Below are 72,089 nucleotides of genomic sequence, written 5' to 3'. Positions count from 1 at the left end.
AAGCCTAAAGTAAGACAAGACTGTTTAAACGAGTCGCACAAGCTATTCAAGACTGTACACCCATAAGGCGCAGGACTTGTGCGCCCGATCAAGCGGTATTTTAAATACCGTACCCCAAGCCCGTATAGGGAAAATAAGTCAAAATGTATTTACCTGAGCAAGTATGTAACACAATCGGTAAGTGTGGTAGCTTTTACTGGGCCTCCTAATCTGGAACAAAGGTTTATAATTAACCTATTAGATTCCTAACGGGTCTTTTATTTAAGCCTAAGCTTTGACCGGTTAGTTTTAAGAATGATACGGTTTACGCACGATTAAGCGAAAGACCGGATAGAATGTGATTTAGACCCGACAAGTTTGAATACTTGTATAATATGGGTATACTAAATACATTCCGGATTTTGAAATAAAAATGATATCGTTTGACCCGTTTCGGTCAATTTACGCAAACTAGTTACGTAAACCGAACCGAATGCAATAAGGGCGTTACGGGTAGCCAAAAGAGTCAAATGCAAGTTCCCTGAGATAATATGCTTAAAATATGATATTATATTAGTAAGTTATGTTCTATATTGCCCGGAATAATTTTAAACCCAATTTATGCCTTAGAAGGGCATTTTGGTCATTTAAAAGATCATAAAAGAGTAAAATTAGAAATCTGAGTTTCGGGTCTGGTTCATACAGTAAATATACTTAATATAACATATTATATCAGTAGGGTATGACCCATATATCAAATTTATCATTTAAAACCAAACTATGCACCGTAGGGGTATTTTAGTAATTTCACAAGGGCTAAAAATGCCAAAACTGGAAATCTGAGTTCATATACTTATACTTACTGTTATTATATGAAAATATGCAAATTACATCAGTAGGTATAAGTCTTATATGTTTAAAATGAGTATAACGCTTACTATGCGCTTAAAATGCTAAAAATGCGATTTAAGGGCGTTTTTGGGTTTTCACAATAAATCTGAGATTTTTATATTTCCAGAATACTTAAAATAATTTATTTAACTTATAAAATCAGTAGAAAAAGGTTTCGGGTCAAAAGAATGTGTAAAACTCATTTTATGGCCTAAACGGTCTAAACCGACATAACCCGAAATAACTAGGCGATCTAGGATCCGTTCAGCCAAAAATTGATTAAAAATCATCAAAATTCCCAGAATATTATAATACATCAGTTGGTAAAAAGTTTTGCATCAAAACGTGGCCAGAAACGGGTTCTACACGAAAAGGGCCGTTTATGTAAATTTATAATATAGTTTTACGCTAATGGCCATAACTCACAATCTGGACCACCAACTGATCCGAAATTTTCGGTGCAAGTTTATATATTAGAAATAAAGATTTCTATCCTTTCACTTTTCCAAAAATCACGTTTTATATCAAAAAGGGCAAAATAGTCAACTTTTAAGCATAATCGGAAACATGCAATTTAATCGGCTAAGCATAGACTTAATCAACGAAAATTCCAGAAAGTTTAACTAAAATAAAAATAGTCACAAATACTTTCCAATACAGATCTCGAACATGCATGTACGAATCCGAATCGATAGTCTACGAAATAATCGTTTTACAAGACTTTCGGTTCCGATTCGTGTCTATACTATAGATTGTCGAGTTGATCGTGGTAAAATACATTCTTATATTCATAATAAAGCTATCTATGAAGATCAAACAGATTGCATGTCATTTATTTTACCATTTAAGCTATTTTTCTCAAAAATCACTTTTGTTGACTTTTTTAGAATCACGTTTGACTCGACCATTAGCATGCATGTAGTGGGATTCAGATAATACCCTTTAGAGGGTTTGTTTCCCACATAATTACCAACATATATCAGGTTTCAATTCGAGAAATGACTGAAAGAAATCCGTTTAATCAGAAAGTCAAAGCTTATGAACAAACAGTTTGACTTTTAGCAATTATCAAAGCAAGAACGGATTAGAGAACGAATTAGAAGCTTACCAAGGTCCTATAGGTGCTTAGTGAACACTAGGATGCTGCCTTGGCGTTCAGATTAACTCCAGAAAGTCTGCCTTGAAGGTTCTTGAGAGCTCTTGAGAGAAGTGAGTTCTTGATCAAATGCAAATGCCCAAGAATTTGATGAAACATCTGATTTAAAGATGGAAATTCGAGGGTACTGTAGCCATAGCCATGCATGGCATCTAATTGGAGCAAAAGGAGGCAAGAACCAGCTGTTTACAACTCAATTTCGGACCCAAATAGCTGAAATTACGAATTCTGCATCTGGGCCTGGGTCGCGGCCCGCGTAAGCCAGTCCAGGCGGGCCGCCTGGCCTTTGTTGCTGTCAAACTTTGCCACATTTTGGCAGTTTTGGTCCCCGTCTTCGCGATTAATGTTTCGGCTCTTGAATTTGACTCGTAAACCCTAAATCCTGGTTTTTAAGAACCTTAGGACTTTTACCAACATGGTAATGTCCTCGGAAAATTTTGCGCTCAACCGAAAAGCCCTGAAATTCGACGTTGACGCTTTTAGTCCTTCAAGTACGGTTTTGGCCATAACTTTCTCATACGTTGACGAAACTTCACGAAATTTTAACCACATATTCTAGTGAGTATATTTTAGCTTCTCAAAGCTTCGGGTCTGCCAAAAGTTCACTCAGAGGTATAAATTAAACATGTTGACACTTTCGGCCCCTATAGTTTGCAATACTTCACTTTTGTGCAATTTCCGCGTCGTATGATCCATGAACCATCCGTATAAGGTTATAAACATTATGTAGGGTTATCATAGAGCCTATTTATCCATTGTTGACACTTTGGACCCTTACGTTCCATAGTTTTCACTGTTTGTCACTTTTAGTCCCTCTAAGGTATGTTTTCACATAACGGAACCTTATGACACGTGTCAAGACATTATTGGACGGAATTTTTCGAGGTGTTACATCCTCACCCCTTAAAGAAATCTCGTCCCCGAGATTTAATCAAACAAATGGGGATATTTTTCTTTCATCGTGGATTCCACTTCCCACGTGTATTCGGGACCTCTACGGGCATCCCACTTGACCTTAACAATAGGCACGTGCTTCCTTCGAAGCTTCTTTACCTGTCGATCCTCAATCGACAAAGGTTTTTCCACAAATTTTAGACTTTCGTCTATGTGTATATATGTATGCGGTATAACCAGTGAATCGTCAGCGAAACACTTCTTCAAATTACAGATATGGAACACATTATGAATAGCACTAAGCTCTTTAGGCAAGTTTAACTTGTAAGCGACTGACCCGACACGTTCGATAATCTCGAAAGGTCCTATGTATCTCGGGCTCAGCTTGCCTTTCTTTCCAAATCGCATTACACCCTTCCAGGGCGATACTTTAAGCAATACTTTTTCACCTACATCGAAGTGAAAATCTTTGCGCTTAGGATCCGCATAACTTTTCTGCCTATCCCTGGCAGCTTTCAAACGATCGCGAATCTGAACGATCTTGTCTGTCGTCTCAAAGACGATATCTGGTCCAGACAACTGGACATCTCCAACTTCTGCCCAACAAATGGGCGATCTACACTTTCTACCGTATAGGGCCTCAAAAGGCGCAGCCTTTATGCTGGAATGGTAGCTGTTGTTGTAGGAGAATTCAATCAGTGGTAGGTTCTTATCCCAACTACCACCTAAGTCGATCGCACATGCTCGAAGCATGTCTTCCAAAGTTTGAATAGTACGCTCACTCTGACCATCAGTCTGAGGATGATAGGCCGTACTAAAATTCAAACGAGTGCCCAACGATTGTTGGAAACTCTTTCAAAAATGCGACGTATATCTAGTATCTCTATCGGAAATAATAGATATAGGTATACCATGTAACGCTACAATCTTATCGACGTATAATTGTGCTAACATATCGGAGCTATACGTCTCCTTGATGGGTAGAAAATGAGCTGACTTAGTCAGTCTATCTACTATGACCCATATGGTATCATTTCCCTTTTTCGTCTTCGGCAACTTGGTGATAAAATCCATTGTCACCATTTCCCACTTCCATTTGGGAATTTCAGGTTGTTGAAGCAAACCTGACGGCTTCTGATGCTCGGCCTTGACTTGCGCACAAGTCAAGCATTTAGCTACATGCTCAGCTACTGACTTTTTCAAGCCAATCCACCAGTAGTTTGTTTTCAAATCCTGGTACATCTTATCAGCTCCAGGATGAACGGAATATTTAGAGTTGTGGGCTTCCTGGAGGATAACATCCCGAAGTCCTCCATAAACTGGAACCCATATTCGTCCGTTTAGTCGTAGCATTCCATCTTTGTCGTAGGATAACTGCTCCTCAGTTACTCCTAACTTTTCTGCAGGATAGTTAGCTTCCAGCACAGCTTTCTTCTGTGCAGCTAACACCCTTTCATTCAAATTATTTCTTATTTCAATGCGCTTGGCATTGATTCTGATTGGTTTCACCCTTTCCTTTCTGCTTAAGGCGTCGGCAACCACATTTGCCTTGCCTGGATGGTATCTTATCTCACAGTCATAGTCATTGAGAGTTTCCATCCATCGCCTTTGACGCATGTTCAATTCCTTCTGAGTGAACAAGTGTTGAAGACTCTTGTGATCTGAATATATTATGCACTTGGTTCCATACAAGTAATGTCTCCATAGCTTCAAAGCAAATACAACCGCACCCAATTCCAAATCGTGGGTGGTGTAGTTCTTCTCATGCACTTTGAGCTGTCGAGAAGCGTAGGCAATGACTTTGCCTTTCTGCATGAGTACGCAACCCATGCCCGTATGTGATGCGTCACAATACACCACAAATTCCTCTATTCCATCAGGCAATGTCAATACTGGCGCATTGCTCAGCTTCTGCTTCAGAATGTCAAAGGATTCCTGCTGCTTAGGGCCCCAATCAAACTTAATCTTCTTACGGGTCAACGAGGTTAGGGGCGCAGCAATCCTTGAGAAGTTCTCGATGAATCTCCTATAATATCCTGCCAATCCGAGGAAACTGCGAATCTCAGTAGGAGTCTTCGGCTCCTGCCAATTCATGACTGCTTCTACTTTAGCGGGATCTACTTGGATACCACGCTCACTTACTACATGTCCAAGGAATTGGACTTCTCGAAGCCAAAATTCACACTTCGAGAATTTGGCATAAAGCTTCTCTTGATGCAAAAGTTTGAGAATACAACGAAGGTGTTTCTCATGATCAGCTTGGCTCTTCGAGTAGATAAGAATGTCATCAATGAAGACGATGACGAACTTATCTAAATAAGGCTTGCAGACGCGATTCATGAGATCCATGAATGCGGCTGGTGCGTTAGTGAGCCCAAACGGCATCACTAGGAACTCGTAATGTCCATAACGAGTCCTAAACGCTGTCTTGTGTACGTCTTCCTCTTTGACCTTCAACTGATGATATCCTGACCTTAGGTCAATCTTGGAGAAATAGCTTGCTCCTTGCAATTGATCGAACAGATCGTCGATCCTGGGTAACGGATATCTATTCTTGATAGTGACCTTGTTAAGCTCACGATAATCGATGCACAGACGCATCGACCCATCCTTCTTTTTAACGAACAAGATTGGCGCTCCCCAAGGAGACGAGCTAGGTCTAATAAAACCCTTGGCTAAAAGCTCATCCAACTGCGTCCTCAACTCCTTCATCTCCGTTGGTGCCAATCTGTATGGTGCTCTTGCTACAGGTGCAGCGCCTGGTATGATATCTATCCGAAACTCTACTTGCCTATCTGGTGGCAAACCAGGTAGCTCTTCAGGGAAAACCTCAGGATATTCCGAAATAACAGGACTATCTTCAATCTTCGGCTTCGGCTCATCAATGGTAACTTGTGCCATATAAATGACACATCCTTTCTGCATGCACTTGGATGCCTTGAGCATGGACACTTGCTCAGGCAATCCATGCTGGGTATCTCCTTGAATAGTAAGTGACTCACCAGACGGAGTCTTCACTATCACCTGCTTTCTGTTGCACAGAATCTGGGCTTGGTTACTCGACAACCAATCCATGCCTATCACTATGTCGAATCCAGCTAGCTTAAAGGGAAGCAAGGATAGCGGGAAAGAATGATTCCTAATGGATATAACACATCCATCTAGAACAGTCGAGGCGGTTTCTATGGTTCCATCGGCTAATTCCACCTCATATTTTACACTTAAGGTTTTAACAGGAAGGTTCAACAATTTACAAAACTTATTATCTACAAACGACTTATCAGCTCCTGAATCAAACAAGACTCTAGCAAAAACATCATTTACAAGAAACGTACCGGTAATGACGTTATCGTCAAGGACTGCTTCCTTTGCGTCCATTCTAAAGACTCTCGCATTAGTCTTCTTCCCATCATCAGTTTTCTTCGCATTCTTTGGGCAGTTGGGCCGAATATGCCCTTTCTCGTTGCAACCGAAACAAGTTGCATCCTTCATTTTCTTGCAATCCACAGCTTTATGATCTGTGGACTTGCAGATCCCACAACGTTTCTCGAAAGACTGGGACTTAGACTCCTGCCTGCACCTCCCAAAATGATGCCTCTTACAAACCTTGCATTTGGGTTTCTCACCCGACTGATCCCCTTTCTTGAACCCCGACCCTTTCCTATGGTCGTTGTTTCCCTTGTGTCGTTTCTCAGATCTTCGTGAGGTGTCATCCTCACGTTTCCTTTTGTTCTCTTCCGAGCTCTTCATAGCTCTAAGTCTGACGACATCTTGAGTGAGGGAGAGGGATAGATCAGTTACTGATCTAAATGTAGTAGGCCTTGAAGCCTTGACACTTGCCTTTATCTCCGGTGCCAGACCCCCAATAAATCGAGCAATCCTACGCGGCTCCGGGGTCACCAGATAAGGCACTAACCGGGATAAGGTGTTGAACGTAGTAAGATACGCTTGACAATCGAGATTCTTCATAACTAGAGACACAAAATCCGATTCAATTCTCTCGACCTCATGCTGCGGACAGAAATTTTCCTTGATCAGTGCTACAAACTGATCCCAAGTCATGCTATACAGAGCGGTCTTTCCAGTAGCTTGTAGAAGCGACTTCCACCATGCCAACGCGTCACCCTTGAACGACTGGGACGCGTACTTCACAACATCCCTATCAGCACACCCGCTGATATCAACCAAAGTATCCATCTCGTCAATCCACGTCATACAATCGACGGCTCCCTTTTCCCCAGTGAAATCTCTGGGCTTGCAAGATACAAAATACTTGTACGTACAGGACTTGCTGTACGTATCATGCTTCAGCTTAATCTCTTGCTTTGGGACGCTGCTGTGGTTGGAGGAGTGATTATCATCCTCAGCTTTCTTCGGCTCACTCTTTTTAGAGGGTGGCTTACTATGAGCCTCAGAATGAGTCTTGGGCTTTGCGTGCGTTTCTGTTCGGGTCCTACTCCGAGTACCACTAGATTCCCTGAATTGCCTATCCATAGCCTTGGCAACAGCGTTATCTATCAGTGCTTGCAACTCTGCACCGGTAACGTGAATCTTTGCATTATCTGAGTGTTCCCCAGAATGACTGTTGGTCTCCTCCGATTTGGCCATTGTAGCTTTAAGCTACAATAAAGGACAAGGTCTATTTAGAACCTAACAGTATCATCGTTCTAAACGATTTATTAACCATGGTATCAAGAACCTTAGCAGTTAATTTAATAAATTTCATTCAGGCTCTTATTAGCAATCAAGGAATGAAAATATATATATTGGCACCATAGGCCTAGTCACATGGAAAATTACTAAATTATAAATTTAGATTTTTTATAGGATTATAAATTGTATAATTAAACAAATAATCCTTTACTAGACAGAGAGTCATAAACCACAACTGTCACTATATGACATAGTCATAACCCGTAGGTATCAAGCCATTAATAGACTTGTATACAGATAAAATCTGTAGATAATTTATTAAAAAGGGTGGCTTGTGTGATTCTACCGATCACGCTTAGCCAGGAATGTTAACATGTTTCCAGATGTTAACAGGGAGTTGAATCTTTTCAACCAGGTTTTACCATCATGGCCAGGCCTGTTAGTAAGGCATTCAAGCTAGGTTATACCTTACTAAGATTCTTATAAAATGGCAAATAAAAAATTTATATTTTCCATTATTTAATTGTTAAATTCATGCACATAATTAAATGAGAAATTCAAATTAACTATTTCAAATTTTAAATAAAGTACCAGTACATCTTTGCCCTAAACGGGACTTTGAAATAACATGAATAACATGAATAACATGCCCGCGCAGGGGCTAAACAAATAACAACAAAAGCAAAATAAAATAAAGCAAACCCACGCAGGGATTAACAGAACAGCATACCCACGCAGGGGTAGAATAAGATAGATATACCCACGCAGGGGTAGAGTACAAGGATAGATGTCCACGCAGGGACATGAGTAAATGAGACAATAATTAAAGGATTCAATGATCCTTCTTGCTCTTACCCTTGAGCAAGTCAAACACTTTCTTGAACATGCCACTGGTGCGTCGGCGATCAGCTCGCATCTCGTGTTGAAACTCACGTCGCATGCTATCAATCCCATGCAGGATTTCCTGAACCTGCGGCGGCGACATCATAGGCGCCGGTGGCGGTGGCTGGTACTGCTGCGGCTGCGGTGGCTGTGGCTGCTGGTAACCCGGAGGGTAACCAAAAGTAGACTGCCCAGCAGTCCAAGTGTCTCCAAATGGACCACTAGGTGGGAGTGAGCTGTAGTTCACAGCTTGCCAATAAGGGTCTCCTGTGTAATCATAACCCTGAGGGAAAACATGCTCGAACGGGTTAAACTGAGCTGCACTAGCATAAGCCGGAATCGGCTCTCCATAGTTCTGCGGCGGCAGAGGCGGGATCGGTACTGAAGTGACCTCCGATACGGGATGCTGAGACTCCCCCGTCTCGGACTCCTCGGGAAGAGGCGTGTAGCGGCTGCTACCAACATGTGGAGGGGTGCCTATGCGAATCCCTCCGCGCGTAGACATGCGCGCATTCCTCCTTGGCCTCTGAGGCGGAGGAGGTAAAACTGGTGGCGGCGGTGGTGACGGAGTGATCACGTCACGCCATAGGGCCTCAGATAGGTCCTGCGGTAGAGGCGGCTGCTGCTGAAGCTGCTGCTGCTGCGAGTGGTGCTGCGAGTGCACCGGCGAAACCTGGTGAGACTGGAGCATCGGAGAGTTGTGGCTGGGGGTGTAATACCAATCATACTGCTTAAATCTCTCCTGAAAGCTGTCCCCACCATTGTAGGGTGATCCCCTAAATGGCGACCCATCCGATATCTCAATGGGATGGTTGGGCGTACCTGACGGTAGTAGCGAGGGGTCCGTATCCTCGTCGACGTCCATCTCGTGACCACCAGAAAAGTGGTCCTCCGGTCCGAGTGGGTTATAACCCACTGGCTCATCCACAAAAGCATCAGGGTTATATAAACCCTGGTAGACTGGTGCTGGATACTGGTGCGGTGACTGATGCAAAGGTATGTAGGATCCATGCGAACCATGGGGCCCATTCTCCGAGTGGGGCCCAAACGAGTGGGGTAATGACGGTGAAGTGCTCGCGGATACCGAGTGTCTAGCAGGCTCGGCGAAAGACCTCCAAAGGTCGTTGGCGGCTGTGTTGTGCGTGGCGGATGGAGCTCGCCTATGTGAGGGCCCTGCCTCATGGTCGTGAGATGTAGCAAATCCTCCTCGACCTCTCATACGGGGCGGCATAGTGATCCTGTCAAAAGTCAAACAAGTTGCACAACAAAAGATATAAGACAAAGCAAAATAATAAAAATAAATTAAACGAAATGTTGAACATTTCCTAAGTTCTTTGTCTAGACTCGAAAATCGAGGAATGTGCAATTGTGTAACTGAGATTAAACACAAAAGACTAGTGTTTAATTCACTCAGCGTTGGCTCTGATACCAACCTGTCACACCCCGATTTCCACGTGTCACCGGTGGGCCCGGTGTGGGGTACAGTGACGTAGTTGGCATCGTCATAGACAATCAACACAATATAATGATGCACAGCGGAAGCAGAATAGATACATTTCAACTTTTAAATAAATTGCAATAATAAATATCACAGTAGTTGAAACGGATCCACAGGCGGATCAAATACAAATAAGGCAAAAATATTGTTCAACAGATATTTGTCGTCCGAGCTTGCGAGACTATAGTGGACGCTCTTAGGAAACAGCCAGCCTATTTTCGTATAGTACCTGCACTTAACCTTTTGGGAAAAATACGTCAGTTTACACTGGTAAATACAAATCGACTGACTCATTTTGAAAATGATTGAAAATTGATTTAAATGCACAAGGCATAAATATTTTTATTAACTTGGGATAATTATATAATATAAACTTGTGAACGATTTACATGCACTCATATCTTTGGTGGCCCGGGATCTGCTGTCCGGGCTAAGAATTAAATGACACACCACATTAAAGAGTTATACACGCCGAGTGTACGCCTACACCCCGTGCTCTGGTCGTGGCCATCTCGTAAGATAATGCCAAGGATATCCGGGACACGGTCAATAACCCCCCAAAGCCTAAAGTAAGACAAGACTGTTTAAACGAGTCGCACAAGCTATTCAAGACTGTACACCCATAAGGCGCAGGACTTGTGCGCCCGATCAAGCGGTATTTTAAATACCGTACCCCAAGCCCGTATAGGGAAAATAAGTCAAAATGTATTTACCTGAGCAAGTATGTAACACAATCGGTAAGTGTGGTAGCTTTTACTGGGCCTCCTAATCTGGAACAAAGGTTTATAATTAACCTATTAGATTCCTAACGGGTCTTTTATTTAAGCCTAAGCTTTGACCGGTTAGTTTTAAGAATGATACGGTTTACGCACGATTAAGCGAAAGACCGGATAGAATGTGATTTAGACCCGACAAGTTTGAATACTTGTATAATATGGGTATACTAAATACATTCCGGATTTTGAAATAAAAATGATATCGTTTGACCCGTTTCGGTCAATTTACGCAAACTAGTTACGTAAACCGAACCGAATGCAATAAGGGCGTTACGGGTAGCCAAAAGAGTCAAATGCAAGTTCCCTGAGATAATATGCTTAAAATATGATATTATATTAGTAAGTTATGTTCTATATAGCCCGGAATAATTTTAAACCCAATTTATGCCTTAGAAGGGCATTTTGGTCATTTAAAAGATCATAAAAGAGTAAAATTAGAAATCTGAGTTTCGGGTCTGGTTCATACAGTAAATATACTTAATATAACATATTATATCAGTAGGGTATGACCCATATATCAAATTTATCATTTAAAACCAAACTATGCACCGTAGGGGTATTTTAGTAATTTCACAAGGGCTAAAGATGCCAAAACTGGAAATCTGAGTTCATATACTTATACTTACTGTTATTATATGAAAATATGCAAATTACATCAGTAGGTATAAGTCTTATATGTTTAAAATGAGTATAACGCTTACTATGCGCTTAAAATGCTAAAAATGCGATTTAAGGGCGTTTTTGGGTTTTCACAATAAATCTGAGATTTTTATATTTCCAGAATACTTAAAATAATTTATTTAACTTATAAAATCAGTAGAAAAAGGTTTCGGGTCAAAAGAATGTGTAAAACTCATTTTATGGCCTAAATGGTCTAAACCGACATAACCCGAAATAACTAGGCGATCTAGGATCCGTTCAGCCAAAAATTGATTAAAAATCATCAAAATTCCCAGAATATTATAATACATCAGTTGGTAAAAAGTTTTGCATCAAAACGTGGCCAGAAACGGGTTCTACACGAAAAGGGCCGTTTATGTAAATTTATAATATAGTTTTACGCTAATGGCCATAACTCACAATCTGGACCACCAACTGATCCGAAATTTTCGGTGCAAGTTTATATATTAGAAATAAAGATTTCTATCCTTTCACTTTTCCAAAAATCACGTTTTATATCAAAAAGGGCAAAATAGTCAACTTTTAAGCATAATCGGAAACATGCAATTTAATCGGCTAAGCATAGACTTAATCAACGAAAATTCCAGAAAGTTTAACTAAAATAAAAATAGTCACAAATACTTTCCAATACAGATCTCGAACATGCATGTACGAATCCGAATCGATAGTCTACGAAATAATCGTTTTACAAGACTTTCGGTTCCGATTCGTGTCTATACTATAGATTGTCGAGTTGATCGTGGTAAAATACATTCTTATATTCATAATAAAGCTATCTATGAAGATCAAACAGATTGCATGTCATTTATTTTACCATTTAAGCTATTTTTCTCAAAAATCACTTTTGTTGACTTTTTTAGAATCACGTTTGACTCGACCATTAGCATGCATGTAGTGGGATTCAGATAATACCCTTTAGAGGGTTTGTTTCCCACATAATTACCAACATATATCAGGTTTCAATTCGAGAAATGACTGAAAGAAATCCGTTTAATCAGAAAGTCAAAGCTTATGAACAAACAGTTTGACTTTTAGCAATTATCAAAGCAAGAACGGATTAGAGAACGAATTAGAAGCTTACCAAGGTCCTATAGGTGCTTAGTGAACACTAGGATGCTGCCTTGGCGTTCAGATTAACTCCAGAAAGTCTGCCTTGAAGGTTCTTGAGAGCTCTTGAGAGAAGTGAGTTCTTGATCAAATGCAAATGCCCAAGAATTTGATGAAACATCTGATTTAAAGATGGAAATTCGAGGGTACTGTAGCCATAGCCATGCATGGCATCTAATTGGAGCAAAAGGAGGCAAGAACCAGCTGTTTACAACTCAATTTCGGACCCAAATAGCTGAAATTACGAATTCTGCATCTGGGCCTGGGTCGCGGCCCGCGTAAGCCAGTCCAGGCGGGCCGCCTGGCCTTTGTTGCTGTCAAACTTTGCCACATTTTGGCAGTTTTGGTCCCCGTCTTCGCGATTAATGTTTCGGCTCTTGAATTTGACTCGTAAACCCTAAATCCTGGTTTTTAAGAACCTTAGGACTTTTACCAACATGGTAATGTCCTCGGAAAATTTTGCGCTCAACCGAAAAGCCCTGAAATTCGACGTTGACGCTTTTAGTCCTTCAAGTACGGTTTTGGCCATAACTTTCTCATACGTTGACGAAACTTCACGAAATTTTAACCACATATTCTAGTGAGTATATTTTAGCTTCTCAAAGCTTCGGGTCTGCCAAAAGTTCACTCAGAGGTATAAATTAAACATGTTGACACTTTCGGCCCCTATAGTTTGCAATACTTCACTTTTGTGCAATTTCCGCGTCGTATGATCCATGAACCATCCGTATAAGGTTATAAACATTATGTAGGGTTATCATAGAGCCTATTTATCCATTGTTGACACTTTGGACCCTTACGTTCCATAGTTTTCACTGTTTGTCACTTTTAGTCCCTCTAAGGTATGTTTTCACATAACGGAACCTTATGACACGTGTCAAGACATTATTGGACGGAATTTTTCGAGGTGTTACATCCTCACCCCCTTAAAGAAATCTCGTCCCCGAGATTTAATCAAACAAATGGGGATATTTTTCTTTCATCGTGGATTCCACTTCCCACGTGTATTCGGGACCTCTACGGGCATCCCACTTGACCTTAACAATAGGCACGTGCTTCCTTCGAAGCTTCTTTACCTGTCGATCCTCAATCGACAAAGGTTTTTCCACAAATTTTAGACTTTCGTCTATGTGTATATCTGTATGCGGTATAACCAGTGAATCGTCAGCGAAACACTTCTTCAAATTACAGATATGGAACACATTATGAATAGCACTAAGCTCTTTAGGCAAGTTTAACTTGTAAGCGACTGACCCGACACGTTCGATAATCTCGAAAGGTCCTATGTATCTCGGGCTCAGCTTGCCTTTCTTTCCAAATCGCATTACACCCTTCCAGGGCGATACTTTAAGCAATACTTTTTCACCTACATCGAAGTGAAAATCTTTGCGCTTAGGATCCGCATAACTTTTCTGCCTATCCCTGGCAGCTTTCAAACGATCGCGAATCTGAACGATCTTGTCTGTCGTCTCAAAGACGATATCTGGTCCAGACAACTGGACATCTCCAACTTCTGCCCAACAAATGGGCGATCTACACTTTCTACCGTATAGGGCCTCAAAAGGCGCAGCCTTTATGCTGGAATGGTAGCTGTTGTTGTAGGAGAATTCAATCAGTGGTAGGTTCTTATCCCAACTACCACCTAAGTCGATCGCACATGCTCGAAGCATGTCTTCCAAAGTTTGAATAGTACGCTCACTCTGACCATCAGTCTGAGGATGATAGGCCGTACTAAAATTCAAACGAGTGCCCAACGATTGTTGGAAACTCTTTCAAAAATGCGACGTATATCTAGTATCTCTATCGGAAATAATAGATATAGGTATACCATGTAACGCTACAATCTTATCGACGTATAATTGTGCTAACATATCGGAGCTATACGTCTCCTTGATGGGTAGAAAATGAGCTGACTTAGTCAGTCTATCTACTATGACCCATATGGTATCATTTCCCTTTTTCGTCTTCGGCAACTTGGTGATAAAATCCATTGTCACCATTTCCCACTTCCATTTGGGAATTTCAGGTTGTTGAAGCAAACCTGACGGCTTCTGATGCTCGGCCTTGACTTGCGCACAAGTCAAGCATTTAGCTACATGCTCAGCTACTGACTTTTTCAAACCAATCCACCAGTAGTTTGTTTTCAAATCCTGGTACATCTTATCAGCTCCAGGATGAACGGAATATTTAGAGTTGTGGGCTTCCTGGAGGATAACATCCCGAAGTCCTCCATAAACTGGAACCCATATTCGTCCGTTTAGTCGTAGCATTCCATCTTTGTCGTAGGATAACTGCTCCTCAGTTACTCCTAACTTTTCTGCAGGATAGTTAGCTTCCAGCACAGCTTTCTTCTGTGCAGCTAACACCCTTTCATTCAAATTATTTCTTATTTCAATGCGCTTGGCATTGATTCTGATTGGTTTCACCCTTTCCTTTCTGCTTAAGGCGTCGGCAACCACATTTGCCTTGCCTGGATGGTATCTTATCTCACAGTCATAGTCATTGAGAGTTTCCATCCATCGCCTTTGACGCATGTTCAATTCCTTCTGAGTGAACAAGTGTTGAAGACTCTTGTGATCTGAATATATTATGCACTTGGTTCCATACAAGTAATGTCTCCATAGCTTCAAAGCAAATACAACCGCACCCAATTCCAAATCGTGGGTGGTGTAGTTCTTCTCATGCACTTTGAGCTGTCGAGAAGCGTAGGCAATGACTTTGCCTTTCTGCATGAGTACGCAACCCATGCCCGTATGTGATGCGTCACAATACACCACAAATTCCTCTATTCCATCAGGCAATGTCAATACTGGCGCATTGCTCAGCTTCTGCTTCAGAATGTCAAAGGATTCCTGCTGCTTAGGGCCCCAATCAAACTTAATCTTCTTACGGGTCAACGAGGTTAGGGGCGCAGCAATCCTTGAGAAGTTCTCGATGAATCTCCTATAATATCCTGCCAATCCGAGGAAACTGCGAATCTCAGTAGGAGTCTTCGGCTCCTGCCAATTCATGACTGCTTCTACTTTAGCGGGATCTACTTGGATACCACGCTCACTTACTACATGTCCAAGGAATTGGACTTCTCGAAGCCAAAATTCACACTTCGAGAATTTGGCATAAAGCTTCTCTTGATGCAAAAGTTTGAGAATACAACGAAGGTGTTTCTCATGATCAGCTTGGCTCTTCGAGTAGATAAGAATGTCATCAATGAAGACGATGACGAACTTATCTAAATAAGGCTTGCAGACGCGATTCATGAGATCCATGAATGCGGCTGGTGCGTTAGTGAGCCCAAACGGCATCACTAGGAACTCGTAATGTCCATAACGAGTCCTAAACGCTGTCTTGTGTACGTCTTCCTCTTTGACCTTCAACTGATGATATCCTGACCTTAGGTCAATCTTGGAGAAATAGCTTGCTCCTTGCAATTGATCGAACAGATCGTCGATCCTGGGTAACGGATATCTATTCTTGATAGTGACCTTGTTAAGCTCACGATAATCGATGCACAGACGCATCGACCCATCCTTCTTTTTAACGAACAAGATTGGCGCTCCCCAAGGAGACGAGCTAGGTCTAATAAAACCCTTGGCTAAAAGCTCATCCAACTGCGTCCTCAACTCCTTCATCTCCGTTGGTGCCAATCTGTATGGTGCTCTTGCTACAGGTGCAGCGCCTGGTATGATATCTATCCGAAACTCTACTTGCCTATCTGGTGGCAAACCAGGTAGCTCTTCAGGGAAAACCTCAGGATATTCCGAAATAACAGGAATATCTTCAATCTTCGGCTTCGGCTCATCAATGGTAACTTGTGCCATATAAATGACACATCCTTTCTACATGCACTTGGATGCCTTGAGCATGGACACTTGCTCAGGCAATCCATGCTGGGTATCTCCTTGAATAGTAAGTGACTCACCAGACGGAGTCTTCACTATCACCTGCTTTCTGTTGCACAGAATCTGGGCTTGGTTACTCGACAACCAATCCATGCCTATCACTATGTCGAATCCAGCTAGCTTAAAGGGAAGCAAGGATAGCGGGAAAGAATGATTCCTAATGGATATAACACATCCATCTAGAACAGTCGAGGCGGTTTCTATGGTTCCATCGGCTAATTCCACCTCATATTTTACACTTAAGGTTTTAACAGGAAGGTTCAACAATTTACAAAACTTATTATCTACAAACGACTTATCAGCTCCTGAATCAAACAAGACTCTAGCAAAAACATCATTTACAAGAAACGTACCGGTAATGACGTTATCGTCAAGGACTGCTTCCTTTGCGTCCATTCTAAAGACTCTCGCATTAGTCTTCTTCCCATCATCAGTTTTCTTCGCATTCTTTGGGCAGTTGGGCCGAATATGCCCTTTCTCGTTGCAACCGAAACAAGTTGCATCCTTCATTTTCTTGCAATCCACAGCTTTATGATCTGTGGACTTGCAGATCCCACAACGTTTCTCGAAAGACTGGGACTTAGACTCCTGCCTGCACCTCCCAAAATGATGCCTCTTACAAACCTTGCATTTGGGTTTCTCACCCGACTGATCCCCTTTCTTGAACCCCGACCCTTTCCTATGGTCGTTGTTTCCCTTGTGTCGTTTCTCAGATCTTCGTGAGGTGTCATCCTCACGTTTCCTTTTGTTCTCTTCCGAGCTCTTCATAGCTCTAAGTCTGACGACATCTTGAGTGAGGGAGAGGGATAGATCAGCTACTGATCTAAATGTAGTAGGCCTTGAAGCCTTGACACTTGCCTTTATCTCCGGTGCCAGACCCCCAATAAATCGAGCAATCCTACGCGGCTCCGGGGTCACCAGATAAGGCACTAACCGGGATAAGGTGTTGAACGTAGTAAGATACGCTTGACAATCGAGATTCTTCATAACTAGAGACACAAAATCCGATTCAATTCTCTCGACCTCATGCTGCGGACAGAAATTTTCCTTGATCAGTGCTACAAACTGATCCCAAGTCATGCTATACAGAGCGGTCTTTCCAGTAGCTTGTAGAAGCGACTTCCACCATGCCAACGCGTCACCCTTGAACGACTGGGACGCGTACTTCACAACATCCCTATCAGCACACCCGCTGATATCAACCAAAGTATCCATCTCGTCAATCCACGTCATACAATCGACGGCTCCCTTTTCCCCAGTGAAATCTCTGGGCTTGCAAGATACAAAATACTTGTACGTACAGGACTTGTTGTACGTATCATGCTTCAGCTTAATCTCTTGCTTTGGGACGCTGCTGTGGTTGGAGGAGTGATTATCATCCTCAGCTTTCTTCGGCTCACTCTTTTTAGAGGGTGGCTTACTATGAGCCTCAGAATGAGTCTTGGGCTTTGCGTGCGTTTCTGTTCGGGTCCTACTCCGAGTACCACTAGATTCCCTGAATTGCCTATCCATAGCCTTGGCAACAGCGTTATCTATCAGTGCTTGCAACTCTGCACCGGTAACGTGAATCTTTGCATTATCTGAGTGTTCCCCAGAATGACTGTTGGTCTCCTCCGATTTGGCCATTGTAGCTTTAAGCTACAATAAAGGACAAGGTCTATTTAGAACCTAACAGTATCATCGTTCTAAACGATTTATTAACCATGGTATCAAGAACCTTAGCAGTTAATTTAATAAATTTCATTCAGGCTCTTATTAGCAATCAAGGAATGAAAATATATATATTGGCACCATAGGCCTAGTCACATGGAAAATTACTAAATTATAAATTTAGATTTTTTATAGGATTATAAATTGTATAATTAAACAAATAATCCTTTACTAGACAGAGAGTCATAAACCACAACTGTCACTATATGACATAGTCATAACCCGTAGGTATCAAGCCATTAATAGACTTGTATACAGATAAAATCTGTAGATAATTTATTAAAAAGGGTGGCTTGTGTGATTCTACCGATCACGCTTAGCCAGGAATGTTAACATGTTTCCAGATGTTAACAGGGAGTTGAATCTTTTCAACCAGGTTTTACCATCATGGCCAGGCCTGTTAGTAAGGCATTCAAGCTAGGTTATACCTTACTAAGATTCTTATAAAATGGCAAATAAAAAATTTATATTTTCCATTATTTAATTGTTAAATTCATGCACATAATTAAATGAGAAATTCAAATTAACTATTTCAAATTTTAAATAAAGTACCAGTACATCTTTGCCCTAAACGGGACTTTGAAATAACATGAATAACATGAATAACATGCCCGCGCAGGGGCTAAACAAATAACAACAAAAGCAAAATAAAATAAAGCAAACCCACGCAGGGATTAACAGAACAGCATACCCACGCAGGGGTAGAATAAGATAGATATACCCACGCAGGGGTAGAGTACAAGGATAGATGTCCACGCAGGGACATGAGTAAATGAGACAATAATTAAAGGATTCAATGATCCTTCTTGCTCTTACCCTTGAGCAAGTCAAACACTTTCTTGAACATGCCACTGGTGCGTCGGCGATCAGCTCGCATCTCGTGTTGAAACTCACGTCGCATGCTATCAATCCCATGCAGGATTTCCTGAACCTGCGGCGGCGACATCATAGGCGCCGGTGGCGGTGGCTGGTACTGCTGCGGCTGCGGTGGCTGTGGCTGCTGGTAACCCGGAGGGTAACCAAAAGTAGACTGCCCAGCAGTCCAAGTGTCTCCAAATGGACCACTAGGTGGGAGTGAGCTGTAGTTCACAGCTTGCCAATAAGGGTCTCCTGTGTAATCATAACCCTGAGGGAAAACATGCTCGAACGGGTTAAACTGAGCTGCACTAGCATAAGCCGGAATCGGCTCTCCATAGTTCTGCGGCGGCAGAGGCGGGATCGGTACTGAAGTGACCTCCGATACGGGATGCTGAGACTCCCCCGTCTCGGACTCCTCGGGAAGAGGCGTGTAGCGGCTGCTACCAACATGTGGAGGGGTGCCTATGCGAATCCCTCCGCGCGTAGACATGCGCGCATTCCTCCTTGGCCTCTGAGGCGGAGGAGGTAAAACTGGTGGCGGCGGTGGTGACGGAGTGATCACGTCACGCCATAGGGCCTCAGATAGGTCCTGCGGTAGAGGCGGCTGCTGCTGAAGCTGCTGCTGCTGCGAGTGGTGCTGCGAGTGCACCGGCGAAACCTGGTGAGACTGGAGCATCGGAGAGTTGTGGCTGGGGGTGTAATACCAATCATACTGCTTAAATCTCTCCTGAAAGCTGTCCCCACCATTGTAGGGTGATCCCCTAAATGGCGACCCATCCGATATCTCAATGGGATGGTTGGGCGTACCTGACGGTAGTAGCGAGGGGTCCGTATCCTCGTCGACGTCCATCTCGTGACCACCAGAAAAGTGGTCCTCCGGTCCGAGTGGGTTATAACCCACTGGCTCATCCACAAAAGCATCAGGGTTATATAAACCCTGGTAGACTGGTGCTGGATACTGGTGCGGTGACTGATGCAAAGGTATGTAGGATCCATGCGAACCATGGGGCCCATTCTCCGAGTGGGGCCCAAACGAGTGGGGTAATGACGGTGAAGTGCTCGCGGATACCGAGTGTCTAGCAGGCTCGGCGAAAGACCTCCAAAGGTCGTTGGCGGCTGTGTTGTGCGTGGCGGATGGAGCTCGCCTATGTGAGGGCCCTGCCTCATGGTCGTGAGATGTAGCAAATCCTCCTCGACCTCTCATACGGGGCGGCATAGTGATCCTGTCAAAAGTCAAACAAGTTGCACAACAAAAGATATAAGACAAAGCAAAATAATAAAAATAAATTAAACGAAATGTTGAACATTTCCTAAGTTCTTTGTCTAGACTCGAAAATCGAGGAATGTGCAATTGTGTAACTGAGATTAAACACAAAAGACTAGTGTTTAATTCACTCAGCGTTGGCTCTGATACCAACCTGTCACACCCCGATTTCCACGTGTCACCGGTGGGCCCGGTGTGGGGTACAGTGACGTAGTTGGCATCGTCATAGACAATCAACACAATATAATGATGCACAGCGGAAGCAGAATAGATACATTTCAACTTTTAAATAAATTGCAATAATAAATATCACAGTAGTTGAAACGGATCCACAGGCGGATCAAATACAAATAAGGCAAAAATATTGTTCAACAGATATTTGTCGTCCGAGCTTGCGAGACTATAGTGGACGCTCTTAGGAAACAGCCAGCCTATTTTCGTATAGTACCTGCACTTAACCTTTTGGGAAAAATACGTCAGTTTACACTGGTAAATACAAATCGACTGACTCATTTTGAAAATGATTGAAAATTGATTTAAATGCACAAGGCATAAATATTTTTATTAACTTGGGATAATTATATAATATAAACTTGTGAACGATTTACATGCACTCGTATCTTTGGTGGCCCGGGATCTGCTGTCCGGGCTAAGAATTAAATGACACACCACATTAAAGAGTTATACACGCCGAGTGTACGCCTACACCCCGTGCTCTGGTCGTGGCCATCTCGTAAGATAATGCCAAGGATATCCGGGACACGGTCAATAACCCCCCAAAGCCTAAAGTAAGACAAGACTGTTTAAACGAGTCGCACAAGCTATTCAAGACTGTACACCCATAAGGCGCAGGACTTGTGCGCCCGATCAAGCGGTATTTTAAATACCGTACCCCAAGCCCGTATAGGGAAAATAAGTCAAAATGTATTTACCTGAGCAAGTATGTAACACAATCGGTAAGTGTGGTAGCTTTTACTGGGCCTCCTAATCTGGAACAAAGGTTTATAATTAACCTATTAGATTCCTAACGGGTCTTTTATTTAAGCCTAAGCTTTGACCGGTTAGTTTTAAGAATGATACGGTTTACGCACGATTAAGCGAAAGACCGGATAGAATGTGATTTAGACCCGACAAGTTTGAATACTTGTATAATATGGGTATACTAAATACATTCCGGATTTTGAAATAAAAATGATATCGTTTGACCCGTTTCGGTCAATTTACGCAAACTAGTTACGTAAACCGAACCGAATGCAATAAGGGCGTTACGGGTAGCCAAAAGAGTCAAATGCAAGTTCCCTGAGATAATATGCTTAAAATATGATATTATATTAGTAAGTTATGTTCTATATTGCCCGGAATAATTTTAAACCCAATTTATGCCTTAGAAGGGCATTTTGGTCATTTAAAAGATCATAAAAGAGTAAAATTAGAAATCTGAGTTTCGGGTCTGGTTCATACAGTAAATATACTTAATATAACATATTATATCAGTAGGGTATGACCCATATATCAAATTTATCATTTAAAACCAAACTATGCACCGTAGGGGTATTTTAGTAATTTCACAAGGGCTAAAAATGCCAAAACTGGAAATCTGAGTTCATATACTTATACTTACTGTTATTATATGAAAATATGCAAATTACATCAGTAGGTATAAGTCTTATATGTTTAAAACGAGTATAACGCTTACTATGCGCTTAAAATGCTAAAAATGCGATTTAAGGGCGTTTTTGGGTTTTCACAATAAATCTGAGATTTTTATATTTCCAGAATACTTAAAATAATTTATTTAACTTATAAAATCAGTAGAAAAAGGTTTCGGGTCAAAAGAATGTGTAAAACTCATTTTATGGCCTAAACGGTCTAAACCGACATAACCCGAAATAACTAGGCGATCTAGGATCCGTTCAGCCAAAAATTGATTAAAAATCATCAAAATTCCCAGAATATTATAATACATCAGTTGGTAAAAAGTTTTGCATCAAAACGTGGCCAGAAACGGGTTCTACACGAAAAGGGCCGTTTATGTAAATTTATAATATAGTTTTACGCTAATGGCCATAACTCACAATCTGGACCACCAACTGATCCGAAATTTTCGGTGCAAGTTTATATATTAGAAATAAAGATTTCTATCCTTTCACTTTTCCAAAAATCACGTTTTATATCAAAAAGGGCAAAATAGTCAACTTTTAAGCATAATCGGAAACATGCAATTTAATCGGCTAAGCATAGACTTAATCAACGAAAATTCCAGAAAGTTTAACTAAAATAAAAATAGTCACAAATACTTTCCAATACAGATCTCGAACATGCATGTACGAATCCGAATCGATAGTCTACGAAATAATCGTTTTACAAGACTTTCGGTTCCGATTCGTGTCTATACTATAGATTGTCGAGTTGATCGTGGTAAAATACATTCTTATATTCATAATAAAGCTATCTATGAAGATCAAACAGATTGCATGTCATTTATTTTACCATTTAAGCTATTTTTCTCAAAAATCACTTTTGTTGACTTTTTTAGAATCACGTTTGACTCGACCATTAGCATGCATGTAGTGGGATTCAGATAATACCCTTTAGAGGGTTTGTTTCCCACATAATTACCAACATATATCAGGTTTCAATTCGAGAAATGACTGAAAGAAATCCGTTTAATCAGAAAGTCAAAGCTTATGAACAAACAGTTTGACTTTTAGCAATTATCAAAGCAAGAACGGATTAGAGAACGAATTAGAAGCTTACCAAGGTCCTATAGGTGCTTAGTGAACACTAGGATGCTGCCTTGGCGTTCAGATTAACTCCAGAAAGTCTGCCTTGAAGGTTCTTGAGAGCTCTTGAGAGAAGTGAGTTCTTGATCAAATGCAAATGCCCAAGAATTTGATGAAACATCTGATTTAAAGATGGAAATTCGAGGGTACTGTAGCCATAGCCATGCATGGCATCTAATTGGAGCAAAAGGAGGCAAGAACCAGCTGTTTACAACTCAATTTCGGACCCAAATAGCTGAAATTACGAATTCTGCATCTGGGCCTGGGTCGCGGCCCGCGTAAGCCAGTCCAGGCGGGCCGCCTGGCCTTTGTTGCTGTCAAACTTTGCCACATTTTGGCAGTTTTGGTCCCCGTCTTCGCGATTAATGTTTCGGCTCTTGAATTTGACTCGTAAACCCTAAATCCTGGTTTTTAAGAACCTTAGGACTTTTACCAACATGGTAATGTCCTCGGAAAATTTTGCGCTCAACCGAAAAGCCCTGAAATTCGACGTTGACGCTTTTAGTCCTTCAAGTACGGTTTTGGCCATAACTTTCTCATACGTTGACGAAACTTCACGAAATTTTAACCACATATTCTAGTGAGTATATTTTAGCTTCTCAAAGCTTCGGGTCTGCCAAAAGTTCACTCAGAGGTATAAATTAAACATGTTGACACTTTCGGCCCCTATAGTTTGCAATACTTCACTTTTGTGCAATTTCCGCGTCGTATGATCCATGAACCATCCGTATAAGGTTATAAACATTATGTAGGGTTATCATAGAGCCTATTTATCCATTGTTGACACTTTGGACCCTTACGTTCCATAGTTTTCACTGTTTGTCACTTTTAGTCCCTCTAAGGTATGTTTTCACATAACGGAACCTTATGACACGTGTCAAGACATTATTGGACGGAATTTTTCGAGGTGTTACAGTTGGTATGCCACATCAAACAAAGCCCAAATACACCATAACACCTTAGAGTAAATTGGGGCTTTGGGCAAATTAGTTGGGGCTAGCCACGGCATTATGTGCACAAAAGGTGCTGAAAAGGTGCTGCAAAAGTATTAAATTAATATTGTTGATTGTTGGTTGGTGTCATAAAAATTCATTTGTAAAGTTAAGTGAGAAAAAGCCCCTACCATCACACCTCTTAACAAAGCCCCTACCATCACACCTCTTTTGGGCAATTCTGAGTGAGAAAAAAGTGTGCATATGTGTCACCTACGTGGCGGCACTTTTTCTTCATCCAAGCCCCCAACCAAGCCCCATAACACATAGCCTTATAAGAAATGCCTATTATCAACTCCTATCAAAGTAGAGATTCTCATTCTAGAAGTACCGTCGTTAAATGCATAAGTGCATTAATATGTTTTGCTAGCTATGTATGGTTATAATATCTTTCACTTGAGCTTATTGTCATAATATAACCTGTGTCAAGCGAAGAGACACTGGAATGAGTTCAAAGAAACATTTCAGGTATAAACGATATTTGATTATATTTTACTAACCCATCAAAACAAGTTTGGTTAGTCTTGTAGATGCAGGAATGTAACGAAACACAGTCATGAACATATGATAATTTTTGGAAAGAGGCACCTAAAGTCTCGTTAGAAGATTATACAACATTGCTCAACATAAAGGATTGCACATTAAGGGATCAAGCAACAAATCATTCGCTACAAAGGCTTTATTCGACTTTCAAGGAAGATGGACACACGTCACTTAAAGGATACATGTTAAAATGAGGGGGAGACTTATTCAAGTTGCACTCTTTTTCCCTTGACTAAGTTTTGTCCCATTGGGTTTTTTTAGTAAAGGTTTTTAGTGAGGAAACATATCTGGTCCAAAAGTATCAGAGGGAGAAAATGCACGCTGCACGCTTTTTCCCTTAGCTGAGGTTTTGTCCCACTGAGTTTTCCTAGCAAGGTTTTTAACGAGGCAGCATCACCAAGCGTATTAAAAAATAGTATATCATGTGGATAGTCAAGACGGAGTGTTATGAATGTATCCATTATGTGGTGACTATCCACATCTATAACTCCTATCCTTTTAGTGCATCCATTATGTAGTGACTATCCACCTCTATAACTCCTATATTTTTAGTTACTTTTGTACTAATACAAGAGCCTGTATATAATGACATTTGTATATTCTCTTTTCTGTATACGTTGCTAGTTGCTAGTTGCTAGTTGCTAGTAGATGGTTGTTTACAACACCTAACAACCTTTTCAGCCTGTGTGCTTTGAAACACACTAATTGAACTTCATGGAATTCGATAAAACGACCCCCACAACATCATCCTGAACCGTCTTCTGAAGAAATTCCACCGGTCATGGGGAGTGGGGGGTTGGGCTTAGACTACTGGCTTCAATGGCAAGTACTTGTCTCTGCTCTCATCATCCTTCTCCCCACTCTCACCTCCATAAGATTCATCATCACTAAACACAACAACACACCTGCCAACAATCATCATCATCATCTATGGATGCCTTACTGGCGGAACCTCCACCCTGTCTGCCTTCTTCTCTACCGCCTTTTCGCCTTCGTTTCCATGACCTATTTCTTATATCTCACTGTTATTGGATTAGGCCCCTTTGTCTTCTTTTTCTACACACAGTCAGTATACTATACCATATCTGTTTCAATTTCATTTTCATTTTTCTCTACTTAATTGCATCGATGATGATTTACACTCTAATGTCGTTTTATAATCGAATCTGTAGGTGGACCTTTTTACTGGTCACAATCTACTTTGCGGTACGTCAATTCGCTTGCCTGATCATTGAATTTTAAGTTTGTGGTGTTTTCAATTATAGTTTTAAAGATTTAGTTTCAGTTATAGTTTGAAAATTGCACAAGATTCAGTGGAAGAGATCAGTTTTAGGATTTTGACTTTTGAAGAAGATGATGATAGATCTCGTATGGGTATTAAAAAAGTACTTAAAAGTGGAAGTTACATGAGAAACATGTGACTTCAATAAGAGCAAAATAGGCATTTTATAGAAATATGTGACTTCAATAAGAGCAAAATGCAAAATGGCATTTTGTAGAAAGCTATTGGGAACTGGTCAAAATTCACCGGGTTAGGCCTAGTTGAACTGTTTTAAATGTATTTTCAAGAATTTTTAAGTTTATACGTCTAAGGGGCTGTTTGGCAACTTCTGAATGGGTAAGTGTTGAACCAGTAAGAAGTCTAAACCATTAAGAGCCAATATAATATTTAACCATTCAGAGGTAAATGTCTAAACCATTCAGACATCTGCTCACGAAACAAACAGTCTGAACCAGTAAGTGTTGAACCAATAAGAGGTCTGAACCATTAAGAGCCCATTAAGAGATGAAACAAATGGCCCCTAAATCATTTATCACTTAATGCCTACTTAGGGGGCATCAAGAAGGCTCATGTATCGTGAAGAGGGAGATCTTCAAGTACATTTATGATTAAAATAATTTGATTTTCGAAAGATAGCTGTTTTTGTTTAAAACTGGAGTTTAAGTAGATGGCTTTTTTTATGCTCAGGGGCTGTTTGGCAAAATTTGATTGGTTAAGTGTTAAACCAGTAAGAGGTCTGAACCATTAAGAGCCTGTATAATGCTTAACCGTTCAGAGGCAAATGTCTGACCAATTCAGATTAGAGGTCTTAACCATTCAGATTTTGTATAATGCTTAACCATTCAGAGGCAAATGTCTGAACCATTCAGACATCTGCTCGTGAAACAAACAGTTTGAACATTAAGTGTTGAACCAGTAAGAGGTCTACCATTAAGAGCCTCATTAAGAGGTAAACAAACAGCCCCTTACTCTCAAAAGAATTGCTCAAATATGCCAATGGTAATTGATGCAGTATCGAAGCACACCAAATACATTCTTGTAAATAATGGACAAACTCACACTTTAGGCGAAGTTAATACATTGTTGAACATGTTTCTAGTCATCCATCATGTTCTTTATAAAGGATGACACCATTTGATTTTGGCATGTTTGATAGAACTATAAAGCTCAATATCTTGCCTAAAAATCTTGAATGAGCATGCAGCTTAGCATATCAATTCTTTATGCATTGCTAATTATATGTAGCTTGCGACCATCATATCTGCTCGTGGCTGCTGGATGCTCTTTAATGAGCATTCCCATCCAATTCCAAATCATGAGAGAGATAAGTTTCTGAAAAAAGATTCTAGCTCTGTTGAAGATACCACGGTGAAAGATAACGAGGTTTCCATCAAGCCGCAAATGCAATTTAATCAGGAATCCGGGTTTTGGGGAAATCTTATGCAGAATATCTATCACGTAATCTTCCTATCACATTCTTATAAGTTATATCCATGACCATTGACCAGAGTGGTTAATATTCCTACAGCTTAGGGTTTTTTTTTTTAACTGTTTAAGCTGATTGTTAGTGTGTGACATCAGACTTGTGCAGGTGCTGTTGTGCTTACAGATATCGTATTTTGGGGCCTATTACTCCCGTTTCAGACTGGTGATGACTTCAAGCTTACCCTGGTTGGTTTCTAATAGTATCTTATTGTTGCTCACAACAAAAGAAAGTTGTATAATGCTGTTTTATTCAGAGCTTTCCCTGTTGATAACCTGTGATTAATATTTAAAGTTAGCTTTACTCATGTATTCTCGATCGTTATGGCAGTTGATTGGTTGCATGCATTCCCTTAATGCTGTTTTTCTCCTCATCGATTCTGCTCTCAACAGTTTAGTAAGTAATTAGTTTCATAAACATTTAATTTTCAGTGAATTTCAATATGTTTATAATTTTTCGTGTTATGTTATGGCCAATCTCCATTTCATGTTGCAGCAATTCTCTTGGCACGGGTTAACATACTTTGTCTTATGGAGCGCAACCTATATAACTTTCCAGTGGGTTATGCATGCGTGTTGCCTTACATGGTGAGTTCACTCTCCCTACTTACAAGTTACAGAACCCGTTTTTTTTTTTTTCGTTTATAAATTAAAATTGGCCATTTCAGGTGGCCTTATCCTTTCCTTGAACTTGCCACTCCATGGGCTCCTATGTGGTATGCTGCATCTATTGATATTTTGTATGGATATTGTTTGTTATATATCATAGTCTGATAGACCTTATACAACCTTCAGGTATTTCGGCATTGCTTTGTTTCACCTTCCATGTTACGGGCTATATCTTCTGATTGTGAAAGCGAAAACGTCAATGTTTCCTCGCTCTTTTATAAGGTGGTTGCCCCCTATCTTTTCTTTTAAAGCATGAAGATATATTTCCATCATAAAAAGAAAAGAAAAGAAAAGTAAATTAATTTTCATATGCTACCCTCTTCATTTGGTTCTTGGATTGATTGATTAATGGTCGAGAAATTTCTGAATAAGCTGATACTTTCATGATAGGGTGGTCGCAAATGAGAAGCAGATGTAAGCCTTTGGCCTCGACCCTCGAGTCTTTCATTAAACAATATGCATTGCTATCATATTATGTTAAGAGTCCTCTTGTAATTGTAGCATCTTTTGTCTATAGTTAAACTAAAACTAGTTCGAAAACCTGTTCTTATTTAAACGGAAACAATTTCAAACACTATATTTCCATTCTATCTTGTGAAGACTTGTATTATAAATGATTAAAATCCTAACTCCCAACATTAATCCCCAAAAAATGGTCTCCTTTAAGAAAAATAACTTAGGGGTACACCAAACTATTACAACTTACAACACTAACATTTGACACACATGGATTTGGTTACATTTGTACTTTAAAAGATGTTACTTGACATGGAAGTCTTCTAACGAATCACTGAATCATAACCCGAGTTTAGCCGGTACACCGCTTTGAGGTAGCCAAGTTCCTCCCAATAAGAACGTGCCAGCTGTAAAACCAAGTGCTTCCTTCTCATTTGCAATGACCTTAAAACCAGACCATTTGACTCTACCTGCTAAGTTGGCACCTGGACCCCTGTTATTATACTCTCTAAACATACAAGACAGGTGGTTATTCTTCCCCTCAGGCGACTCCCAAGTCGTCCACCCTTCTGGCTTGATCAAATCTCCGATATCACACATCATGATCACCGACGTCGCTGCAGGTTTCCATGGTCGTCCTAGGTAGGTTGGAAATTGCGCCTTCACAGGAGCCAACTCCGGTGCTGCCATGATCTTACAGTTATGAAGCACCACCCCTCCCGTTTCTTCCATTTTCATCCTTCCATCTGCTGTTACCATGTTGCCTTGATTCGCTTCCGGTTTTCGAACGAGTATATCACAGTCCTGGATAAAAGCCCGACCCACCCCGAATATAAAGTCAACGGTTCCTGATATGGCACAATTCTTGTAGAACTGTTCGTGTGCATGGTAGTATAACGTGTCCTGGTAACCCTCGAAGCTGCAATCCATCATAACCGTGTGAGGAGACTGCGATCGGAATGCAACTGCTTGGTGTCCAGCTGGCCCGATTGTGTTTCTGAACGTTATTCCCTTAGCCATGAACCGTTCTCCAAGCGCAACCACTGTTGCGGTTTGCGAGGTTCCAATCTTTGCGATCGCAAAGTTTAAGTTCCCGGTTATTATGGTCTTCGCACGGCCATCACCATACATATACACATTGTTTTGATTTTTGTCTACGATGATTTGTCCCTCGCTGTAAGTACCGGCTTTAATGTAGATTATGTATCTTCCTTGATGATTCGGCGGGTAAGCAGCCAAAGCTTGTTTGATGCTCTTAAACTTCCCGCTACCGTCTTGAGCCACGATGGCGTTGGGTACGGGGTTCGGTGGAAGAGGTGGCGGCGGTGGAGTTTTGAACAACCCTTGGCCATTTGGTTTTTGCTTTTTACCACCACCGCCACCGCCTTTTTTGGCTCCTAGAAGCTTCCGGTCAACACTAGGGACCCACGACGGAAAACCGTGGTGGTCCAGTTCATCAACCTCGTCGAGAAGCCTGCGTTGTCCGGTGGATGGGACTTTTACCTCACTTAAATCGACTCCGATGTCTTTAAGGATATCAAGCACATTATACACAATCTTTTGTGCGTTGAAGGTTAGCTCATTAGAAGTTTCCAATCCTTTTTGCATGTCTTTTTTAAGTTTTTTATCTTGAATCTCGTCCACACATGTCGTCTGGTATGATCGAATCGCGGTCAACCAAACTAAAATAGGGTCAATTTGTTCGGCTAACGAGACTGCTTCGGTCTCGGCTACAACCTTAAGAACCTGCTGGAGCTCATCCGATGCGTATCCTATCATTTTCTCACACGACTCGAGGTCCCTTTTGGATTCCTTTTTGTCGTCGCCCAAATCTTTCTTGGCCTCGGAGGCCTTTTTAAGGGACTTTTGCAGCTCGTCCGCGGTGGCACGGATGGAGGCAAGGATGTAGTCCTCATGGGTGGCGGAGGAGTTTTTGGCCACCTCTTCGACCGCCTTGTTGCAAGCCTCTTTGTACTCGGTTGGCTTGCATATGCTCTCGGCTGTTTTGGTGCTAGTGCTAATATTCTCATCCTTTCCGCTTTTGACGATCAACAAAACGACCCCGAGGACGCAACCGACCACCAAGAGCAAGGATATAACGGATATGAGGATCTTACTAGCAGCCATGGGTGTGGTGGTTTGTTACTTCTCCCTATATCCTTGATTAGAGGGAGAAATGGAAATGTTTGAGGGCGGATGTATGTATGTATGTTGTATGTATCCTGAATTAACGTTAATCCTGTAATCTAGGATTTAAGATGGATCGCTTGTTTTTTGATGATTGATTTGAACCAAACATGATTTAGTTATTTGTTTTTCCTATGTGAATGGCTATTGGTAAACCAACAAGTTGCTGGTTTTGCGCTTTTGATTTTGCTCTATCCCCATCCTTTGGGTTAACTAACTATATATATCTATGTCTTAACCATAATCAAATTTTTAAGATTACTTTTCAGCCCTCTAAGCACTGTTTTAAAAACCGGTTTTTAAATCAAACCGGATTAAGCTAAAAAATGGTTCAACCAGGTTGTACCAAGCGGTTCAACCGGGTTGACTAGCTAACTCTATAACTTTATAAATTACAACATCAACTCAAAAGTTAATCAAAGAATGCATGATTACATATTAAAATAGACGATCCAAAAGTAAATCCATAATAAAAAATAATCCAAAAGATAATAAAAAATCATTCAATTTTTCAACAAGCTCTTTTAAATGAAAGCATACAATATGTTTAAGCCATTTGAGTGTTGAATAAATCAACTATTTTCGTTTCATACAATATTAAATAAGAACTTTTAGTTACGAATAATCATAATATATAAAAATTATGTTAGACAAGTAACATATATAATAAAAATAAGTAACAACCCAAATTAAAATAACTCTGGGCCGGTACCGGTATTACGTTTCAAACCGGTATACCGGATTTTGCCGCCGGTACAAACCTTATGGTGTTTCACTTATTTATCGGGGTGTTTCGTGCCGGATTTACATCTGGAAACGGTAATACCGGTATTTACCGGTTTTTAAAACATTGCCTCTAAGTAACCAATTTTTACTGACCGATAGGACTTTTCCATGTATTTGGGATGAGTACGATATTAGGTAACATAAGTCTAATTACACGAAACCTATACTAGATCCGTTAGATGTTTTGAAATCGGATATATTAACACTAGGTTATAACCCCGTGTATTACACGGGTTAAATAAATGAACTTTATATACCAAATAATAAAACATTATCTTTTTAAAAGCCTCTTTTATTGCACGGGTTGAAGAAATGTAATTTTATATATTAAATAATAAAATAAGTTATATCTATAAGAACTATATGTATTGTACGGGTTGAATAAATGTAATATTATATACCAAATAATAAAAAAATTATATCTTTAAAACCATTGTATTACACGGGTTGAATAAATGTAATATTGTTTACCAAATAATAAAAAAAGTTATATTTTTAAAAACCCCCGTGTATTACATGGGTTGAATAAATATGATTTTATATACCAAATAATAAAAAAATATATTTAAAAAAGCTAACGGATTTTTTTATATTTAAAGTAGGATAAGATTGAATATTAATCTGAACTAACGGATTTTTTTATATTTAAAGTAGGATAAGATTGAATATTAATCTTTATTTATTTAGTTAATATAAGATTGAAAAATGATATGATTGAATAGGTGGGAGGTTGTATGATTATAATTGGTTAACCGTACTGAATAATAAAGATAATAGTGATTGTTGAAAAAATTAATTAATCGAACTTAACATAAACATTCATGATGTTAGGTGGATTTTTTTAATTATTTGATATGAATTCTTATTAGATTTGATTAAATCTTATTGATAACAAAAATTTGTATTAGATTAGATGTTAGATTTGATTAAATATTATTAATAATAAAAATTTGTATTAATTTAGATTAAATATTATTATTATTATTAGTATTATTAATAATTTTAATCAATTAAATGAGTGAATGACAAGTGTCCCAAAACAGGTTTCTTTTATTATATAGTATAGATATTATACAATTATAAACAAATATAAAACATAGAGTTAATTGCTATACAATTATTATCTATAAAATTCCTATTTACTTTTTACATATATAGTCCCTCAAAAGTAAAATGACGTAACTCCCTTTACACTTAACATAAAAATTATCACGGTTAGTTTCAGGGGCTAAAAAAGTAAAAAAAAAAAAAATGAACATTAAGGGGTTATATATCAAAGAAATCCTTTTTAAGCCAATAGAGTTAAACCGCCCAAACTGTAGGGGCTAAAGTAACAATTTACTTTTATATTAATTTTGTTTTATTATGTTTTTTAATTAAATTAAAGGGTTTTAAAGTAAAACAATGAGAAACAAAACAATAAGTAAAATAACCAGAAAGTGTTTTTAAAGTCACCGCTACTCCCGCTACCGACCCTGCAGCATCACAAGTTTTAAAGTCTTCACGTCAGATCGCAAGCGCAAGGGTAACAACAACAAGAACTACGCTACTTCCGCCACTCCTCTCAACGCTGTTCCCGTACAACCCAACAACCAGAACCGCCAAGCTACTGTCACCAACGCACCGCCTGCTAAGCGTGCGTATACTGGTGTTCATCCTCTAGGCCCTACTTGCACCTACCATCATCCTGCAGGGGTGAGTTATCGTTTCTGTGCCAACTGCAACATTTATGGGCATTTTACCGTTCACTATCGTTCAGGCCCACGTCAGCAAGCTCAAGCTCTTCCAGCACCGCCAGCTCCACTCCCCGCTCCTCAGGTCAACCAAGCAGCTCTTGCGCCCGCTGTTCATGCACGAGCTTTCTACTCTTGTGGTGACCCAAATCATTTTGCTAATGTCTGCCCATTGAGGCTGGTGAAACAAGAACCGCAGCAGCAACCACCGCAACAACAACCACAACAGCAGCAGCAGCCACAAGCAGCCCGCGGAAGAACCTTCAACATCAACGCCCGCTAGGCTCAGACTGACAACAATGTTGTCAATGGTACGTTCCTTATTAACAGTATTTATGCTTCGTGTTTATTTGATACTGGAGCCGATAACTATTTTGTGTCGTTTGAATTCGAAAAACTCCTAACCGTAAACGCGCTAACCTCCCAACGACGTTCGACGTAGAAATTGCCACCGGAAGAACCATCACCATCAGTTCTGTTCTCCGTGATTGTACTCTTGAACTCAACAATCACATTTTTCCGATCAATCTCATTCCGATACAACTTGGTAGTTTCGATATCATAGTAGGCATGGATTTTCTTCGTGAAAATCATGCTGAAGTTGTTTGTTTCGAAAAGATGATTCGTTTCTCTCTTTCTAATGGCGACCAACTCTGTGTTTATGGCGAAGTATCCTCGAAAGAACTGAAACTTATGTCGTGCATCCAAGCAAGCAAGTATTTTCGCAAGGAATACTTGGCTTTCTTAGCTCATATCGTAGTAGCAGAGAAGGAAAAAAAGCCAATGGAAAAAGTACTTGTGGTTCGTGATTTTCCTAATGTCTTTCCTGACGATTTACCCGGTTTACCCCCGACTCGTGATATCGACTTTCGTATCGACCTTATTCCTGGAGCTAACACTGTCGCTAAAGCCCCTTATCGTCTCGCTCCGTACGAAATGCGTGAACTCTCTAGTCAACTCCAGGATTGATAAAGGCTTCATACACCCTAGCACATCGCCATGGGGCGCACCTGTCCTTTTTCGTGAAAAAGAAGGATGGATCATTCCGAATGTGCATCGATTATAGGAAACTCAAAAAGCTTACTATTAAGAATCGGTATCCCTTACCCCGAATCGACGATTTATTTGATCAACTGCAAGGCGCTACGTATTTCTCTAAGATCGATTTACGTTCTGTTTACCATCAACTGCGAATTCAGGAGCAAGACATCCGTAAAACCGCTTTTCATACCCGTTATGGCCATTACGAATTCGTGGTCATGCCTTTTGGTTTCACAAACGCCCCCACGGTCTTCATGGATTTGATGACCCGTGTATGTAAACCCTTTCTCGATCGCTTCGTCATCGTGTTTATCGATGATATCCTTATCTATTCGAAGTCGAAAGCCGAACACGCACAGCATCTTCGTTTAGTTCTCGAGCTTCTCCAAGGGAATCGCCTCTATGCCAAGTTCTCCAAGTGTGAATTTTGGCTCGAGAAAGTTCAATTCCTCGGTCACATCGTCAACAGTCAAGGTATTCACGTCGATCCCGCGAAGATTGAAGCAATTAAGAGTTGGATTACACCAAAAACCCCGTCCGAAGTTCGTTCTTTTCTCGGATTGGCGGGTTATTACCGTCTATTTATCGCTGATTTCTCTAAAATCGCCATTCCTCTCACCTCTCTAACGCACAAAGACAAACCTTTTGTTTGGGGAACCGAATAGGAGGATGCCTTTCAAACTCTCAAGCTTATGCTTTGCAACGCTCCCGTACTCGCGCTACCCGATAGAAACGACGACTTTGTTGTTTATTGCGATGCCTCCAACCTAGGTCTTCGTTGTGTTCTTATGCAACGAGACAAAGTTATCGCTTACGCGTCTCGCCAACTCAAAGTCCACGAGAAGAACTACACAACCCACGATCTCAAACTCGGTGCAGTTGTTTTTGCGTTAAAGATTTGGCGACACTACCTGTATGGTACCAAGTGTACGGTCTTCACCGACCATAAGAGCCTACAACACATCTTGAACCAGAAAGAGCTGAATATGCGCCAACGCAGATGGGTTGAACTTCTCAACGACTACGATTGTGAGATACGCTACCACCCAGGCAAAGCAAACGTTGTTGCCGATGCACTTAGCCGACGAAGCTATTTACATAGTGTTCGTAATGTTCAAGCCCAACACGACCTCGAAGCCCTGATTCGCGACGCTCAACACGCATGTTTTCTCGAGAATACCCTGAAGGAAGAAAGGATACTCGGAACCAAAAACCAACTAGTGAATAAACCGAATGGTATTTTTCACTATCTCGACCGAATTTGGATTCCTAGTAGCAATAATCTCCGAGAGATTTTGCCGACTGAAGCCCACAAATCCCGATATTCCATTCATTCTGATGCCGACAAAATGTACCAGGACCTTCGTGTCAGGTATTGGTGGCCAGGAATGAAGAAAGATATCGATCTCTACGTTTCGAAGTGCCCAACTTACTCGAAAATTAAGGCCGGACATCAACGACCCTCTAGATTACTCGTACAACCCGAGATCCCGATGTGGAAATAGGAGAGTGTAGCTATGGACTTTATTACGAAACTCCCTTGCACGCCATCAGGTCACGATAGCATTTGGGTTATCGTTGATCGTCTTACGAAATCCGCCCACTTTTTACCGATACGATAAGATTACAAGGTAGAACGATTAGCACGAATCTATACCGACGAAGTCATTTGTCGACATGGGACACCTCGTGACATCATCTCTGACCACGATGGTCGATTTACCTCACGTCTTTGGGAGACATTTCAATCCGCTCTCGGTACTACTCTAAATCTCAGTACGGCATTCCATCCCCAGACCGACGGTCAGACTTAGCGCACGATTCGCACCCTTGAAGACATGATTCGTTCATGCGTTATAGATTTTGTTGTTAATTATGATTTGCATTTACCTTTAGTAGAATTTTCGTACAACAACAGTTATCACGCTAGTATTCGAATGGCACCATTTGAGGCATTATATGGTAGAAAATGTCGATCGCCTATTGTATGGCACGAGATCGGAGACGCTCAAATCACCGGTCTTGAGTTATTACAAGAAACGACTGACAAGATCCTTCAGATACAAGACACTCTCTTGAAAGCTCGGAGTCGTCAAAAGAGTTACGCCGATAAACGCCGCAAGCCCCTTGAGTTCGAAGTTGGTGATCACGTACTCCTAAAGGTTTCACCTTGAAAGGGGGTGATCCGATTCGGCAAGAAAGGAAAGCTAGCGCCACGATACGTGGGTCCCTTTAAGATTCTGAAAAGAATTGGCAAAGTAGCCTTCCGACTCGAATTACTGGAAGAACTTAGCAACGTACATCCCACTTTCCACGTTTCGAACCTCAAGAAGTGCCTAGCTGAAGAAAACCTGCATGTCCCCCTCGAGGATTTGCAAGTGAACGAAACTCTACACTTTGTGGAAAAGCCAGTAGAGATCATTGATCGAAAGACCAAGAAACTTCGACGCTCTCGCATTCCTATAGTGAAGGTTCGCTGGGAAGGCAAACGCGGCGCCGAGTTCACTTGGGAACTCGAAAGTGATATGAAAGCTAAATATCCACAACTCTTTGCTACGCCTGCTCCTCAATTTCGGGACGAAATTTCTTAAAGTAGGGAGGCTGTAACAACCCGACTTTTCGGATCGTTACGTGTCACTATCTTTGCTTTCGCTATCGCTTGTACACTCGAGATTTCGATTGACGCAATGGGTTTAAACTATATTTTACAACGCACTATTAAACGCTTATTACAACGTTTATTCAAAATGCAGTTATGACATTTAAACGCTTATTATAACGCTTACTACTTAACGCATTTTATCGCATGTTACATCGCTTGTTTAGACTAAACGCCATCGCAACGCAAACTCAACGCAAACGCAACGCAAACTCGAAACGCGGATTTACTTTTATGCATTTTAGTTATTAGGTGTGTGTTAATTGTGTGATTATTTGTTTAATGTTATGTGGTTATCTCAACACAAGCTTACACGCTCAAACGCTCACTCGCAACTCGATTAAACGCAACGCAACGCTTAACACACGAAACGAAAGTTGGAAAACTAACAAACGCAACTCGGCTGTCCGAATGGACTCTCCACCGACTTAACCCTCACTCTCACCCTATAAATACCGCCGTACACCTCCCTTTCACTGATTTGACATCTCCATCCGATCACCCGCACTCAAGTTGCTCTCAATCACTTTTACACGCGATTCAAGGCTATTTCATAAGTATTTCTCCTCAAATCTTGTACAATCCTATCACTAAACACTTCTACATCATCTTCTCCATCAAAATCAGGCACAAACACTTGCTTTTTCTCTGAAATCACTGATTCGGACCTCTTGAAGGTGGTTTCCACCTGTTTTGCTTCGGCAAACGGTTAAGGAATACCATTTGATCGAGATTGGTTCTAGATCTAGGAGATTTCACACTTTTTAACTTAATCTAAACAAGATTTCAACACTCTTCATCTGTTTTCAAACTTTTCTTCAACTTTCTACACAAAACCGATGGAATCTGGACTCATTCACACTCTCTACTCGTTCCTTAGTCGAAAGCCGACTTGAAAACGGATTTCCACCGGAGAGATGGACCGATTAACGGGTTGAACATGGATCTTCATCAAGAACAGTAAGTTTGACCGAATGGGCTGTGAGACCATCCGATCAAATGAGCTGGGCTTGGTGTATCCCCGTTGTTTGACACGTCGTCACGCCGTGTCCGTTAAACTTCAAATTTTATTGGAAAACTTGTAATTTTTCAAATAACAGCTCGCCCACTCGAATGGCCATCTGATCGGATGACCATCCGATCGAATGACCATCCGACCAGGTGACCTGTCCCTTGATAATTTCCAATGTTTAAACGATTTGACTAAACTTCAAACTTTAACAATTTTACAAACAAACACATCATCCGCTCGGATGACCATCCACTCGGATGACCATCAGAGTGCTGTCTTGACACATAAAAGCCTGTGTACAACTGTGATCCGACATTCTGTTCACGCACTGTTCAACGACTTATGCTTCTGTTTCCATGCTCAGGCTAACTCAACGCGCTCCCTTCAATCCAATCAAGTTTGTGTTTACTTGTTTAAACACACACTGTGAGTATACTCGAACCCATTTTCTTTTAACGCACTTTTGGGTGTTACATACATTATCGATATCAAAACACAACACACAACGCAAACACTTTATAACGCTAACCGCTCTAGCATGTTATACGTGATCTATGAATGCTTGTACTATGCTTACACAGTGTTACACTATACAGCCTCTAGCAACGATAATACTATAGCTTGGGCTCAGCACCTGTCGCGGACAGGGGTTGTTAGGGATCAGATCACTTTACTTCACATGTTCGCTGAACATGTGTCGCGCATACTCTACAACGCAGTCTTGTGGTTAACTTGTAATCATTGTGTTATAGTTACTTGATTCACCCGTTATGTGATACATGTTGGTTATGCGTAAACGCTTTCACTACTATATGCTATGCAAACTTGTGTACTCACCTTTACATTTTATGTATTGACTTTATTTTAACGTATGTGACAGGTTGATGTTATGCTATGCTGGAAATCAAGATAGGCAGTCTAGAAACTCCACTAATAGAAATCTAGGTTGTCGGACTTGTTTTGCTTTTGAGAACACGCTGTCTGTAATAATTGTTTGTGGAATGTTTGTTGATTGGTATGGGACAATTAACCTTTTAAATATTGCCATTTAATAGTTGTTATGGATTCTCTTGAGCAATCTGGTTCGCCTAGTGCCGCGCCCCGATGATTCCGCCATCGGTTGGGGTGTGATAGATATTTTGTACCACTATCTCGGCAAGGGACCGATAACCGATATATCACTGAATATTGGTTGATATATCGAGATATTAACTACATAGTTTCTTCCCTGTTATAAAGGCACACTCACCGCATTCAACTTATTATCTTTTTCACCATCAAAACCCAAACCACCATAACCACCCACTGCAAATGAATCTCCTCAAATCTTCATCACTAATCTCCACTCCAAACCCCAACAATCAATCCCAGCAGGCACAATATTCGAACTAGAGTTTCAATCAAACTTCCACCGCCAAAATTTGACTTCAAGAACAAAATATTTTCCAGATCTCGAGCCCTAATTGTAGAAACACATCCGGAGTTGCTCGATTTAGCCGATGAACGAAATCTTCACAACACCCACCCATATTTGAGCTAGAGAGAGAGAGAGAGAAAGAAGTACTTGAGTAAGAAGTTCTGACGGCACCCACATTTGTTGACAGAAGTCTGATGATAAAATTAACTCAGATGAAGTCTTCTGACCAGATCTGTACATAACCCCTACCTATTATCGCTCTCTCGCTTTCTCTATCTAACTTCAACCAACCGCCACCACCACCAAATCGGAGCTCTTACCATCATTGTCAATCTCTCCCACCACCACGAACCTTAACATTGGTATCAACCTCTCCCACCGTTGTCTATAACCGCCACAAACCTATTCGTCATCAACTCCTTCGTTTTAAGCGAGTGTGTGTGTGTGTTGCGAAAGATGAAATGAACTTATATGAGGGATTTAGATCCGAGGGAGGGTTTCCGATCTAAGGTGGTGGGCCGTAGTGCTGGTGATACTGGCCTTAAAGAGAGAACATAGTGTTTTTAGAGAGAGATAGTAAAGTGTGTGGTTTTTTTAGAGAGAGAGAGAGTAGAAATAGTGCATGTGATGATTTTAGAGATGTAGGGTAATTTAGTTCTTTTAAATCCTTTTAAATTAAGTTTTTTTTTTCTTTAAGTAAATAGGTAAAATGTCTAAATTGCCCTCATGTGCAGTGCACATGGTGTCATGGTCAGACTAACTTGATAAATTTAACCTGGTTAGTGTTAAAGGACGTCTGGTGTAATTGGTTTTATAAATAAAGAATCGTGACTATAATTATTGAAATTAAAGGGTGTCCACTGCAATATGATACAAACATAAATGACGAAAAGTGTAATTTATCCTATAACTAAACTCTCTCACATGTTTTAAGGTTTGAAAGAATGCTCTGACTAGGGGTGTTCAAAACTGGATATCCGAAATTTTCGGATACCTGATTTCACTATCCGAATCCATCCGAAGTTCGGATATGGATATCCGATCGGATAGTAAATCGGATATCCGAATATCCATTAGTTATTTAATTTTTGTTTCTTTATTATTTTTTTAATATTCCGAACCGGATATTCCGGATAGTTTTAGATATCCGAATATAAATTTTCGGATATTTTTTGGATATTTCGGATAGTTTCGGATATTTTTGGATATTCGGATATCCGATAAAAAAAAAATTAAATTTTCGGATATTTCATATATCCGAAATATCCGAAAATTTTCAAAATCACTACCTCTGAAATTTCGGAATCTTCAGATATTTTGGATTCGGATATCGGATAGTTCGAATTGAATTTTCGGATTGGGATATTTTTGAACACCCTAGCTCCAGCTCTGACGTCTAAATTCCCTTCAACTCTTGTATACAGTTTACAAATTTCTTCAGTGCAGCGAGCTTGGTGCAGGAAGGCCGAAGGTAGGAGGAGTACATATCATCATCATCATCCCTTTGCAAATACACATATTGTTGATTTAATATTCTCCCCTTTACAATGTGGTTACATGATGTAATTTTGTCCTCCAGGTTTCTCTTGTGGCGGCGGCGGCCACCGGCGACACACCTTTTAGGGTTCAGGAGCGAATGGCGACTCGTTGCAAGTTTTGGCTGCCGAAGAAGAAGAGATTCTGTGCAATTCCGCCGCTCTCTAATTCCGAGTAAGCAGCTTAACAACAAATACTCATTCATTAACCATTAGCTATTATTAACTAATCACATCTCTAATCCAATCCAGATTCTGCGGTAATCACTCCAAAAGATCCGATGACGTCTGGATTCTATGCTCAATCGATCCATCTCAGTAAGTCTTCACTCTTTACTATCCACCATAACATGATGATTCTCAATTTCCCTAATTAGATTATATATTATGTGATGGATCAGTTCTGTATTGGAGTCAAACCTTGAGTCTCACCTTAAGCGGTGCCCGTTGCTTAAACATCAGAACTCGTTGTCTCTTCAACCTTTTTATCTAAAAGGTATTAATGGAGGCGGTCAAGAAGAAGAAGAAGAAGGTGTCAGCTCGGAGTCCAAGCGGATGGCTGTGCATTCCATGACTGCTCCTCAATTTATCAAGCTAATTGAAAAGATTAAATCTGTTCATGCTGAGATATGTAAGGATATTCTAGAGTCTTACACTGATCCGGATGCGTGTAAGATTTGGATTAACCGCGCTATTGACTGGTATGCCACACAACAAAACACCGATTGATTTCCTGTGTATGTGTTGTTACTTATGATAATGTGCTTTTAGTTACAAGTCTCGAATATTTTGATCGAAATTAATCTAGAGAAGATGTATTAAATGACTACTGTAAATTTATGCTCAGGTTGATTAAGAATATATACAACATATACTAGTGTTTGTAAGCGATTCCCTGAGGGACGTGTATCTATTTCATGATGAATGTTGCAAAAATACGTGATGTAGACTTCTGCTACAAGCCCTAATTCACAAGAAACTTCGTAACCACATTATTCTTTAATTGCTTTTACAGAAACTATGTACTTGATTTATGTGGTAGTCAGTACCTGCAATGTTTGAACAAAAGTACCGGGGCACTTATTTGAGTGAACATGAGTTTTTACCATAGTCACCTAATTCGTGGTACGCTCCGGTTCGGGTACGCAGTTCGGGTTCGCATTTCGCTAGTTAGGACGAATTCGGTTCGGAGGGGGGTAGGTTCATTTCGGTACGATCCCATACGATTTGGTACAGTGTACCATTCCGACCGGTTCAGTAAACACAAATTAAAACAAAAATTACTAATTTCATAAATCCAAATTATCAAAATCCAATATTCATGTTAGCAAATAGAAAAATATAAACATAAAGTTTTAAAATCCTAATCTAGACGTCGAATTCCCGCCTGTTGATTCCCGCCATATCCTAGCCCAATTCGGTCGACGATTCATTCCACAAATAACAAACTTTCCTATAATAGTGCCCCTATCCCTATTTTAGAAGTCAATTATGATTTGATTAGAACGTACCAGTCGCGTATTATAGTGTAGCGGATTGCCTTGATAAACGATCCAAATCACAGAACCCACCATCATCGGATCGATTGCAAAATCGAATTGGAACAGCGTACCATTATATTGAAGTCAAGTACCAGAAGCGATTTGGTACAAAACGAACCAATACGGAATTTGTGGGAGTCTGAGCGATTTATGTGACTATGGTTTTTACACTACCAAGGAAGAAAACACACCTAAAACGGCTACTTGCCTCTTGCCACACCTAAATATATATTTGGTAAAATACCAAAGTTTAATATGCTAGTCTAACTCCGATAGAAGCCCTTATAGATTTGAGTGTGCTAACACTGAATAAATGCTATAATTTGGCAGTGCCATAACTTTGATGCTACGTTGTTAACACAGTTAAGGCATATCAACAAAGCGGACACGGGATACCCACTTTAGTGAGAAGTCTTTGGAAAAATGTTCTCTCACTTTCATTTTCTTTTAATTTGTTTCGAAACTTTTCACGGGTCACTTATGAGTTGTTCTGTGCATTCCTTTCTATGAATTATTTGATCTAATGAAATATAGAAGTACCTTTCTGTTATGGTTTTTCATTGTAGGAAATAGGAATCCATATGTTCTTTTTTATTTAATTAATCGAGTTTCAGGAAAATACCATTTCAAGAAAAGCATGTTATCCAGCAGGCATCAATTCTTGGAAACTTGGAGAAGCTTGGAGCATTGAAGTCGTCTAGTATTGGAGAACAACTTCAATGTGACACTTCATCTGCAGATTCTAGTGATTCTCCTGCAGTTGTTGAGTTTGGAGCAGGGAGGGGGTACCTGACACAAATGCTAGCGGACTGTTATGGCGTCTCAAAAGTCTTTTTGGTTGAACGGAAATCATATAAACTTAAGGTCAGTGAAGTTGGTATTCAAACATCATCTTTTTGTTTTCTAAATTGCATATCGAGATAACTGATAACTGTCATATCTAACACTAAGTATCTATCTTTAGGCTGATCGAAGCTTGCGACAGAAAGAGAGCTTGATATTAGAGCGGTTGAGAATTGACAGTAAGGATTTGGTCCAAGCTTTAATTGTTATTCTTATAAAGCATTGCTTTATCTTTTCGTATTGTTATACTCCTGGAACAGAAGAGCATGCATGATACATTAGCTGTGAAATGAAAACATACGATGAGATCTTTATTTACTTGCAGTGAAATATTGAATGCATACGGTACCTGACAAAATATAATACAGTTAACTTTTAAGCACCTGGGTTATGAACACTAGGACTGTAGTTTATGGTATTATGTATTTGTGTATCGTCTCAATATTAGGATTTTGATGGTTGAATACTTATTGGTTAATTACCTTTTAAAAGTCAGTCGTAGACCCGTAGTCAACATGCTATCCATTTTAAAGAGTATAGATCTATAACATTAACGCAAGATAATGAAAATGACTCGTTTTCACGGACTCGTGTCTATAACAGATGCTAGTGAAATGTTTAGCAGTTCTATTGATGTTGCTTGTTTATGTATGCATGGTCCATTTTCCGTATGAACTGTCATGTTGACTTAACACTTAACTTGCTAAAAACATATAATTGTGTGTCACCCCAGTGGCCACCGACCCCCTCTTTAATCCGGCTCGAGGACCCTGTAAGGTCACGGGTTCAAATCCTGGCTGAACCGAGGCTCTTCAGTTCCTCTCGAGTTGGTAGGGGTTTCGCCGCCAGGCAGCGTTGTCAGGTCGCTAGCTTGGGAAGTGGGATCACTTCCGCGGTCGGGGGTACCGTGCATCTACCCTTTTTATTAGTAACAAAAGATGGTGTTAACATTATGTGATGATAATGATTGAGACATTGAGTCAATTTGTTTAATGAAAGAAAATGTTGCTTAATATGGAACATCTTGAAGCAAAAGTTACAATCACTTTTAGTTTTACAAGAAAGATCAAACGATGGTTAGTGACGTATGGAAAAGTGGCAAACAGATGTTTTTTCGGATGTAATGTATATGTTGTAGCTGAGTACTAAATTTTAATTTAATTTTCAAGTGTGTAGTATTTAATTTTAATTTATATTTCAGTTGAGGACTTAAATTTGAATGCAATCGTGGCATTACAAGGAGTACCTTATTTGGCGATCGGAAAACATCTGTGTGGACCTGCGACAGGTAATGTCTCTATTTAGTTACAGTAAAATTATATCAATTAGTTATAGTAAAATTATATCAATTGTTTTATTGGTTAATGAAGTCCCAACATCCATTTTTTAATTTTGGCAGATATGACCTTAAGATGTTGCGTTGGGGAAGGTGCAGCCAAATCATACTTTAGAGGACTTTCTATAGCAACTTGTTGCCACCATCTCTGCCAATGGAAGCATTATATCAGTAAAACCCGTATCCCGACCTTTATTTAATTTAAGTTTGTTATATGTCTCATGAAAGTAACCCTAAATGCTTGCTGGCGTGCAGATAAAGATTTTTTCTTAAATTTAGGGATTACGAAAGACGATTTCCATGCAATTACATGGTTTACCAGCTGGGCCGTAGACGCAGACCATAGTTCAGACGTTGCTGATACAAACACGTAATCATTAATTGGATTTTTAAGATATTATGAAGTGACTGGCCTGTTACTTTATTTGAAGTGATGACTGTATTCTGTTTGTGTTTGGCAGGGAAAATGTTAAGAATATCTGTGGAGATATTAATATGTCTGTTGCAGAGCGGGCTGCGCTAGGGTTTATGTGCAAAGATATTATTGATGCAGGGAGGTTTATGTGGCTGAGGGAATATGGACTAGAATCCAAGCTTGTCAAATATGTTCCATCTAACATCTCGCCTGAAAACCATTTGCTCATCGCAAAGCGTGGAAGATCTTGATTTGGAATTTAGAATTGGGAACATAGATAGGAAAACACCATGTAAGAGTTGACTATGTATTAGATTTTGATACTGATTTTAGATGAAACTTTAGGTTTTTTTTTGTTTTTTAAACGGCTGGATTTTATATTAAGATTTGTTTCCCAGCTTATGGAACTAGATTTTGATACTAAAATGATTTTGTTTTCAGAAAACCAAACCCAAGAGAGTGCATTGTAACCTAATTTTTTTTTCTTTATCCCATCTCTCGTATCCTTTCCTTTCCAACTTTTCTTTTGTAACTAAAATGTGTGTAAGGGAATAGACTCCTTGCTAAAGGAGAGTGTTATGTAAATATTAAGAAGTTCTTCCTTAGGGAAGAACAGTTATGAATAAAAATATCAGTTTCCTTTATCCAATATGTTCATCTTTAATATTTTGCTAAACCTGGAGCCCTGGAGCCACAAGAGTACCGTTTAGGCAGAAGGCCGTAGGGAAGAATTGGTTGGGTTGGTCATTTGGAAAAATCAAATTAAAGATTTACTTAGCCGGATAAGGAAGAAAGGTATATTTTATTCTAACTGCTAAATTACTTCGAAATATTTACAATAATCTCTCCTTAAGCATTTTTTATAAACATCTGTTTTATAAACATATACAAACAACAATCGATTAAATACTATCGAAACTAAATGATTTACTCAATCAAAAATTGTAGTAATAAACAATCTAATGGAAGGCATCTTTTGTCCACGACAAAATTACAATCAAAGAATGAATCTAATTTACAAGTTGAATTCAATTTACAAGAATCTTACATGATATCGTTGTCATTTTTTGTCATTCATAGAAACTATACATGTTTCCATTTACTAGCACATGGTCTACATAACATTTGTCTATGACAAATTTTGTGCACCAAATTAATGATTACAAATAGTAATATATTTGTCATCCAATTTACTAGATACCATTTGCAAAACGGATCTAGTACCATTCCTCAAATGGATCTAGTTATATTGGCTAGTACCATTCCGCAAGTGGATCTAGTTATATTGGCTAGTACCATTCCGCATATTAAGATTTGTTTCCCAGCTTATGGAACTAGATTTTGATACTAATTTAAGATGAAACTTTAGTGTCCGTTGGTTTTGGTTTTTTGTTGGTTTTGCTTCCTCTTCATTCATTCATTGTAGCTAGCTTGCAGCTAATAAAGGTTTATGTTTAGCTGAAACAGAAAGGATCATTAAAGTTTTGTAGAAGCATTTGTAATAACTGCGGGGATAGCTCAGTTGGGAGAGCGTCAGACTGAAGATCTGAAGGTCGCGTGTTCGATCCACGCTCACCGCATTTTTATTCTTACATTTCTTATAGGCCAGTAGCCAAGTACAAATTTGCTTTAACGTTTATTTCGATCTTTTGGTATTGGACCGGCCCATACCTCCGAAAACAGACCCCCTCACACAAGTATGAAATAAAATAATCTAAATACAGTTTGACCTAATCAATTTTTATTTTGTTTTTTTTAGAGTAAACTGCCATTTTGGTCCCTGTAGTTTTAACACTTTTACCATTTTAGTTTAAATCTCAAACTTTTTACATCTGAGTCTCTGTGGTTTGCATTTTGTTGTCATTTTAGTCCAAAATCCAAAAACCCTCTATTTTGACTGTTGAAAACTGATCATTTTATCCTTTAGTGCATGGGCATTTTGGTCATTTTTTAAATCTTTTTTCTATTTAATGTCACTAGATAGAAAAACCCTAACACACATTTCTCAAGTCCAGCAGCACACAAAGACCATGTTCTCTCTCAGATTCAGATCCGGCGACCAGACTCGCCGTCGAGGATCTCCGGCGCCACACCTCCGACGAACCACCACACACAACCCTCTGCTCTTCCCTCTCTTCATTGGTCACAGGAAACAGCCGGTTCCGGCCGTAAACCCGACAACAAACACCCACGACAGCCCCCCTCCTCCGATCCTTGTTATTCTAGTCACTGCTCTCCCTCCCCTCGGCCTCTCTCTCACTGCTCTCCCTCCCCTCGGTGGAGCCGGCGACCTGCAGATGATGAGCTCGATGGCACCGCCCCCATCTACCACCACCGCCCCCATCTCTCTACATCATTCAAGCACTCCGGTGATCAATCTCGACAACTCCAACAACGGTTCATCCACTTCCGGCAATAGATTTAGCAACCACAAGAAAGCTAGGGTTCATCCACTTCTGGTAAATGAAAATGTGAGTATTTGGGGATTTTGGGTGTTTTATGAAGTTTCTAGTGAATATTTGGGGATTTTGGGTGGTTACGGTGGTGGATTTGAGGGTTTTTCATTGGTGGGTTTTCGGCGGTGGATCTGTATATATGAGAGAGAGTTTGTAGAGAGAGTTAAAGAATTGGTTTGGTGGTGGAAGTGGTCTGGTGGTGGTGGTGGTGTATAGCAGGAACGAGAGAGAAAGGTAGAGAGGGGTGTATATTTGGGGTTTTTTTAATAAAAGGAATTGATTTAATGAAAACTAAATGGACCAAACTACCCCTGCAGATAAAGACAAAAAAGGGACCTTAAAACAGTCAAAAATGAGATATTTTGAGTTTTGGACTAAAATGGCAACAAAATACAAACCACAGAGACCCAGATGTAAAAAGTTTGAAATTTGGACTAAAATGGCAAAAGTGCCCAAACCACATGGACCAAAATGGCAGTTTACTCATTTTTTTATCATTAAGGGTAAATAAGTCATATCAGATTAATTGCATGGAAAATTGCAAAAAGTTTGAGATTTGGACTAAAATGACAAAATTGCAAATGTTATACCAGATTACGATCCCGATAGCCGAGTCTAAGGGGGAGTCTGAAGACGAGCTCGACGCAAGGGGGAGCTTGTATCCGGAAAGCCAGGTGTTGATTCCAAAAGCACGGAAGCTTGACGAAAGGGGGAGCCTGAAGAAAGAGTCTACCAAAAGGGGGAGCAACTGAAGCCGAAGACAGATCCACAGGGAGTCTGTTCGAGAAAGAGGGAGTTTGTGATTGCTGAAGATGATAAAGCTTTAAGAAGACTCAGAGAGAGAGAGAGAGAGAAAGACAAGACGCTACGAGATTGACTGCGGGAATATCCAAGGGGAAGTCTGTGAGTGCAGATATGTCTATCGCCTCCGTCAATCCAGTTCGTAGCAGAAATTGAAGAAAACAAGATTTTATAGTAAAATATAGGAGAAAAAACAAGGTGGCATAATTGTAATTTCCTTGAACTCAGCTTAGAAGCCTTGCCTATAAATAGGAGGTATAAGACTTTAGTTTAGAACTTTTGCAACTCCTACAACTTGGAGAGCTTGGATCCTAGAGAGAGAAAGTGCAAAAGGTGATTCACGTGATTGTATTTGTTACATCTTTCTATAGAATCACGATTATATTACGGTCCTTGTGTTCGGTCCACGTACGTGTACGGATCCCACACGTCACACGTATCAGTTCGCAATCGTTTCGAAGTCTTAAACGGTCCTACAACGCGCTCACAACCAGATTACCCAAAACTATATACTCGTTTATCCGAAATATATACCTCAAAACTTTTAAGTATTTTTCTTTATATATTGTTTAGTAATATTTCATTATACTAACTTTATTATTTGAAAAATAAACTTTTCTCTTGTAATATATATTTAAATGGCATTATTTATACTTATATGCTATGAAATACAAAATTATTTTTTTTTAAGAAATATTATAATAAATGTAAAAATAAATGTGTAGATTATTTATCACGATTTAATTCATTATATAGAACTTTTAATACATAAAATTATAAAGAAAAGTAAAAAATATATATACATGAAAGTTCTAACGGGTATACTTGATACCTGCTGATATGCCTGATACCTGACGGGTAATAAGCCGAGTAGAAGATAAGATTTACAACCGGTGCCCCTATAATACCCGCACAGACAAAATTAAAAGTGTTTAATCAGGGCATGTTTGACTTAGCTTATTTTCAACTTTTGAAAAGTCCTTTTGACTAAAATAAGTCAAGAATTCTTGACTTTTAGCAAATCCCTCTCACATAATAAGAAGAAGAAAAGCCAAACACTTTACTTTTGTCCTTCAAAAGTCCTTTTACCCTCGTTTACCCTCAAAATGAGGAACCCAAACACCCTCTCAATACACGTTATGTTTGGAAATTTGGTTGTTATGATGACACGAGTCAGTCGCTAGAAACAACGGCAGAAGGCGAAGATGCTTGGCGATGAAGCCAGAGAATTGCTAGGGTTTCCTCCCAATTCCTCCCCTTCATCGTCACAGGTACAAATTTATACACACTAACTCCCAATTTCCCAACTCACTTTTCATCTTCAGGTCAAAGCTGCTTACAAGAAAAAGGCATGGGAAACTCATCCAGATCGTTTCCCCAATTCTCAAAAATCTCTCGCCGAATCCAATTTCAAACTGGTAGATCATCGTTTTACTATTCTCAATTCTTCATTTCACTCAATAATATTATATCATTTTTGGCAGATTTCTGAAGCTTACTCATGTTTACAGTCCGGTAAGTTGATTATTTAATCTCTCGAGCGTTTACTGTTGAATAACATCTGGACTGAATCTTATATATAAACCCTAGAAATTAGAAAATTTACATGAGTCATTTTTATATGTTGATCTGCAATTCTAGTCAAAAGCAAACATCAAGCAATCAGGAACAATAACATTTATAGACATTTAGTTAGCGTGGAATGTAATGGAATTGGAATTTGCATAGGAATTGAAATTTGATTTGGAATTTAGATGTGTTTGTTTCACAACATGAAATGGAATCTGGATGGAATTGGAGTGTAGATTTCGTTCCTTATGTTATTGTTCAATTTCAATTCCTTCTTTTGTTGAAACGAATAACATAAGAAACAAAATCTACATTCCATTTCCATCCGGATTTCATTTCATAATGTGAAACGAACACAGATTGCCTTTTAGAGTAAAGTACACAGTGGTTTGCCAAAATTTTGGATTTGGTCCATAGCTTTCCAAAAGTACATGGATGGTCCATATGGTTTGCAGTTTGTAACGCATTTAATCCCCAGCCAACAAATCTAAAAATTTTAGCATGTCCAATTTAGGGACTAAGTGTGTCACAAACATAGTTGTTAATAGCGAATAGTGACAAGGGACCTATATGCTACGTAGCGAATAGCGACCGCTATTTTATAAATAGCGTCTAGCGATACGCTAGAAAAAAAATTGAAACTTTTTATATGTATATTACATCAAAATACCCTTGTATATATGTTATTTTACATGTATATTTAACAAAAACCTATAAATCCAGCTACTTTATAGCTATATCTAATTGCTATTTACATCAAAAAAAAAAAATTGTCGCTATTCACGCTATTGGTCACTATGACCCAAGTAGCGACACTTGGTCGCTTCGCTACATAGCGCGCTATAGTGGTCGCTATAGCCGCTATTGACAACTATGGTCACAAAGTGTAAACCACAGGGACCATCCATGTACTTTTGGAAAAAAAGTTGGGTACTAAATGCGTTACAAACTGCAAACCACAGGGACCATCTTTGTACTTTTGGAAAGCTAGTGACTAAATCCAAAATTTTGGTAAACCACAAGGACCATCTGTGTACTTTACTGTTGCTTTTGTTATTTTAAACATCTTATTTGCTTCTTCTGTTTGTGTTCGGCTAATAAGATAAACCCTAGAATAGTAGAAATTCACATCAATCACTTGCTGTATTGATCTGTAAGTATAGTCTTGTGTTAAGTAATTAGGAACAATAAAATTATTAGCCGCTAAGAGTATGTTTGTGATTGCTTTTAAACATCATATTTGCTTGCTGTGTTCATGTTTCGACAAAGAAGAAAGTTGCATATGCTTATCTGTTGATTTTACAATCAAAATTGATTATTAATGTGTAGGGAGAAATAAGTTGTTTTGAGTCTTTTAGATAATGATTATACGTGAAAACAGGCACATATTCAACAAGAGGAACATATTCAAGGGTGGTGAGAACCGGAGTCCCAAGGAGTCAAGGAGGAAGTAAAAACAAAGCATTGATTCAGATCCCATTCCTCTTGATTGTTGTAGGAACGGTTGCACTCGGTGGGTCCAGTGCCACTAGGTGAAAAAAATTATTATCCGTGCTAATGTTTATTCAAATACTAGAATTGCTGGAAGCAAAGATATATAATGATATAATTTTGCAGGGCTTACCGAAGGCAGAAAGAGGCATACCCATCACATAACCCTTTTCTTCCTTGAGGTTACAAACATTTGCGGAAAGAGTCGGGCAGTCGTCATGTGAGTCGCATTCATCTTGTTGTTTTGTTCTTTGTGAATGACAAAGCTAGCTAGATACATTTATATCTTTATTGGTCTTGAAGTGTGTATATAATAAGGAATTAACATGACCATTTGCTTGAGGTCACGTGTTGTAATAACAAAGAGCGGTTGGTTATATATCACCATTAAAAAGGGGCAGATGCAACAGGTTACTACCCCTTTCCAGATTGGGTCTTCTTTTTATTGATACCTCCATATTTTCACCATTGAAGCAGGTCGCTTGAGCTTTCTTTTGACAAACCAATACAGGCGGTTTTTGCCTTCACTTGTAGAGAGAAGGGGTTTCATAAATTGGGACACTGATTGGTAGTGAACATGAAGTTGAGTCATTTAGCGCTCTCACAGCCATAGGCGCACTGAGAATATATTTTTTAGTGCTGCTAAACGGGTTGTGTTTATGGGTTGGCGGGAACTAGAACCCGAAAATCGTGTCACGCACATGAACTTGTAACCACACGTGTATACGTGGGTTGACACGGACACTTTCTCTAACATTAAAAAGATGTGTTTAATGTTTCTTCTACATATTAATACCTAAAAGTTCTAAATTTAGATATAATGTATAGAGTAAATTATAGAAAACGTCCTTTATGTTAACACTATATTGCAAAGTGTGTTCTTTGTCTTCAAAAAGTACAAAAAAACGTACTCGATGTTTGCAAACCCTTGCACGTTATGTTCTTTAGTCCTAACTCAGTTAGTTTTTATGGTTAAATCCGACCAAGTGGACCCCGCATAAGGGTATTTTGGTCATTTTACTCTAAACACTTAAACAAATAATTAAAAACCCATTCCCCCCCCCCCTCCCTCAAAACTCACTCTCCTTCCCTCTAACTCTCTCTCTCTGGACACCACTGCCATAACACCACCGCCTATAGTTCCTCCGCCATCACACCACCACCGCCATCACATCAGCATCGCCATAGATCCTTTGTCGTCGTCGAAACCCTAAAAGCCTTTACCGCTGTCGTCGTTCGTTTCACAAATCCAGATCCAGAAGCCTGAAACCACGTTCATCTTCATAGAGTTTGTCTTGAAACGCCGTTCATCCAAATCCAAATCTAGAAGCCTGAAACGGCTTTTATCCAGATCCAAATCTAGAAGCCTGAAACGGCGTTCATCTAGATCCAGAAGCCTGAAACGACGTTCCACAAATTGTGATGCACTGCGTTTGTCTTGTTTGACACTTAGTTCATCTTCATACAGTGTCTCAAAAATGTTTAGGGTAAAATGACCAAAACACCCTCATGTAGGGTCCACTAGGTCAGATTTAACCATGAAAACTAACTGAGTTAGGGCTAAAGGACATAATGTGCAAGGGTTTGCAAACATCGAATATGTTTTTTTCTTTACTTTTTGAAGACAAATGACACACTTTGCAATCTAGTGTCAACATAAAGGACGATTTTTGTAATTTACTCTAATTTATATGTTTTTGAAATAATTATGTTTTAAACTTTGCCACTTATTTTTAAAATTTAAATTTTGGCATAAATATACCCAAATAGTATAAGTTATTGTATAAGACACATTTAAAAAAACATAAACAATAAAAAAATGGGTTTAACAGGTTAACCCGAAACTGACGCAAACCAGTTTAGACAACCCAAACTTGCGAATTTCATTTTAGGTTTGTGTCGTGTCAGAAAGTCACACCACTTTTTTTTTATTAACTTATTGGTGCACCCCAAAGTCTTATTCGTACACCATTTCCCTCTCTATATCTCTCTATATATACACATGTATATAGGAGAGATCGAGTGAGAATGTGTACCAATATCAACACCCTTTGTAAAAATTCTTAACAAGTCCAGAATAGACATTTAGATCCTACTGAAGTACTGATTGGATTTTCAACACCATTATTATCCAAATGATATCCATAATCTCTTTGGAATTCAGTTGCAGTACTCAGCCTAGCCAACTAGCGATCTAACTCCTTGCAAATTTGGTTCGAGATGTATATACTCAAGTTTTTTCAAGCCGACTCTTAGCGAGTTACGATCCACGATTCAATTAAACAGTACTAGTATATGCAACATCTAAATTATGATTTTAACTATATTCTAGTATTCTACACAAGAACACAAAAAGGTAATGTAGGAACATGCAAAACAAATTCAAAATAGGTGAAAGAAAGTTGGACATTGATACAGATATATTGATGGTTATTGTATTTTGATTGATAAATGTAGTGATAATACATGTGTAGGCTACCCATATTTACTTACGATTAGACCATACACATATTAAACTACTTCACCGAAGTTGTATCATGTTTTATTTATACCTATTACAAATGGACTTAAAACTTTTTTTCGGTCCAACATGTTTTAGGTTGAAATGTTTGGTTGATCAATAGAAAAGTTGTTGCAGTATACATGTAACGCGGGAATGCACAAATTTGAGTACTTAAACCACCCGAAACATACACAAAAATAAGCATGAAAATGTATTATATTTGATCAGACTCGTTTATGAAAAAAAAATATGTCGAAACATGAATTTATACCGACACATACATTATATTGTTAAAACATACACCAACAAAAAACGTACATATAAGCATCAAAAAGCATTATATTTGAACCTACTCATTTCCGAAAAAACTACGTCAAAACATGAATTTGCACCGATCGTACAAGGGACTCCTTAGTACGAATCACAACTACACTAATTAAACATTATACCATGATTACACAACATCTCCACTAGTTCATCTAACTTGAACACATAAAACACATAAGGTGAGAGCCTAACACATAACTAGGTCAAATCATTAAGATGTGACCATAGTTTGTCTCACTTCGCCGCATGTAATCCTCCTCGTTGGGTCAGGTTACCAATCTACCCCCACCCTTTAAAATAGTAACCCAACATGAAAACTTACCCCGTCATTTTTGTCATTTTAGTATTCCCATCACATAAGCTAATCCAAACACTTTTTTTAAAAACTCATTTTGAAAAAGTCATAAATCAATAAGCACTTTGGGAGTTAAATAAGCAATCACAAATATTCTTTTCTTCATTCCTTGCCGATCTTTTAAATTGTTTTAATTACTCATATTTACACTACAAGTCCCTACACTATCACATAAGGGTAACTTGTTCTCAAAGTTATTAAAAATATCTTTAAATAATGATAATTGGTCCCCTGCAGATACATCTCGCGCCTAAATCTCGGAATTTAACTTAAAACTATAACACTCATTCCCGTCGAGCCATTAAACAGGAGTCTCTCACACCTCGTTCCGTTAGTCGTCTCATTTCATAAAAATACGAATAATACGTTTATTAGTTTAATAAAAATGGTAAAACATGGGATGTTACAATGAAAATGACATTTTATAATGTTTTTAGAAAGTGAACGAGGTGTAAATGTCTATTTTGAAAGTTTAAGGGTTGTTTTTGTAAAGTTCTAAACTTTAACACTGTTTTGTTATTTTATGTCAAGTTGGAAATTCTAGGGGTTGTTTTGTATTTTGGTTAGCTTTGTATTTAAGATATATGACGTGTGTGTATATATATTTAAGAGTAAGGTTATTGTATAATTGGTTAATAATACTAAACGTGAGAAGTAAGGAAAAGATTTTTTTTTTTTTCCATTTTGTCAAGCACATGACGTGTGTGTATATATATTTAAGAGTAAGGTTATTGTATAAGGGAAAAGATCAAATAGGAAGTTAATTTTCGCTAGGAAGGATAGGAAGCCATAGGATTATGACTTGTGGCAAATTTTAAAATAAAGAGAAAGGGTATTTTAGTCAATCCAACTCCTTCTTCTTCCTTTTTCAAAACCCAGTAAATTCAAAAACCCACCATTTTCAAAACCCACCATCTTCAACTATTTCTTCACTTTCTATCTCAATAATCACTACATTATAGTGCGATTTTCATCACCAATCAATGATTCAGAACCCGATCAACGTGTTCTTCAGCTTTTTTTTGAAGAAAACCCAGTTTAATTTCATAAAAAAATCTTGTTTTTTCCGGTGATTTTGGAGATAATCACTCGATTCGTTCGATTCGAGCGTTGATAAGTGTTTCTATCATTCAAAATTCGTCAATTGATGAAGAAATCGGCTTCAATCCATGTAAGAAATTCTTTAATTTCATTTTCATGATCTGGGTTTTTGATTTAGTCATTGCGTTTTACGATCTTTGCGGGGGTCCGGGGGCGGCAGCCCCCGGTAGCGGGGTCCCGGGGGCGGCAGCCCCTGGCGGGGTCCAAGGGGCAGAGCCCCTGGCTGGGGCAGCTCGGAAAAAAGTTTTTTCGATTAAATTGCTGTACTAAAAACGCATCAGAAAAATTAATTTTCCAGAAATTGGCTCATTTCGAAGACAGTAATTCATAGACAATTCAGACAGTTCACAGTGACAGACAGTTTTATGTGTCCATTGCGTTTTAGAAATAAGAGAGTTTTATGTGGTTTCTGGCTATTGCGTTTTAGAAAAAAAAAAAACACATTTTTAAGTGTTTTTAGTCATTGCGTTTTAGGTAAAACACATTTTTTAGGTGTTTTCAGTCCATTGCGTTTTAGAATGAGTCATTTTTAAGTGTTTTCTGGCCATTGCGTTTTACATATAAGACATTTCTTTGTGTTTTTTGTGCATTGCGTTTTAGGTAAAACACTTTTTTATGTGTTTTCAGTCCATTGCGTTTTAGAAAACAGACATTTTAAGTGTATTCTGGCCATTGCGCTTTACAGATAAGTCATTTTTTTGTGTTTTTGGTGCATTGCGTTTTAGGTAAAACACTTTTTTTATGTGTTTTCTGGCCATTGCGTTTTACAAATAAGACATTTCTATGTGTTTTCTGGCCATTGCGTTTTACAAATAAGTCATTTCTTTGTGTTTTTGGTGCATTGCGTTTTAGAAAAATGTCATTTTTAGGTTTTTTTTTTCATTGCGTTTTACGTGGTTTTTCTATTGCGTTTTACGCAACTGGGTTTAATTTTTTTTTAAATATAGCAATAGTATACTCGTTTTAAAGATAAAAAACGCTCGTTTTTTTTATGCAATTTTTATAAAAAATAATGTCGTATGAAAGAATTATTAACGTTTAAAAAATGGGTGGGGGAATTGGAGGAGAGAGAAACTATTGGCTTGGATTGACTAGAATGCCCTTGAACAAACTCACGCGCCTCTTTTCTTCCTTTCAATTTCCCTGATTTAATCTTAGCCCTTGATTAACTTAATGGATGGTCAAGATCACTTCCTATCCTTCCTAGCCAAATAAACTTCCTATTGTATCTCCACCCTATTGTATAATTGGCTAATAATACTAAACGTGAGAAGTGAGGAAAAGATTTTTTTTTTTTTTGAAACTTTTTCCATTTTGTCAAGCACGTATTTTAGTCCCTCAAACTATTTTTGTGTATTTACGCTAGTAAAGTAATTATAAATAATTACTCTACTAGAGTAAATACATGATTTTTTTATTTTTTGTGTTTTTCATTTTGCAACTAAATATCTTACAACTATACATGAAATTTAAGTAGATGGAAAAAAGAAATAAAAAAATATCCCTTCACTTCTCATATTTAGTATGTTAAGACTCATTTGTATTTAATCTTTGCACTGTATATAAAATAAAAAATTAAATAAAATGCATAATTTGAATTTGAAAAGAAAAACATAAATTCATATCGATTCAAAATTTGAATACCGAATTCGAATATTGAAAAACCAAATTCAAATTCAATTCGAAACGAATTTTGAGTATCAGGTCCGATTCGATACATTACATCCCCTAATCAAGCAAATCTAAATCCAACATTTATTACCACATTATAAGAAACTAAAACTGGCATTGTATATTTGTATAGATAGTTAAAAAATTTATATCAATATTAAATCTTTTAACATATATGCTTTGTCGGGACTTTATATATAAGTCCAATCTTGTATTTAATCTGCAGATACAAGTTTTTAATTGTAACTTTATTGGAAACTAAACGAGTTTGTAACTTCATTTGGAATTCTATCTCTTCATGTGGGACTCCCTATTATAATGACCTTTACTAGGCAACAAAACGTTGGTTGTTCAACCAAACTTTTATTTGTAATCTATTTCTTCACTCATTCCATATCAACTTTACAATTATTTTAAGTTCAGCATGACCATCACCAATAGCCCATATTTACATGTTTTTACAAGATGATGTGGCATTTTTTTCCATTTTTATTATTGTGGGGTTTGTTTTTTCCATCCATTTTTACACTTCGTTCTTCTCCACATACAAGAAAAAATGAAGCACTTGTCAGTGGGAGGGGCCAAAGGAAAACAAAACTCTCTCTCTCTCTCTCTCTATATATATATATATATATATATATTATAATGTAAAATGTAGAGATGATGTGGTAATATTTTTGGATGTTTTTGTGTTTTCTTATTAGGTGGGTTTTTGATATTTTTGAAGGGTGAGTGTTTTTCTGATGTGTCAGCTGACTGTACATGTTTTTAGGTGTTTTTAATGGTTCTTATTGTGGATGCTCTTAGGAAGTTTATTTGGATAGAAAGACTAGAAAATAATCTTGACCATCTATTTATTAATCAAGAACTAAGATTAAATGAGTGAAATTAAAGAAAAAAAAAGAGATGTGTGGGTTTGTCTAGCGGCATTTTAGTCAATCCAAGTCAATATTTTCTCTCTCCTCCAATTCCCTCTCATTTTTTAAACGTTAATAACTCTTGCATACGACATTATTTATTTTTTTATAAAAATTGCACCAAAAAAACGAGCGTTCTTTTATCTTTAAAACGAGTATAATATTGTTATATTTTCGAATTTTTTTTGAAAACCCAGCTGCGTAAAATGCAATGGACAAAAAACACAAAAGAAATGTGTTATTTTCTAAAACTCAATGGCTGAAAAACACAAAGAAATGTCTTTTTTGTAAAACGAAATGGACTAAAAACACAAAAAAATATCTTTTTTTCTAAAACGCAATAACTTAAAAAAAGAAAGAATTGTCGTATTTCTAAAACGCAATGGCCAGAAAACACAAAGAAATGTATTTTTTCTAAAACGCAATGGCATAAAAACACAAAAGAAAGTGTTCTTTCTAAAACGCAATAGACTAAAAATACATAAAAATGTGTTTTACCTAAAATGCAATGGACTAAAAACACTTAAAATGTGTTTTTCTAAAACGCAATGGACCAAAAAACACAAAAAAAATGTGTTTTTCCTAAAACGCAATAGACAAAAAACACAAAAAAAGTGTTTTTTTTTTTTCTAAAACGCAATGGATTAAAAACACATAAAAATGTGTTTTACCTAAAACGCAATGGACTAAAAACACTTCAAAATGTGTTTTTCTAAAACGCATTAAACCAAAAAACACATAAAAATGTGTTTTCCTAAAACGCAATAGACAAAAACATAAAAGAAAGTGTTTTTTACTAAAACGCAATGGACTAAAAACACATAAAATGTGTTTTACCTAAAACGCAATGGGCTAAAAACACAATAAAATGTGTTATATCTAAAACGCAACGGACTGAAAATACAAAAACAACTATTTTTTCATTCCTTTGTAAAACACACTGACTCAATTCAAAAACCCAGATCGTAAAAATGCAATTCAAAATTTTCTTACATAGATCGAAGCTGATTTCTTCCGATTTCTTCAACGATTGACGAAATTTGAATGCTCGAAACACTTATCAGCGATCGAATACGAATCGAGTGATTCGCTTCAAAGTCACGGGAAAAAATGAGATGTATGAAATTAAACTGGGTTTATTCAAAAAAAATTGAAGAACACGTTGATTGAGTGTATGAATCATTGAGTGGTACGAAAATCATACTATAATGTAGTGATTATTGAGATAGAAAATGAAGAAATGGTTGAAGATGGTAGGTTTTAAAAATGGTGGGTTTTGAAGTTACAGAGAGAAGAAGATAGAATATTAGATAAATTTGACTAAAATACCCTTCCCATTTATTTTTAAATTTTATCACATGTCATAATCCTATTACTTTTTATCGTTAGTAGAAAAAATAAACTTCTATTTGATTCTATTTTAATACTCTTAGAACCTTTTCACCCCTCTCGTATTTGAGTCCCTCACATCTATAAAATCATAGTTATATATATATATATATATATATATAGGGAGAGGATCATGAGAAAACTAGATATAAATGAGAAAACTAGAAAACTAACTAAAATCCACTAAAAAGGAGGGGGAGGGGGACTTTTAATGAAGAAGGGGGGACTTTTAATGAAGGAGGGGTAAAATTGGAACAAAAAATATATAACTTTTCAAACATTTCCCATTTCTCCATACGTTATCATTTTAAAACAAAAATGGCACCATAAGATCACAAATTTTCTTATCTTTCATTCAAGTATATTCGAGCATATTTTTTATGACATAAAAAAAGATTTATGGTGTCGTCTTGTTTTCTACACTATTATTATAGTAGTGCACATGTGCAATGTAACATGTACTACAATTGCATTACATGCTTAAAATTAGCTTTTTGAGTCTAGTTTAGCTTTTAGGGTTAGTTTTTTTGGAGGTTTAGGATTAGGATTAGGTTTTTGGGTGTGGGGGGAGGGGGGTTTAGGTTTTTTTTTTTTTGGGGGGGGGGGGGTGGGGGGTTTAGGTTTTTTTCGGGTTTATGTTTAGGGTTTAGTTTTAGGTTTTTGGGGGTGGGGGGGGGTTTAGGTTTTTGGGGGGTGGGGGAGGGGGGTTTAGGTTTTTTTTTTTTGGGGGGGGGGGGGTGGGGGGTTTAGGTTTTTTTCGGGTTCATGTTTAGGGTTTAGTTTTAGGTTTTTGGGGGGTGGGGGGGTTTAGGTTTTTGGGGGTTGGGGGTGGGGGGGGGGGGGTTAGGCTTTTGGTGGGAGGGTGAATTTAGGTTTTGGGGGGGGGGGGGGTGGGGGGGTTTAGGTTTTTGGGGGGTGTCGGTGGGGGTGGGTTAAGTGGTTTAGGCTTTCCGTATTAATGCACATGTGCAGTACAACAAAATTTTTTTTTTTTTTTTTTTTTTTTGAAATTTTTTTTCCATACATATAAAGTAGCGATTTTTTATTAAAAAATTGTAAAAAAAAAATTTGGTATTTTTTAAGGTTTTTTTTAGGTTTTTTTAGTTAGTTTTTTGGTTTTCTCATTTAAACTAGTTTTCTCATGATCCATCCCCTATATATATATATATATAGGGTTGGGCTATATAGAAAACCCTAAAAATTTAAGAAACCCGGGAAACTCAAAGCTTCCCGACTTTTTTTTTTTTTTGAAAAAAATAACACATGTAATATACATGTTTTTAAGATTTTTTGGGCCAAAAAAATCAAAAAAGCGCTGAAGGTTTTTTTTAAAAAAAACAAATTTCAGCAACTTTCAGCATTTTTGTCTAACACATGTTAGTCACCGAAGTTGCTGGAACTTGTTTATTTTTTTTTAAAAAAAAGTACTCGGCGCTTTTTTGTTTTTTTTGGCCCAAAACTCTTAAAAACATGTATATTACATGTGTTATTTTTTTCAAAAAAAAAAAAAAAGTCGGGAGCTTTGAGTTTCCAGAGTTTCTTAAAATTTTTAGGGTTTTTTGTCTAGCATTAGCCCCTCTCTCTCTCTCTCTCTCTCTCTATATATATATATATATATATATATATATATATAGTTTATGTCAAAAAAAATTAAAGTCATGTCAAATATAATAGGTATGTGAAACTTTTTATACGATTTTATTTTTTGCTCGTAAAGTAATTTTGTCTATCTGATAAAATAAAAATTAATATTATTTTATTATTTATATCTTATTATTAATGATGATGATGGGGTAGTGGCGATGTTGGGCCTGCGGTGGGTGGTGACATTGACATAGCTATGGTGGTGATGGCGGCAACAAAGATGGTGTTGGTGGAAACTCTGGGTGGGTGGGTAAGGGGTAGCAGTATGGCTATGATGGTATAATTTTGTGATTGTGACCAGGGGAGCAACATAGTGGGGACGGGAGGTGGCGGCCGACTCTCCAAACTTTTCGTTTAGTAGTGGAGAATATGTAGTTTTCGTATAGAAGTTTTTGTGTATAACGTTTTCGATCCCCGATTTATAAGAAATTTTTTGGTATATACGTTTGCGACACCCGATTGAAAATCTCAATTTTCGCAATTGATTGTGACGAGGAATCGATATTTGTACCATTTGGTACTTGAAATGAATATAGAATTTCTTAATCGAATAAGGTTAAGTGGAGTTATTGAAATTTCAGTAACCAAACAATGGGTGAGAAATAGAATTCAGATTTCAAATTGATTCTAGAATTAAAAATACATATTGATATAAGTTCGGTATCACAAGTTCAAATATTTAATATACTAGGTTATAACCCCGTGTATTACACGGGTTGAGAAAATAAAATATCAAATAGTTAATAACTAAGATTTAACAATTATAAAACGATATTTTAAGACACTTGTGATGTTTTATGTATGATCAAAACTTGTGATGTTTGTCAAGTTTATAAATATAAAAACATTTGAACAATCGATTAGAAGACAAACTGTATCATCGACTTTCTCACGACATGAACCCAAGTTTTATTTAAATAACAGTGGTCTTAATTTATTAGTTCTAAAAATATTGTTGAAATGTTTAGATTAGGCATATAGCAATTAGCCAATTAGATAAACTTATAGCTACAAAATAATATTTAAATTAATTAGATAAGTATAAATTATCGGTAATTATTAAGTTATATAACTTTAAAATTTAAACATATAGACTTGAGTTGCATCTTAAAAAGATGGTTGTTTTTTGATAAATTTATTAGTATGATAAATGTATTATTCTTCTTGTATTTTAAATATATTAAATAAATAAATTATTTGTTAAGCAAGAAAATCGTTCCCTCCCCCCTCGTTATGAAAATACTCGATATTTGTTTCAATTATTAAGATATAATTTCTAATCTAGTAATTAATATAAAGAAGAAAATTGTTCCCTCCACCCTAGTTATGAAAATGTTCGATATTTGTTTTAATTATTAAGATATAATTTCTAACCTACTAATTAATATAAATAAATAATAAGATAATTTGTGGAACTTTATCCGTAATTTCTTAACATCTGAGCCCCCAACGTCTTTTTTTCTAACCCTTTTAGCCCCTAACACTAACCTCATCCATTAAATGTTAGGGGCTAAAAGGGTTAGAAAAAAGACGTTAGGGGCCAAAAAGATTAGAAAAAAAGTCGTTGGAGGCTCAGATGTTAAAAATTCTTTTTGGGCTAAAAGAGTAAAAGTGCTATAACTACAGGGGCCAAAATTGTAATTTACTTTATTAGTTAAATAAATAATATTATAAATGAGAAGGAGATTAAACTAAATAATAATTATCCATAAAAAATTAAACTAAATAATATTTAGTAGGAGAATTATCTATAATTAATTAGAAAAGATTAAACTAAAATAATACTTATCTACAAAACATGGTCTAATATGATGACAAGTGTCCGCAAAATGGTTTCTTTTATTATATAGTTAGAAATATAAATAAAATTTATGAGGTTGTAGGATGAAATGACATGTAGCATTATTTGAAGTCTTTTATTATAATTTAGATTGGAAAATTAAGTAAAGTTCAAAATCTTTTAATTTGTTTTACGTTATTATTTGTTTATATCATTCTCACCAATTGGTGTTCTTAAACAATACGTAACAACTTCGATAATATATAAATCAATTAAGTTACAACTTAATCTTTAATCATATCTTTGATTTGCTTTTATAGATAAATAATAATAAAAATATTAAACTGATAAATATAGGGAGATTAGATTTCAGGATTATTATTATTGTTATATATATTTTTTTAAATTTAGGATTAACTATAAAACTAAAGGGATTATATTTTAGGCGGGAAAATAGAATTTTAGATAGTCTCAATGATTGCCATGTGTTTCAAATTGGTTTACTTTATTATATGTATAGATTAGAGTACTAGTATTAAAATATTTAATATATTAGGTAGCGTTTGGTATGAATGAATAGAAGGCGGAATGGAATGGATCATTCCGATGGAATAAAAAAAACATGTTTGGTTATCATGTGGTAATGGAATGGGGCATTCCACAAGGAATGTAAACCTTTCAAATATAACAATTTTCATTCCTTTGTGATATGGTGTTTTTTTTCCATTCCTTAAGGAATGGAACAAATATATTATTATTATTATTATTATTATTATTATTATTATTATTAATTTTTACCATTATTGTTATTATTATCATTTTTAATAACCCACCACCGTCATTCACCTCCGCCGTCACACGACACCACCTCCACCGCCAACCACGGGCGACACCACTACCGACACAACCGTCTTTGTGACTATTGTCGCTGCCACCCACCGCCACCGTCACCCACTTTCGCCACCACCACCACCACCCCAGCCGTCACCACCACCGCCACCACCCACCGCTGCCCTTGTTGTCTCCCACCGTCGATACCTCCGCCCCCGTTGTCACCCGCCACCACCCCTCGCCACAACCGCCACCCACCCCTACCTCCGCCGTCACCCGCCACCCACCTCCACCACCGACCACCACCGTCGACGTCACCCACCACCATTGTCGTCGCCATCACCTACCTCCGCCCCAACCACCACCCCACCGCCGTTGCCACCACCTCCTCCGACCACCGCTCCGAACGCCACCTATCACCATCCACCACCACCACCGACTGCCGTCACTCATCACCAATTTTATTCCTCCGTCTATTCTTTCCACCAAACAACACAAAGTAATGATTCATTTCATTCTCACATGGTAACCAAACAAGACATGGAATGGTAATGATACATTCCATTACCTCGTTCATTCCATTACCTCTTACATTCCATTCCCTCGTCCATTCCATTACGTCGTACCAAACAGACCGTTAGAGTACTAGTATTAAGCACCTGCGTTGCAGTGGTTGTTGTAAAATTGTGTCAAGTAGTACCAATGCTATACCACTGTTAGCGACCACCAACACCGGAAAAGCTCGTAAAAACAAATTAAATAAAAACGAAAAAAATAATGCTGAGCGAAAAAAAGATGTAAAATCTTTGAATCACGAACGCTCGTTGTAGAGAAATTAAACCGAAACATAAAACATAGAAAAAAATAACTAAGTCAATCCAGGACCACCGCATTGGCCGAACTTGTTAAACGGAGAAAAATAGACGTGTTGCGATGGGCCAGTCAAACCGGAAAAATATACGAAAAAAATGTTGAACCTCACACGCACGTTGCGGCGCATTAACTCACAAAATTTAGAACGAAACGAAAAACTTGGGAAAGATGATAAGTATGGTGGACCAAAATCGAAAATAAAAAAGAGTTGTGATTAAATTGCAAAAGATGAAAAACTTTGGGTTAAAAGTAAAAAAACAAAGTGTCTAAATTGCAAAATTAAAGTTATTTATTAATATTAGATAAAGATAAGGAATTGCACGTTCTGCAACCATGTTGTCGAATCTGCAGATCATACTCTGCTGAACTGCAGGTGTGTTGCTGTAATTTGGCAGCAGCTTCTCTACTGGATGAAAATTCCACCAGTTCAATCATACGCGTCTATCGAAGAATTGTTGTTAAGCGTAGATGGAATGGAGACGTCGTTAAGCAGGAAGAGAATTATTCATGATGTGATTGTGTTAGCACTGTGGAGCATTTGGAAAATAAGGAATAAAAAAAGATTCGAAGGTGGGCACCTGAATGAATATAAGGCAGTTGAAGACATAAAAGAGCTGGCATATGACTGCGTTGTGAACCGGTCGAAATTCAAAGAGATTTCTTGGAGCGAATGGCGAATTTTCAATATTAAAATGTAATAGGACAGGCCACGTTAGTTTAGTTTTGTTTTGTCTTTTCTTTTGTTGCGTAATCGGATCGTTAGCTTCTTGCTATGGATCTTGGCTGCGAAATAAAGTTTGCATTGCCTTTCAAAAAAAAGATAAAGATAAGGATAAAAATAAATGATATCTATATTTTAAATTTTTTTAAGGTTTATTTTTTATATTTTTAATTTCTTTATTTTTAAACTTTTTTTTATTTGTAAATTGTTTTTTAATTTTTTAATAACTTTTTTGTTTTTATTGTATATTTTTTTATTTTTGGCTTATCATGATCGAAACCAATATTGACACAAACTTATCCTAACCTTTTTCTTAATAAACTTATCTTAACCCGCACACATCCTAACCTTTTTTTCTTAATAAAACCATCCTAACCCAAATTTATCCTAAATCATATACTTATCCTAACCCATGACCCAAACATGTCTAACACACCACTTTTGCCACCCCTATCATCTCGGTCATAAATCTAGGAGTAAATTGCCATTTTAGTCCCTGAGTTTTGTCCAAATTTGTCATTTTAGTCCAAATAGTTTTTTTTTTGCCTCAGGGTCCCTGACTTTTCCCTTTTGTTGCCATTTTGATCACATACACTAACACCATCCAAAAACTCCAACTTTAACCAGGGGTATTTTCGGGATTTTCATTTTAAATGTTTTCAATTGCCATTTTGATCCAATTCCAAAAAATCAAAAAAATTCCAAAAAATCAAAAAAATTCCAAAAAAAATCTAAAAAATAATAAAAATTCTAAAAAATTCTAAAAAAATACAAAAAATCCGTTTCGGCGTGAACCGTTTCGAACCCGAACCGTTTCGAGCTGAACCGTTTCGACCCGTACCGTTTCGACCCGAACCGTTTCGAGCTGAGCCGTTTCGACCCGTACCGTTTCGACCCGAACCGTTTCGAGCTGAACCGTTTCGACGCGAACCGTTTCGACCCGTACCGTTTCGAGCCGAACCGTTTCGACGCGAACCGTTTCGAGCCGAACCGTTTCGAGCTGAATCGTTTCGAGCCGAACCGTTTCTAGCGAACCGTTTCTAGCTGAACCGTTTCGAACCGAACCGTTTCTAGCTGAAACGTTTCGAGCCGAACCGTTTCGAGCTGAACCGTTTCGAGCTGAACCGTTTCGAGCGGAACCGTTTCGAGCCGAACCGTTTCGAGCTGAACCGTTTCGACGCGAACCGTTTCGACCCGTACCGTTTCGAACCGAACCGTTTCGAGCTGAACCGTTTCGACCCGAACCGTTTCGAGCTGAACCGTTTCGACCCGTACCATTTCGAGCTGAACCTTTTCGACCCGTACCGTTTCGAGGCACGGTTCGCGTCGAAACGATTCAGCTCGAAACGGTTCGGGTCGAAACGGTACGGGTCGAAACGGTTCGCGTCGAAACGGTTTCGCTCGAAATGGTTCAGCTCGAAATGGTTCGGTTCGAAACGGATCAGCTAGAAACGGTTCGGCTCGAAACGGTTCGGCTCAAAATGGTTCCGCTCGAAATAGTTCGCGTCGAAACGGTTCAGCTCGAAACGGTACGGGTCGAAACGTTTCGCGTCGAAACGGTTCAGCTCGAAACGGTTCGGGTCGAAACGGTACGGGTCGAAACGGTTCGCGTCGAAACGGTTCAGCTCGAAACGGTTCGGGTTCGAAATGGTTCACGCCGAAACGGATTTTTTGGATTTTTTTAGAATTTTTATGATTTTTTAGAATTTTTTGGAATTTTTTTGATTTTTTGGAATTTTATTGATTTTTTGGAATTGGATCAAAATGGCAATTGAAAACATTTAAAATGAAAATTCCCAAAATACCCCTGGTTAAAGATGGAGTTTTTGGATGGAGTTAGTGTATGTGATCAAAATGGCAACAAAAGGGAAAAGTCAGGGACCCAGAGGCAAAAAAAAAAAACTATTTGAACTAAAATGGCAAATTTGAACAAAACTCAGGAACTAAAATGGCAATTTACTCTAAATCTAGTCTTAAACACATTTTCTTCTGTTCCACCATAAACAAATTTTGAACACTAATCTATATTAAAACCCTAACCATAAACAAATATAGAGCATACTCAAAGTCAATTCGGTCACGAAATTGGGCAAGCACCGATTTAAAAGTTACAATAACACATACACACACATAACAAAACTTATAACTTGAATTTAAAAACAACCCTTAAATCATAACTTAAAACGACCATTTAATTCCAAATCACTATTCTTCTTTTCCATGAAAGGTAGGAAGGTAACCGGTTAGGCCGGGGTGTGGTATAGCTCCCCTGGCCAAATCACCATTTTTAGCGCCCCATAGCCACCCCTGGGGCCAAAGGGTAGACGCCATGGAGAGGGCTCCATTGCAGTAACGAGCATTAAAGGGGGGGGGGGATTGCAGGTGGGGCCCATTCTTTTCAACCAACCAAATTTTTTGCCCTTTTTTGTATTTTGTTTAATAAGGGGCTTTAAGTCATTGCATGCAAGTTAAAAGGAGTGGCTTTAAAGCCCCCTATATGACATGCCACTGATTTTGCGTGATAAAGCCCCTAGAGGCTTTATACGACACCCTAAGACTTAGAGAGTTCATTGACTCTATGGGTGGCGTGCGTTAAATAATTGTGCTAAACTAACATAATACAAACAACAAAATTATCATTATCATTATCATTATCATTATCATTATCATTATCATTATCATTATCATTATCATTAATCTATTAAATTTAAAAGTTCAGAAATAGTATCCGTACCACATGGAGGGAGGTTGTTGGCTTCTTCTTCTTTTTTTTTTTTTTTCATTCTCCACTTATTTTGTTATCTTTCTATACTAATAAACAAAAATCTTTTTGGACACGTGTCACTTTCTCGTGCTTTCTCACCTTATTTTCCTATTTATCTCTTATTATTAAATAATAATAATTTTAATTGAAAATTAGATAAAAATAAATAATAATTTTAAACAGAAAATTAGATAAGAATAAATATTTGTTTTTCAATAAATAATTTTAAACAAAATTTAGAAATAATAATTTTAAAGAGAAAATTAGATAAGAATAAATACTTGTTTTTCAATAAATAATTTTAAACAAAAATTTAGATAAGAATAAACGTTTTTTTATATAATCATAAAATTATATCTTGAATATTATGAGTAGATATATATACTTTGTAGTTCGGTTATTTAAATTATGGTAAATTAGGAATCAAATGTTCCCATGTGATATATTTATATATTCTTAAAAAGAAAGGTCGGTGGCTCCCTTCATAGCCGCCACCTTCTTTTTCTATAGAGAAAAATGTCCGGATAGTCCCTGTAGTTTCGCATTTTTTCACCTATAGTCCCCAACTTTCTAAAATTACCTGAATAGTCGCCAACTTTTCATTTTTTGTTCCCGGATAGTCCCTGGGTCTAACTTCAATTTGTTTTCTCTGTTAAGAGGGGTGTGAAATGACAAAAATACCCTTTCCTTAAAAAGGCCAAACCACAGGGACTATCCGGGCATCTTCTACATTTTCAGAGAAAAACCCCACCACCACACTTCATCTTCAACCTCCACCCACCATCACCCTCCTCCACCCTCCACCCTCCACCATCACCTTCTTCTCCGGCAACCACATCCCACACCCGCACCTCCTTTGCATCAAAGATCATCTCCATCTCCGTCGCACTCCGATCAAAGCTCGTCGGACCAGCAACTGTTCTCACTCCGACCACCAGTTCCGTTTCATCATCACCATCACTCCGACCATCATCGTCTCACCGAACCTCCATTATCACCATCCTTCACGACATCAGTCACAATCGTCCGGCCACCGATCACACCCAAAATTTTGAATCTGAACGGACGAATCATTCAATCAAGTGACACAATTTTAGATATATTTAAACGTTAAAAAGAACACTCAAATTGGAACCGATCAAATGAAAGACTCATTATCTTCAACATCCGATCTAGATCAAGAACATATTTAACCTTCAGAAACACGAAAACGTCGATAAAAAGTAAGTAAAATGTATCGTGGATTGTATGAAATCCATATCTGACGTAACAAAACAAATAACCACAAAAATCTCAAATATCAAAACCGATCAAATCAAAGTATTGGTGTTTACCTGAGAAATTGCGGCTGCCTACCGATCGGTGTTTACCTGAGAATTGCAATTTGCAAAACACCTCTATAACACAACCAATCGAATCTGTCTACCGATCGGAAAATCATCGAAGTATTGGTGTTTACCTGAGAAATTGCGGCTGCCTCCGTCGTCTACCGCTCACCGAAAAGACGACACTCCACCGTCACCGACCATCATCTTCATCATCCTCATCGTCTCATCATCTTCACCGCCGCCTTAGCGGCGGTTCTGGTCACCGGAGCGACGACTCCATCGTCTGCACACTATCGCACCACCATAGAGGGGTGACCAGCACTGCTTCTCCATCCTGATCTCTCTCCCTCGCTGTTTCTCTCTCTATAGCCCTCTCTCTCTTCGATCTCTAGTCCGGTGTGGGTGTGAGCGGCTATGGATGTGTTCGAGGAGGAGTGGAGGTGTGCGACAACCATAAAAGATGGCGCCGGAGCTCGGCCGGCACCTCCGGCTCTGGTCACCGGACTTGTAACGAGAGAAAGACATCACGAGGGTTTTGGCTGAATGTTGGAAGTGAGAGTGAAGGTTTTAATTTTTGTTTCTTTTTGAGAAAAATGCCCGGATAGTTCCTGTGGTTTGACCTTTTTAAGGAAAGGGTATTTTTGTCATTTCACACCCTTTTAACAGAGAAAATAAACTGAAGTTAGACCCAGGGACTATCCGGGAATAAAAAATGAAAAGTTGGGGACTATTCAGGTAATTTTAAAAAGTTGAGGACTATAGGTGAAAAAAGGCAAAACAACAGGGACTATCCGGGCATTTTTCTCTTTTCTATATAAAAGACTGTTTGGCATTTTATGAATCAAATGTCATTCTAATAAGGTGGTTAGGTGCATGTGCTCTAAACAAGGGTCATGGTTTCGATCCATATTCCTCACTTTTCTTTCCCCATCTGTATAATATCCAAACATTCCATACATGTAAAACCAACCCCTGCACTTTACAAATTTTCATTTTTTTCCTACTTACTGAAATTAATTGTTTACAAATTTCAGTTATAATCTAATAAAAAAAATCATTATTTAATTCAAATTTAACATACGATATTATTATTATTATTCAAGTTAAATGTTTGCACATTTCAATTTTGATATAATCAAATCACGTTTTGACATAAAGCTTATTATTATCTAACGCATCTTCATGCTTATTATTATGCACGTTTTTTGTTGGTCTACGCTTTGACATTTTAGTGTACGTGTCGGTATAAATTCACGTTTCGACATAAAACTTTTCGAAAATGAGTTTTGTCAAATATAATATGTTTTCATGCTTATTTTTTGCGAACGTTTTCGGTTGGTGTACGTTTTGACGCAAACTGCGTTCAGAAACGAGTCGGGTAAAATATGATATGCTTTTATTTGACAGTATAAATTCGAGTTGTTGTACATTTTGACACCGCTAAGTCTTGATGCAACGGTAAGGATGGTGTAATTGTTAGGTGGAACCCTAAATAAACGAACTAACTCGGGTTAATACTTTAGATCAGATACGTTGAAACATGAGTTTTCTTATGGTTAATGCATCATATAACGTGTTACTTTCTGGTGCTTTCTCACATTATTTTCCTATTTATCTCTTATATTAAATAATAATAATTTTAATAGAAAATTAGATAAAAATAAATAATAATTTTAAATAGAAAATTAGATAAGAATAAATATTTGTTTTTCAATAAATAATTTTTAAACAAAAATTTAGAAATAATAATTTTAAACATAAAATTAGATAAGAATAAATATTTGTTTTTTAATAAATAATTTTAAACAAAAATTTAGATAAGAATAAACGTTTTTTTATATAATCATAAAATTATATCTCGTATATTATGAATAGATATATATACTTTGGAGTTCGGTGATTTAAATTATGGTAAATTAGGAATCAAACGTTCCCATATGATATATACTTAATAATTGTAATGTTGTTTTTATTTAAAGATGTATTTTCTTATTATTTAGTATATAAATTATTTATGCAACCCGTGTGATACACGGGGTTTTAACCTAGTATACTAATAAATGAAAATCTTTTTGTACACGTGTCACTCTCTGGTGCCTCCTCTCTTTTAATAATAGTATTACATATTAATTTTATACACAAAATATAATATAATATTAATTAATATAGTTAGAGATAAACGTCTAAATAAAATTTAATTAACAATTATCTATAACAAATATAAATGTATCAAATAATATAATAAGTATAACATTATTTAATATAGTTAGAGATCAAACGTATAATTTCAAATTTAATTAATAGTAAATTACTTTTTAAGTCCTTATGTTTTAGTGTTTTTAACCACTTGAATCCAAAATCAAAAGGTTTAACACCTTGAGTCTCTAACCGCTTATTCACACCCTCTGTAAAAAAATTCAAAAAACCTTTTGTAAGTTTGAGTTCTCTAAGTTCTCACAACTCGTAGAAGTTTTCATTTTACGCTGACCATATATATTTGTTAAGATAAAATATATTATTTGGATATAAACAATAATTACTTATAAAGTATCAAATCACATGTACAAGTAACGAAAATATAACTGTTCTTTTGTTTTACTAATTTGTC

General features: G+C 38.1%; 4 protein-coding genes and 1 non-coding gene across 7 annotated transcripts; 4 read left to right on the top strand and 1 right to left on the bottom strand.

Moving 5' to 3' along the window:
- Nucleotides 1-25,213: 25,213 nt before the first annotated feature.
- On the top strand, nt 25,214-28,587 carry LOC110899446. Of its 2 annotated transcripts, XM_022146337.2 has the most exons (9): nt 25,214-25,631; nt 25,739-25,772; nt 27,094-27,306; nt 27,430-27,519; nt 27,662-27,727; nt 27,827-27,918; nt 27,999-28,046; nt 28,126-28,221; nt 28,390-28,587. In XM_022146337.2, exons 1-9 carry the CDS (start codon nt 25,348-25,350, stop codon nt 28,415-28,417), a joined length of 951 nt encoding a protein of 316 aa, XP_022002029.1. In that variant the 5' UTR covers nt 25,214-25,347; the 3' UTR covers nt 28,418-28,587. The 2 variants fall into 2 exon arrangements, with proteins under 2 accessions (XP_022002029.1, XP_022002028.1); XM_022146336.2 differs by having other exon boundaries at nt 28,126-28,587.
- A 207-nt stretch (nt 28,588-28,794) lies between these two features.
- Nucleotides 28,795-30,606, bottom strand: LOC110899445 (pectinesterase-like). Its single transcript, XM_022146335.2, has one exon. It carries the CDS (start codon nt 30,580-30,582, stop codon nt 28,795-28,797), a length of 1,788 nt encoding a protein of 595 aa, XP_022002027.1. The 5' UTR covers nt 30,583-30,606.
- A 10,013-nt stretch (nt 30,607-40,619) lies between these two features.
- LOC110899447 (tRNA:m(4)X modification enzyme TRM13) lies at nt 40,620-45,410 on the top strand. The gene is made up of 10 exons (XM_022146338.2): nt 40,620-40,761; nt 40,870-41,000; nt 41,078-41,143; nt 41,227-41,526; nt 42,981-43,230; nt 43,331-43,388; nt 44,411-44,497; nt 44,609-44,716; nt 44,801-44,915; nt 45,007-45,410. Exons 2-10 carry the CDS (start codon nt 40,927-40,929, stop codon nt 45,209-45,211), a joined length of 1,263 nt encoding a protein of 420 aa, XP_022002030.1. The 5' UTR covers nt 40,620-40,761; nt 40,870-40,926; the 3' UTR covers nt 45,212-45,410.
- Nucleotides 45,411-46,467: 1,057 nt separating this feature from the next.
- Nucleotides 46,468-46,540, top strand: TRNAF-GAA. The gene has a single exon. It is a non-coding gene; the product is annotated as a tRNA-Phe (tRNA).
- A 2,791-nt stretch (nt 46,541-49,331) lies between these two features.
- On the top strand, nt 49,332-51,722 carry LOC110899448 (chaperone protein DnaJ). 2 transcript variants are annotated; one of them, XM_022146340.2, is made up of 5 exons: nt 49,332-49,488; nt 49,543-49,635; nt 49,702-49,732; nt 51,168-51,299; nt 51,404-51,722. In XM_022146340.2, exons 1-5 carry the CDS (start codon nt 49,423-49,425, stop codon nt 51,499-51,501), a joined length of 420 nt encoding a protein of 139 aa, XP_022002032.1. In that variant the 5' UTR covers nt 49,332-49,422; the 3' UTR covers nt 51,502-51,722. The 2 variants fall into 2 exon arrangements, with proteins under 2 accessions (XP_022002032.1, XP_022002033.1); XM_022146341.2 differs by having other exon boundaries at nt 51,168-51,318.
- The last annotated feature ends 20,367 nt before the right edge of the window (nt 51,723-72,089 follow it).

Source organism: Helianthus annuus, chromosome 4 (assembly GCF_002127325.2).
Source record: "Helianthus annuus cultivar XRQ/B chromosome 4, HanXRQr2.0-SUNRISE, whole genome shotgun sequence".
NCBI lineage: Eukaryota > Viridiplantae > Streptophyta > Magnoliopsida > Asterales > Asteraceae > Helianthus > Helianthus annuus.
Note: the sequence above shows the minus strand (reverse complement) of the source record. Positions and strands in the feature narration are given on the sequence as shown.

What these genes read in the sequence shown, in the direction of transcription:
- LOC110899446 (XM_022146336.2), top strand. Translation starts at nt 25,348, where the DNA reads ATGGGGAGTGGGGGGTTGGGCTTAGACTACTGGCTTCAATGGCAAGTA. An exon ending in ATGACTTCAAGCTTACCCTG is followed by an intron (nt 27,520 to 27,661) that starts GTTGGTTTCTAA and finishes TCGTTATGGCAG; the next exon opens with TTGATTGGTTGCATGCATTC. An exon ending in ACTCCATGGGCTCCTATGTG is followed by an intron (nt 28,047 to 28,125) that starts GTATGCTGCATC and finishes TACAACCTTCAG; the next exon opens with GTATTTCGGCATTGCTTTGT.
- LOC110899447 (XM_022146338.2), top strand. Translation starts at nt 40,927, where the DNA reads ATGGCGACTCGTTGCAAGTTTTGGCTGCCGAAGAAGAAGAGATTCTGT. An exon ending in ATTAACCGCGCTATTGACTG is followed by an intron (nt 41,527 to 42,980) that starts GTATGCCACACA and finishes ATCGAGTTTCAG; the next exon opens with GAAAATACCATTTCAAGAAA. An exon ending in CCAATGGAAGCATTATATCA is followed by an intron (nt 44,717 to 44,800) that starts GTAAAACCCGTA and finishes GCTGGCGTGCAG; the next exon opens with ATAAAGATTTTTTCTTAAAT.
- LOC110899445 (XM_022146335.2), bottom strand. Translation starts at nt 30,582, where the DNA reads ATGGCTGCTAGTAAGATCCTCATATCCGTTATATCCTTGCTCTTGGTG.
- LOC110899448 (XM_022146340.2), top strand. Translation starts at nt 49,423, where the DNA reads ATGCTTGGCGATGAAGCCAGAGAATTGCTAGGGTTTCCTCCCAATTCC. An exon ending in CCGAATCCAATTTCAAACTG is followed by an intron (nt 49,636 to 49,701) that starts GTAGATCATCGT and finishes CATTTTTGGCAG; the next exon opens with ATTTCTGAAGCTTACTCATG. An exon ending in TGTAGGAACGGTTGCACTCG is followed by an intron (nt 51,300 to 51,403) that starts GTGGGTCCAGTG and finishes ATAATTTTGCAG; the next exon opens with GGCTTACCGAAGGCAGAAAG.